The 72,089-nt window shown below is 34.9% G+C and overlaps 2 protein-coding genes and 1 long non-coding RNA gene across 3 annotated transcripts; all 3 read left to right on the top strand.

Annotated features, from left to right (window-relative positions):
• Positions 1–54,157: 54,157 nt before the first annotated feature.
• On the top strand, positions 54,158–55,290 carry LOC131616478 (uncharacterized). The gene is made up of 3 exons (XR_009288104.1): positions 54,158–54,522; positions 54,607–54,705; positions 55,185–55,290. It is a non-coding gene; the product is annotated as an uncharacterized LOC131616478 (long non-coding RNA).
• A 3,842-nt stretch (positions 55,291–59,132) lies between these two features.
• LOC131653511 (uncharacterized) lies at positions 59,133–61,981 on the top strand. Its single transcript, XM_058923674.1, has 2 exons — positions 59,133–61,102; positions 61,189–61,981. The coding sequence occupies exons 1-2, from the start codon at positions 59,133–59,135 to the stop codon at positions 61,979–61,981; spliced, it is 2,763 nt and encodes a 920-aa protein (XP_058779657.1).
• Positions 61,982–62,177: 196 nt separating this feature from the next.
• Positions 62,178–66,064, top strand: LOC131653503 (uncharacterized). The gene is made up of 10 exons (XM_058923667.1): positions 62,178–62,394; positions 62,513–62,665; positions 62,757–62,927; positions 63,011–63,412; positions 63,510–63,757; positions 63,845–64,048; positions 64,154–64,246; positions 64,418–64,513; positions 64,615–64,995; positions 65,744–66,064. Exons 1-10 carry the CDS (start codon positions 62,178–62,180, stop codon positions 66,062–66,064), a joined length of 2,286 nt encoding a protein of 761 aa, XP_058779650.1.
• Positions 66,065–72,089: the final 6,025 nt, after the last annotated feature.

Raw genomic sequence — 72,089 nt, 5'->3', positions numbered from 1 at the left:
ATGCTTTATTCTGAACACTAAAGATCATCTTGGTAAGTTTGATTCCAAAGCACAAAAATGTTTCCTTCTTGGATATTCTGAACGCTCAAAAGGCTACAGAGTATACAATACTGAAACATTGGTTGTGGAAGAATCAATCAATATCAGGTTTGATGATAAGCTTGGTTCTGAAAAACCAAAGCAGTTTGATAATTTTGCAGATTGTGATATTGATATATCAGAAGTTGTTGAGCCAAGAAGCAACGTATCAGAAGCAGAGCTTCTCAGAAGCAAAGAATCTGAAGATCAAGTATCAGATTCTCTGGAGAATCTAAGCATTTCTGAAGAACCATCTGTCAGAAGATCATCCAGACTCATCTCTGGTCATTCAGAAGATGTCATTCTTGGAAAGAAGGATGATCCAATCAGAACAAGAGCATTCCTTAAGAACAATGCAGACTGTCAATTAGGTCTTGTATCCTTGATCGAGCCAACTTCTGTTGATCATGCTCTAGAAGATCCAGACTGGATAATTGCTATGCAAGAAGAACTGAATCAGTTTACAAGGAATGATGTTTGGGATCTTGTTCCTAGACCAGATGGATTCAATATAATCGGTACAAAATGGGTCTTCAGAAACAAGCTCAGTGAGAAAGGTGAAGTGGTAAGGAACAAAGCCAGACTGGTGGCTCAGGGTTATAGTCAGCAAGAAGGGATTGACTATACAGAAACCTTTGCACCAGTGGCCAGGTTAGAATCTATTCGTCTATTAATTTCATTTGCCACTCAACATAACATCACTCTCTATCAGATGGATGTTAAGAGTGCCTTCTTAAATGGTTATATAGATGAAGAAGTTTATGTCCATCAACCTCCTGGTTTTGAAGACTCTATGTCTCCTAATCATGTTTTTAAACTAAAGAAATCGTTGTATGGATTGAAACAAGCTCCCAGAGCTTGGTATGAACGCTTAAGTTCTTTCCTTCTGGATAATGGTTTCACTAGAGGAAAAGTGGACACTACTCTCTTTTGTAAAACCTTTAAAAGGGATATTTTAATTTGTCAAATATATGTAGATGATATTATTTTTGGAACATCTAATGCTACACTTGGAAAGGAGTTTGCTGAGTCTATGCAGGCTGAGTTTGAAATGAGCATGATGGGAGAACTCAAGTATTTCCTTGGAATACAAATAAATCAAACATCAGAAGGAACGTATGTTCACCAAACCAAGTATGTGAAGGAACTTCTGAAGAAGTTTAATCTTCTAGACTGCAAAGAAGCCAAAACTCCTATGCATCCAACATGCATCCTAGGTAAGGATGAGGTAAGTAAGAAGGTAGATCAGAAGTTATACAGAGGTATGATTGGATCTCTTCTATATTTGACTGCTTCTAGACCTGACATTCTGTTCAGTGTTTGTTTGTGTGCTAGATTCCAATCAAATCCTAGAGAATCTCATTTACCTGCTGTTAAGAGAATTCTAAGGTATCTGAAAGGTACTACTAATGTTGGCTTAGTTTACAGAAAATCTAAAGAATACAACTTAGTAGGATTCTGCGATGCTGACTATGCTGGAGACAGAATTGAAAGAAAGAGTACTTCAGGAAGTTGCCAATTTCTTGGAAGTCATTTGATCTCCTGGTATAGCAAGAAGCAAGCAACTATTGCTCTATCAACAACAGAAGCAGAATATGTCGCTGCTGCTGGTTGCAGTACACAGATGCTCTGGATGAAGAGTCAGTTAGAAGATTATCAGATATATGAGAGTAACATTCCTATATTCTGTGATAATACTTCTGCTATATGTTTATCTAAGAATCCTATTCTTCATTCAAAGGCTAAACATATTGAGATTAAACATCATTTCATAAGGGACTATGTTCAGAAGGGTGTTATATCTTTAAACTTTGTGGATACAGACCATCAATGGGCTGATATCTTTACAAAACCCCTGCCTGAAGATAGGTTTAAGTTCATTCTGAAGAACATCAGTATGGATTTATGCCCAGAATGAGAAGATGAGAAGTTCTTACGTATGAGTATCTTCTGAAATGAATGTGGATTTTTTTTATCAGAAGTTCTGATTGAAATCTTTTAGAAATTATGATTCGGTTATTACTAACGTTTCAGTGTCTAAGATGATTCAGAACCTCTTTTAAAGCAAAACAGCTGTAACGTTTTATCTCGGGATGGTAAACCTGTCGTTACTGTTCATGGATAAGCGCGCGTGCAGTTGAAGGGACGCCGACCATAGGTAACTGTGCTAGTCACCTCATTTGTCTTTATTATCTCTCCTCATGTCACGTAACATTAAATGCTATCCATCATTTGTTTCATTTTATTTTCTTTTAAATACTCTTCAAACGCTTCTCCTTCCCTCTTATATTTTCTCTATTACACTCTGTCTTTGTTTTCTTCCTCATCTTTTTACCTTCAAGATTCAACTTCCTCTTCATCTAACCTTTCCTCTCCCTCAACCCATTCCAAAGAAATCTCTTCATCTTCACCTGCTGAGAATGTTGTTTCTGATAGAGATTGTGGAAGATCTGCATCAGAATCAAGTCTCCCTGACCCCTCGCCTGGAAGCCCAAGAAGCAGTAAATTATGACAGGGTTCAAGACATGCTGGCGCAGATTTTGTCTTAGCTAGGGTCTTAGTCTTTGGTCTTAGTAGTTTTCTTTCCTTGTTGCATCTGCTTGTTAAACATCTTCTTTTGTAATATCTTTTGATTATCAATGAAAAGTTTCTTTGTTTTTCCATTCCAGTGATTCTTATTTGTCGTTTTATTCATCTGAATCTTTTGAAACATTCTTTTTGATGTTATGACAAAAAGGGGGAGAAGATAAATGATAAATGATTTGATAAATCTATCAGTTGCTGGGTAAAGCTCCCACACATTTACTAACAAGAACTGCAAGTTCTATATGGTTTAAGTGTTTTGCAGGTATAAAGAAGTGAAGAGAATCTTCAAAGCAAACACAAGAAGCAAAACCATAAGAAGTGTTATTCTGTAAAAAGAATAAGCTCATGGAAATTGAAGCAAGCTGAGTGCTGTCAAGCTTCAGAAATCAGAAGCAAGAAAGAAGAATGAATCAGAAGCACTGATAATAGTTTTTGTCTATTTGCTCTGACAAAATTCTATTTGCTCTGATAACATTATTTTAGCCTATATGGCTCTGATACATATCATGTGTTCTAATATACATTTTATGTTCTGACTCGTTCATGCTGACTTTTGTCGTTTAGTTTTTGTTCTGTAACATTTCAGGATGTAGAGATGCTCTGATGATGCTCTGGTACATTCAACAATGTTCTGATACAAATCTAGCATGAAGTGATGTTGGTAGAAATTCAAAGCTCTGAAGCTATCCGAGGGAAGCAGAAATCAGAAGCTGTGAATGTTCTGAAGATCAAAGAAATTCAAGTTCTGAAGCTGTCCTAAATGGAAGCAGAAATCAGAAGCTGTGAATGTTCTGAAGATCAAAGAAATTCAAGTTCTGAAGCTGTCCTAGATGGAAGCAGGAATCAGAAGCTGTGAGTGTTCTAGGGATCTAAAGAAATTCTAGTTCTGAAGCTGTCCAATGGAAGCAGAAGTCAGAAGCTACGAATTCTCTGAAGACAGAAGCTTATGTGATCGTCTCTACCGAAATAATCAGGGAAGTCTTTTATTAAAGTTCTTCGAGTATTTATTTCAGGGGGAGATTATTTATCTCAGGGGGAGATTGTTAATCTCAGGGGGAGACATATTCATATGCTTATGCTATAGCTGTGTAATTTGTCTTTTGCCGTCTGCTCTTTCTGATCGCAAATTCATATCATTTATATATGTTTTTGTCATCATCAAAAAGGGGGAGATTGTTAGAACAAGATTTGTTCTGATCAATTATCTGAGTTTTGATGATAACAATAATATGAATTTTGCTTAAGATAATATGGTACTCTAATCCAATGCAATTTCCTTTTCAGGAAATATATAAAGAGTATGCATAATTCAGCGCTCAGAAGCTTTGTCTCAAAGGGTTCAGCATGCAACATCAGAACATGGTCTGGCAAGACATCAGAAGATGGTCGAAGCAGAATCAGAACATGGGTCTATGGAAGCATCAGAAGAACATGAGATCAGAAGCACTGAAGTTCTGATGGTATCACGCACAGAAGCACTTCAAGGTCAGAAGATCAGAAGATGCTTTACACCAAGCTGTTTGACTCTGATGATATTACAAACATCAGATCAGAAGGAAGTACAAGTGGCAAGCTACGCTGACTGACAAAAGGAACGTTAAAAGCTATTATAGGCAACGTCAGTAGACACAGCGTGAACAAGGCTCGAGGTAGTTGACAAAAGCGTATAACATTAAATGCGATGCTGTACGGAACACGCAAAGCATTAAATGCACTCAACGGTCATCTTCTCCAACGCCTATAAATATGAAGTTCTGATGAGAAGCAAGGTTAACGATTCTGAACAAAACAACTCATATTAACTTGCTGAAACTCTGTTCTACTCAAAGCTCAGAATCTTCATCTTCATCAAAGCTCACTACATTGCTGTTGTAATATATTAGTGAGATTAAGCTTAAACGTTAAGAGAAATATCACAGTTTGTGATTATAGCTTTTAAGAAGCAATTGTAATACTCTTAGAATTGATTACATTAAGTTGTAAGGAACTAGAGTGATCGTGTGGATCAGAATACTCTAGGAAGTCTTAGAGGTTATCTAAGCAGGTTGTAACTAGAGTGATCGTGTGGATCAGAATACTCTAGAAAGTCTTAGAGGGTATCTAAGCAGTTGTTCCTGGAGTGATCAGTGTGTGATCAGAAGACTCTGGAAGACTTAGTTGCTGACTAAGTGGAGAACCATTGTAATCCGTGCGATTAGTGGATTAAATCCTCAGTTGAGGTAAATCATCTCTGCGGGGGTGGACTGGAGTAGTTTAGTTAACAACGAACCAGGATAAAAATAACTGTGCAATTTATTTTTATCTGTCAAGTTTTTAAAGCTACACTTATTCAAACCCCCCCTTTCTAAGTGTTTTTCTATCCTTCACAAGTGTCCTTCCCAAGGGTATTTCTACGGATAAGGAAATTTCAGCAACGAGTTCTACCAAGTGACTCAGAATTGTCGACCCTCCTAAAGCACCCTCGAACATGATACATACATACCATGCAATGATACTTTGAGAAAGAGCCTATCTGAGCTGTAGTATCGGGTAGCGACTATGCTCTCAACATACATCAAGAGTAGTCCCCCCACTACGTTCCTAAAAGCCAGGATAGGTTAAAGGTAACTAACGGTCCTTGAGCTCCGACTCACCCACAGGTATCCACACGAACCTCCCTCATACAAGAGAAGCATGTAAACACCCATAGAGGCCTAACTCAAGCGTGAACTCTCATATTGACCAATCCCAAGCATACACAAGGGAGGTCGCCATGACTATGCCACTTCCTATCTTAGATGTACTTGAATCCGGGAATAGGATTCGTCCTTCAGTTAATTCCCAAAACGCCCCTGAAAAATAAAACAAACAAAGCAAACAATAGAAAACATTTAAAATGAATCCTAAACTTTTAAGGTAACCCCTCTTTTATCGAAAATCCCCAGCAGAGTCGCCAGTTCTGTAATACGGTGAACTGACTTTTTATTAATCGAAATGTCGCGGTTAAGCAAGAGTCGCCACCGACTTTTATTTTATCCAAACAAATTCAGAAAGGCAAAAAGAAACAGAAAAAAACCTTTTAAAGAAAATCTGAGTTCGGGGGGTAATTTATGCAAAGGGAAGGTGTAAGACACCCTTTGCATCCATGGTTTTCCATGGGCTCTTAATTGCTTTGCTTGCTCGTTTGTTTTTAGAAAAAGGTAGATGAAAGAAAAAAGTGGACTTTAGCTCGTAAATGAGCGTAGCCAGTTTTCGAGGAATTGTGAGAAAGAATATTAAAGATGAGCATTGCAAGGCAATTAGGGGCAATTACCTTAAACTCAGATGATAGGTCTCTTTTTAGCCTTTCAGAATGAAAGGGTCTATCCTTGCCATAAGAGGGCAGGAAGCCTTTCGTTTGGAGGTTGAAGGGTCGTCGAAGCATCCTTTGCCATGAGACTGTCCCATGCCATAAAAGGGCAGGTAATCTAAGGCAAGGATCAGAATAAGCCATTTTTCGTTAGGCAACCAGAAGATACCTCAGCCTTTTTCCGTAGGCAACTTCCGAGGGTCGAGGTCATTTGTGTATCGAAGGCAGCATCATTTAGGGTCGTGACCTTTTTATCGAGGCAACATGGCTGAGGTATCCTCGTATTCGAGGGACTTGGCTTATTCTGCAAAAAACACAAGGCAACAGGCAACAAGGCAACAGGCAACAAGGCAACAGAGAGGTTACCCAAAAGCGTGCGTGTGTGTACCAATCACGTGATTATATTCAGAAGATTATCTTATAATTAATTATCTACATTGATTTAAGGCTTGCACTCCCTAAGATTACTAACCACACAATAATATAACAATAATAATGGGGAAGGGAAATTGTAACCAGCGGAGGAGAGGGGAATTGAAACCAGCGGGATATAATTAAAAAATTAAAACAGAAAATATTAGAGTTAGGGTTTAGGGTTACCAATACGCGTAGCTTTGGCATTCGATAAACCCTGAAAATTGGAAAAGAAAGAATAAACAGAGGGGTGAGTGCATTATCAGTTCGGAGGCAAACGTCACTAACCCTAAAAATATAAGGATAAAGAATTTAAAAATAATTAAACAAAGTAAATAGACACTTAGCTTCGAATTTGATCTGATATGGTTGGCGGGACGCCTCGGGGTTAACCCTGAAAAAGGCAAAGGCAGAAGAATGAAGGCAAGACAAACCCTAAAATCAAAAGGAAACAAAATAGACTCTAAAGATAAGGTACTTAGCTCTGGGTTTTTTGAATCAGGCGCGTATTCGGAGTGAACCATGTCGATAACCCTGAAAAGGCAAGGCACAAAAGGAAAAAAAAAAATTTCAGTGTATTATCAATCCTGGTTAATAATAAATCGATTTAATTAATTATTGGTCTTGCGACCTAATTAATTAAATCGAGGCGAAAAAATTAAATCGAGAGTAAACATATTTTTAGGAGTTTTTGGAATTAAAATAGCATTTGATATGATTTTTAAAGATTAAATAATTAAATATCTAAATTAAAATAAATAGGCAATATAATTAAATAAATGTAATATAATTTAAAAAAAGAGTATATAATTATAAAAATAAATAACGTATAATAAGTAAATTATTATCACATAAAAATAAAAAAGAAAAAGTTTTTTAGAACAAAATAAAAAAAATAAATAGTTATTTGTTATTAAGAGAAAGAGTATTTGGAATAATTTATACATATAAATATAAATATTAAAATAAAAGGCTGTGTAATTAAAATTAAAAAAAAATTCTGGAAAACTTAACTTTTGATCTGGTGCGGGAGCGCGCAGAGGTGTATGATGCGCCTTCAGGCCTGGCAGCGTTGGATGAGAGAGTCTGGAGATCTGACGGTCGGATCAGTGAAGGCGTACCGCGCGTGTACGGGCTGAGAAGCATCGGATCCGTTTGTTTGAAAACACATCAGCGCGCGCTGGAAGACCAATGAAACGACGCCAGCTCATCGTCTTCTCCACACAACTTCTGCAGCATGTCTTTTATAGCGCTCTTTTCATGAGAGCTGTAAAAAGCCTTCTCCTTTTACACCTGCGAAACTATAGAACGCACAAAACGCAACAAAAATTTGTCGCAACCATACAAATACGATCGTCCAGACACAACGAACCTCATAGCACCCACGATCGGTCCTGATTTTGCTTAGAACAAAAACCCCTAAATTAAAGTTCTAAACCCTAACATGGCAACACGCATATAACAGCATCATAACATCCAAAAATTTCCAGAATTAATCAACACAATATGAGAAACACAAATATGCAATTGGATTCGAGAATGAATGTATGAATTTGCAGAATCGAAGCAATTTAAGGATTGGTTAAAAGTGACTTACAGTGAGTGATTCGTGTGGTTTTGTGACTTGGAAACGATTGAGAATCGTTCAGTGATGTTCAGAGAGTAAATTAGGATCAGTTGAAAGCCTTCAATCTCCTTGGAACCAAGAATTGAAGTTTGAGTTTTCTTTGAGTTTTCTTGACTCGGGTAGTACTCTCTTTGGCTGCAGATTTCGTGTCCTTTGCATCTGGCTTTGTTGTGTATATATATGTGAATGTTTTAGGTCAACAAAATTGTAGAAAATCTCATTGAATCTTGATTTGCCATGTTTGGAAAATTTGATTGAAAATTATGTTATGAAACCTTCTAAAATTGACCAATATTGACTCAATCTTTTTTATATTCTTTATGCACGAAATTTGATTTATTTTGGAGAATATTTGCTTGAATCTTTGGCTCATAATTGAAGAAACAAATCATATATTTTATTTTTAATATTTTCATGATTAAATTATAGTTTTTAATAAATAAAAACCATAAATATCAATAAAAATAATAAAAATATAAGAATATATATTTTGGGGCGTGCATGGGCCTAAGATGAAGTTTAGATAAAGAAAACATAGGCCCATTTGGAAATGTTTGGAATTTTAGGCTTTTTCCTCTTTGTACCCATCTGAAAAATAAGTGAACTTGTATACCACGCCATTTCTCCATATCTCAATATTTTTTCAAGCTTGTAGACTTTTTGGAAACCTTAAAGAGTCTTCTAGCCAGTGTCTTTGGTCTCATATCAAAATTATTCTCCATTTTCATTTTATGTCCTTTTGAAAAAAATGTATTTTTGTTGACTTTTGAAAAGGACCTATAATGTATGAAGCCATATCTCTTAAACCATTGACCTATGAGCTCTGATTCTTGGACCATTGGATAGAGGCATGAATTCCCTTCAAAATAAGCTTTAGTGGGAATTTTTCTGATGAAGTATGAATATTTGGTGAATTTTCAAAGTTTGATTGACTTTTTCAGCTCATGCCCAAAATAGTAACTTTTGACTTTTGACTCTTCTGATGTTTCCTTGCATCATTATGATCAACCCTTGATCAAATAATGATTTTAGGGTTAAGAGGATGTTGCTGACCAAATATCTTGAATTTTGACTGTGTACTGACTTGAAATGACTATTTTGCCCTTGAGAGTCGATTGTTGCCCTAATCAAGATTTGAGGGACTCAACTTTCTCTGATTGGCTTGGGACTTTACATGGAGATTCTTTGGGATGTTTGTGACCCTATGGAACCATCTTGAGCCATTGATTCAGTGATTTTTCTTTGAAAGAACCAAACCCTAGTTCAGAACTTTATATAGGAGAATTTGTATAGGAGCTTCGCATATGGATTTGAAACTTGAATAGGAGAAATAGTGTGGGCAAATTTTGGGGTATGACATTGTCGCAGAGTAAGGATCCAGATACTTTCAGAATGCCTTGAGGAAGCTTTTGCAATCTTTACAACCTCTTGCAAGTCACGAAATCTCCAAATCCGAGTTCAAGTTTTTGGTGAATTTTTGAGTTCTTGAATGTGTGCCTCTGATCCGAATTTCCAACCCCTAATGCATTGGCTTGTGTTGTATATTTAAAGGGGACAAATTTAGGTTAACAAAATAGTCCACAACCCTTTTGACTCCAATCTTGCAACTTTGAGAAATTTTCATTTAAAAGTTGAATGGGATCTTTCTATATTTGTCCAATTTTGTATCAATCTTTTTTCAATCAATGTACCACGAAATTACATTGCCAATTTGCCATAAATGTGATTGGAATTGGCCAATATAAATCCTTTAATGTAATATTTGATTTTTCCTTCAATTATATCACCTTAGATCATTTTTAAATGAAATAAAAATTGTATAAAATCAAATAAAAAGCTAAAATTCGTGGCACATGGTTTGGATAACATAAGTAACTTATGGACCAAGATTAAGTCATGAAAAGTTAGGCCCACTTGCAAAAAATTCCAATTTGAACCTCTTTTGTTTCACATTTTGCCTCCAAAATCGCCAAACTTTGACAATGCATATCTCCCTCAATTTTTAAGCTATGAAGGAGTTCTAGGACTTTTTGGAAACCTCAAGTGGTCCTCTATAAGCCAATTTGGAACATATTTTTCATTTTGGGATTTTATCTTGATGATATGCCCTTTGACAAAAAACTGTCTTTCGTTGACTTTTGAAAAGGACCTATAATTTTTTGTACCATATCTCCCAAATGAAGCATTTCTAGCCTTGGCTTGTGAGAGACAAAGTTGTAGAGAATCCAATTTCCTTCCAGATAGGCTTTAAGTGAGGAATTTCTGATGTTCCATGTGAAAGTTATGGCCAGTCAAAGTTGAGTTGACTTTCTCCTAAAGAAACCCTAATTTGAACCTTTTGCATTTGTTCATTTCTGAGTTTCTATTGATGAATCATGATCAACCTTTGATCAAATGATGGATATGTTCTCCCATACTTGATGTTGACCAAAAGTCAGGAGCTTTGACTGAACTTTGACCATGGTTGACTTTTAGGTCAAACCAGTTGACTGTGGATCATCTGAGCTAGTGAATGAGTAATCTTTGGGATTGGGCCTTGACTTTTGACATAGAGGTATCTTGGATCATAATGGGCCATGGAGAACTTCATTAGAGACCTTGTTTTGCTAATTCCCTCAGGAGAGTACCAAACCCTAGCTTTAGGAGACTCTTGCTCAAGAGAATGACTTGATGAATCTCTTGAGCTTGTGACTGAAATATGGGAGGCAAATTTTGGGGTATGACAACCTCCTAAACACATCTTCGAAGCATCACAATAAACCACAAAAGATTCTTCCGGATTAGGCAATATGAAAATCGGTGCCGACCTCAAATCAATCTTGCTAAACACACGAGCACCGACGAATTGATCCATCAAGTCATCAATTCTTGGAAGTGGATACTTGTTCTTGATCGTCACCTTATTCAACTGAAGATAATCAATTTAAAGTCTCATACTTCCATCTTTCTTCTTGACCAACAACATCGGAGCTCCCCACGGCGACACATTAGGTCTCACAAACTTCTTCCTAAGCAACTCTTCCAACTGCTTCTTCAATTCAGATAACTCAGATGCAGACATCCTGTACGGTGCCATAGACACGGGACTAGTACCAGGTACAAGATCAATAGAAAATTCAACTTCTCTATCAGGCGGCACATCCGAAATTTCATCAGGGAAAACTTCAGGAAATTCACACACCACATTCAACTCTTCTATTATTGCTTGATTCTCAACGGACATTGAGGCAACCAAAGCAAACACTTGAACATTTTCTTTCATCAACATACGCATCTGCCTAGCTGATAGCAATTCAACACCTTCCTCTTCAGGAGAAGAAAACTCCACCGACTTATCACAGCAATTAATGTGAACATGGTTATACTCTAACCAGATCATCCCTAAAATCACGTCCAAACCTCTCAATGGCAAGCAAACAAAATCAACAAGAAAGTCTCTGTCGAAAATCAACATGGGACACTTTAAACACACAAGAGAAGTAGTTACCAATCCCTTAGCCGGGGGATTGACAACCATCTCTCCGTTCATAGCAGATAACATGAGGCCCAATCTCTCAACACAATCAGCAGATATAAAGCAATGGGTAGCACCGATATCAATAATAGTAATCAAAGGAATGCTATTAATGAAACAAGTACCTCTGATGAGTAAATCCTCACTAGTGGTCTGAGTTTCCGACAGGGCGAACACCCTTCCACTAGCTTGCTCCTTCTTGGGCTTCTGAAACTTGCTTCCAATATGTCCTTCTTCACAACAGTTGAAACAAGTCATCTGTTTATGCTTGCATGCAGATGCCATATGTCCAGCCTCACCACAACGGAAACACCTCGTGGCACCAGCAGTACACACATCACTCTTATGGCCAGCTTTGCCACACTTGAAGAACACAATACCAGCAGGAACATCTTCCCCACTATTTCTCTTGCCATCAGTAACTTTCTGCTTACCCTTTTCACTAGAAGCTTCATAAGGCTTACCACGACCTTGTTGACTCTTGCCCCGCTTCTCATTAATAACACGATAATGAGCATTGTTGTCCTCCTCATAAATCTGACAACTATCAACCAAATCAGGAAAGATACGAATCTTTTGGTAACTAACCGCCTTCTTGATTTTCGGACGCAATCCATTCTCAAACTTGATGCACTTGGAAAACTCACCATTTGCCCCATCATAGTGTTAGTAAAACTTAGCCAACTCACCAAACTTAGCAGCATACTCCACTACAGACTTGTTCTCTTGTTTCAGATCAAGGAATTCAATCTCCTTCTTGCCATGGACATCCTCAAGAAATTACTTCCTTAAGAACTCCATGTGGAACACAATCCAAGTGATCTCCTCACCACTAGCCTCCAACCTCCTACGAGTCTCTAGCCACCAGTCATCATCCTTGACTGCTAGCATATGAGTCCCATACTGAACCTTCTGATCTGGATTGCAATTCATCACACGGAAGATTCTTTCAATCTCCTTTAGCCATGTCAATGCACCATCAGGATCATGAGTTCCCTTGAAAACATGAGGATTCTCTCTTTGGAAGGTAGCCAAATTGCGAGAAGCAGCATTCTCACCAACATTCGGCTGATGCTCGAAAGCTTGGGCCATCGCCTCCAAGGCAGCAGCAATCGCAGCATCATTCCTTCCAGCCATCTCAACTCTTGACTACAACACAAAAACAATCAGCACAAAACAATAATACAAGATTATTAGCTCACACAACGACACGACACTTGGTCAGACAGACCGACCTGCTCTGATACCACTATTGTAACATCCAAAATCTATCCCGAATTTATACAGAAAAATTAGAGTGCAAAACATCGAAATAAGCAACCAATTTGAGGCATCAGATATTCAACTTAAACAAGTCACAAATCATGCTCATAAAACATGGATACATAACACGTATAATGGAGGGATCATACATCATTAAACTTTCAAACCAAATGGTTCATATTATCGCAGCGGAAATCAATTAACAACTTAATCCAAATCATAATATCTTTGCCAACATGGCATCAATATCCAACACGTCTCAACATAAAGAAAACGAAAACAAAATCCAACATGGCATTATCCATAAGAAATGATGTTTCAACATCATCTATGACATCAATTTCTTTTGGTGAGTCATCAACCACCACATTTATGAACTCCATCATCACCTTAGTTCTTGTGTTGAATACTCTATATGCTCTACTGTTGGTAGAGTATCCCAAAAGTATTCCCTCATCACTTTTAGGGTCCATTTTCCTCCTCCGCTCATGATCATCCAGAATGTAGCATTTACTTTCAAAAATATAGAAATATTTCAAAGTTGGCTTCTTTCCTTTCCACAATTCATAGAGAGTAACTGAATTTTCAGATCTGATAGTCACTTTGTTATGGATATAACATGCAGTGTTCATGACTTCGGCCCAAAAATAACATGGAAGTTTCTTAGCATGAAGCATGACCCTTGCACATTCTTAAATAGTCCTATTTTTGCGTTCCACCACTCCATTTTATTGAGGAGTGATATGTGATGAGAACTCATGACTAATCCCTTCAGAAGAGCAGAATTCTACAAACTTGTTGTTCTCAAATTCCTTACCATGGTCACTTCTAATTCTAACAACATTACACCCTTTCTTTCTTTGGACCCTTTGACACAGTTCTTTGAAGACTTCAAACACATCATATTTTTCTCTGATAAAGGTCACCCAGGTGAATTGTAACACCCCAAATCTACCCCGAATTTATACAGGAAAATCAGAGTGCAAAACATCGAAATAAGCAACCAATTTGAGGCGTCACACATTTAACTTAAACAAATCACAAATCATGCTCATTAAACATGGATACATAACACGTATAATGGAGGGATCATACATCATTAAACTTTCAAACTAAATGGTTCATATTATCGCAGTAGAAATCAATTAACAACTTAATCCAAATCATAATATCTTTGCCAACATGGCATCAATATCCAACACGTCTCAACATAAAGAAAACGAAAACAAAATCCAACAAGGTATCACGACATAAACAAAGCAAATAAACGTTCCCCCCGAGTGTCACATATCAGAGCATAGACACATCGACTCGAGCTAACGGGTAAACGGCTACTCCACGTCATTACCTACACGTTACCAATAAAGGATAACATTCAAACAGAAGGGGTGAGATATCATTCATTATAAAGAAACGTATGATAATATTCAAAGCATGTAAAGATCATACATTGGTCACCACTTTTCATCACAACACTCAATACAACAAATACATCACATAATCAACTTATGAAGCAGCAACCATGTCAACAATCGACCATGATAATATATGCAATTCACAAGTAAGGTTCCAACACATCACGACAAAGAATCCATCATCTAGTCATCACATCACAACGAACATAATCAAATAAAACTCAATGCAATTCACATGTGACTCGACTTATGCGAATGCATGTGGTACTATTTGGAGTAAAACTCCCACGTCTCAAGATTTGCCATTGGGCACACGTCACTAGTTACCATTAAGGCCACGTCTCTTTTGCCATTAAGGCCACGTCTCTTTTATGCAATATATGTGACTCGATGAATGCAACATCCATATAAACACAACAATATAGTCCCAATTCTCAGTAACAAGAGGTGGTCAAGACAATGAAGTCAACGATCTAATCTTAATACTTCGGCAATAGAGCCAACAATTCACTTCGACTTTCATATTATCAAAAGACCGGTGGCATCTCTAAGCCCACCTCCGACAACATCCTGTCAATCCAACTAATGACATCTTTAAGCCCATTCAAAACATCAATAGCACTATTCGGCGCACCAGCAAGTGCATACTTTTAGGGTATTTTAGTGTTCAATCCTCTTCCACCTTCAGATTCTGAATGGCGAGCACGCCAACCTACATCTTCAGGTTTAAGAAGATTGAACAGGGGCAGCTGTCATACCCCAAAATTTGCCCACCATTTTTTTCAGAATATCTTGGCCCAAGCAATCTCCTCAGACATCTATGAATTGGGCGTGCTCACACTTCTCCTAAGCAATAGGTCCTCAACTAGGGTTTGGCCTCTCCTCAAAGAAATGAGATTTCTGAAACCTCAAGTGAACTTCATGGTTTCTTATATGTTTCAAGGAATCCCCATATCAATTTCCAAGCTTTGATTCACAAGATTTGCTTAATCAAATTGCTCATAAAGTCAACAGTCGACTATGCTAGGTCAAAAGTCAACTATGGTCAAAGTACAATCAAAACTCCTGATTTTTGGTCAACATCAACATTTTGAAGTCACATTCATCATTTGATCAAGGGTTGATCACGATCCATCAAGGAAAGCTCAGAAACCAACAAAGTCCAACTTACTAAATTAGGGTTTTACGGAGAAAAGTCAACTGAACCTTGACTGATCATATCTCCCACATGGTTCATCAGAAATTTCCCAACTGAAGCTTATTCTCAAGTAAATTCAATTCTCTACAACTTTTATGTTTGGCCCAAGGTCAAGAAATGCTTCAGCATAAGAGATATGAGCCAAAACATTACAGGTCCTTCTAGAAGCTCACAAAAAGCAGTTTTTTGTCAGGAGCCACATCTTCAAGATAAAATCCTCAAATGCAAAAAAGGTCCCAAAGTGGCTTGTAGAGGATGTTAGAACAAGATTTGTTCTGATCAATATTCTTAGTTTTGATGATAACAAGGATATGAATTTTGTGTGAGATAATGTGGTACTCTAATACATTGCAATTTCCCTTTCAGGAAATATATAAAGAGTATGCACAAATCAGCGCTCAGAAGCTTTGTCTCAGAAGGTTCAGCATGCAACATCAGAACATGGTCTGGCAAGACATCAGAAGATGGTCAAGGCAGAATCAGAACATGGGTCTATGGAAGCATCAGAAGAACTTGAGATCAGAAGCAGAAGCACTGAAGCTCTCATGGTATCACGCTCAGAAGCACTTCAAGGTCAGAAGACAAGAAGATGCTATGCACCAAGCTGTTTGACTCTGATGATATTCAAACGTTTTATTCACAAACATCAGATCAGAAGAAAGTACAGGTGGCAGGCTACGCTGACTGACAAAAGGAACGTTGGAAGCTATTAAAGGCAACGTCAGTAGACACAGCGTGAACAAGGCTCGAGGTAGTTGACAAAAGCGTGAAACATTAAATGCAATGCTGTACGGAACACGCAAAGCATTAAATGCTCCCAACGGTCATCTTCTCAAGTGCCTATAAATATGAAGTTCTGATGAGAAGCAAGGTTGACGATTTTGCAAACATTTTAAACTTGCTGAAATGCTGCTCAAACTAAAAGCTCAGAAACTTCATCTTCATCAAAGCTCACTACATTGCTGTTGTAATATATTAGTGAGATTAAGCTTAAACGTTAAGAGAAATATCACTGTTGTGATTATAGCTTTTTAGAAGCATTTGTAATACTCTTAGAATTGATTACATTAATTTGTAAGTAACTAGAGTGATCAAGTGTTGATCAGGATACTCTAGGAAGTCTTAGCTTGTGTCTAAGCAGTTGTAATTAGAGTGATCACGTGGTGGTCAGGATACTCTAAGAAAGTCTTAGCTTGTGTCTAAGCATTTGTTCCTAGAGTGATCAGGTTGTGATCAGGATACTCTAGAAGACTTAGTCGTGGGCTAAGTGGAAAACCATTGTAATCTGTTGCGATTAGTGGATTAAATCCTCAGGTGAGGTAAATCACTCCGTGGGGGTGGACTGAAGTAGTTTAGTTAACAACGAACCAGGATAAAGATAACTGTGCAAATTGTTTTTATCTTTTAAGTTTTTAAGACTACACTTATTCAAACCCCCCCTTTCTAAGTGTTTTTCTATCCTTCAATTGGCATCAGAGCGCCGGTTCTAAGGTGCAAGCACTTAACCGTGTGTAGAAAAGATTCAGGAAGAGAAAAACGCTTAAGTAAAAGATGGCTGGTGAATCTCAATCAAATCCAACTGCATCTACATCTGGCTCTGCTGAGCAATACAATGGTAACAATGGTTATACTAGACCACCAATATTCGATGGTGAAAACTTTGAATATTGGAAAGATAAACTGGAAAGTTACTTTCTTGGTCTGGATGCTGATCTATGGGATCTTCTGCTGGATGGTTACAAACATCCTGTTAAAGCTACTGGTGTAAGGCTCACGAGAAGCGAAATGACTGATGATCAAAAGAAAGATTTCAAGAATCATCATAAATGTAGGACTGTTTTGCTGAATGCTATCTCTCATGCTGAGTATGAGAAGATATCTAACAGGGAAACTGCCCATGATATATATGAGTCATTGAAAATGACCCATGAGGGAAATGCTCAAGTCAAGGAGACTAAAGCTCTTGCTCTAATCCAGAAATATGAAGCCTTCAAGATGGAGGACGATGAAGACATTGAGAAGATGTTTTCAAGATTTCAAACTCTGACTGCTGGATTAAGAGTTCTGGACAAAGGCTACACCAAGGCTGATCATGTAAAGAAGATCATCAGAAGCTTACCCAGAAGATGGGGCCCAATGGTGACTGCATTCAAGATTGCAAAGAATCTGAATGAAGTTTCTTTGGAAGAGCTTATCAGTGCCTTGAGAAGCCATGAAATAGAGCTGGACGCAAACGAGCCTCAGAAGAAAGGTAAGTCTATTGCATTAAAATCTAATGTTAAAAAATGCACTAACGCTTTTCAGGCTAGAGAAGAAGATCCTGAAGAATCAGAATCTGAAGAAGAAGATGAACTGTCCATGATCTCCAGAAGGGTAAACCAACTCTGGAAGAGCAAGCAAAGGAAGTTCAGAGGCTTCAGAAGTTGAAAGAGATTTGAACGTGGAGAATCTTCTGGTGACAGAAGATCTGACAAGAAGAAGGCTGTCTGCTATGAGTGCAATGAGCCTGGACATTACAAGAACGAGTGTCCAAAACTTCAGAAGGAGAATCCCAAAAAGAAGTTTCATAAGAAGAAAGGTCTTATGGCAACATGGGATGATTCTGAATCAGAATCAGACTCTGAAGGAGAGCAGGCCAACTTTGCGCTGATGGCTACAGAAGATGATGGATCAGAATCTACATCAGAATCAGATTCTGAAGAGGTATTTTCTGAACTATCTAGAGAAGAGTTAGTTTCCAGTCTAACAGAACTTCTTGAATTAAAAGCTTATCTTAGTATCAAATACAAAAAGCTGAAAAAGCAATTTGAATTTGAAACTAAGAAACTTGAGTTGGAAAATTCTGAATTAAAAGAAAAAGTTTTAAAATTATCCAATAATGTTGGATCTCCTTCTGATTCAGAAAAATCTACTCCCAGTCTGAACCATATTCTGAAAGAATATGATTTAAGTTTCAGGAAGTTCTTATCTAGAAGTATTGGCAGAAGTCAGCTAGCTTCTATGATATATGCTGTGTCTGGAAACAAAAGAGTTGGCATTGGTTTTGAGGGTGAAACCCCATACAAACTTGAACCTGTGGATGATATGAAAATCACATACAAACCATTGTATGATCAGTTCAAGTATGGCCACTCACATGATATTAGGCACACATCACATGCACAAAGCTTCCACATAACACACACCAAGAAGCATGTGACACAACCTAAGAAATATCATGGAACTCAGAATAAGAATTATCATGCTGTTCCTCCTGTTAAATATTTTGCTAAACCCAAGTTCAATCAGAACTTGAGGAGAACTAACAAGAAAGGACCTAAGAAATTGTGGGTACCTAAGGAGAAGATAATTTCTGTTGCAGATATCCTTGGCAGCAAAGAGGACAAAAAGCAAAATGTCATGGTACCTGGACTCTGGGTGCTCGCGACACATGACGGGAAGAAGGTCTACATTCCAAGACCTGGTGCTTAAACCAGGTGGAGAAGTCAAGTTTGGAGGAGATCAGAAGGGCAAAATCATTGGCTCTGGAACCATTAGTCTTGGTAACTCTCCTTCCATAACTAATGTACTTCTTGTTGAAGGATTAATGCATAACTTATTGTCCATAAGTCAATTAAGTGACAATAGTTATGATATAATCTTCAATCAAAAGTCTTGCAAGGCTGTAAGTCAGAAGGATGGCTCAATCCTATTTACAGGCAAGAGGAAGAACAACATTTATAAGATTGATCTTTCTGATCTTGAGAAGCAGAAGGTGACTTGTCTTATGTCTGTTTCTGAGGAGCAATGGGTCTGGCACAGAAGATTAGGTCATGCTAGTTTGAGAAAGATTTCTCAGATTAACAAACTAAATCTGGTCAGAGGACTCCCAAATCTGAAATTCAAATCAGATGCTCTTTGTGAAGCATGTCAGAAGGGCAAGTTCTCCAGACCTGCATTCAAGTCTAAGAATGTTGTTTCTACCTCAAGGCCATTAGAACTCTTGCACATTGATCTGTTTGGCCCAGTCAAAACAGCATCTGTCAGAGGGAAGAAATATGGATTAGTCATCGTAGATGATTATAGCCGCTGGACATGGGTAAAGTTCTTGAAACACAAGGATGAGTCTCATTCAGTGTTCTTTGAATTCTGCACTCAGATCCAAGCTGAGAAAGAGTGTAAAATCCTAAAGGTTAGAAGTGATCATGATGGTGAATTTGAGAACAAACTCTTTGAGGAGTTCTTCAAAGAAAATGGTATTGCCCAAGATTTCTCTTGCCCTAGAACTCCACAGCAAAATGGAGTTGTAGAGCGAAAGAATAGGACTCTACAAGAAATGGCCAGAACCATGATCACTGAAACCAATATGGCTAAGCATTTCTGGGCAGAAGCAATAAACACTGCGTGTTATATTCAGAATAGAATCTCTATAAGACCTATTCTAAATAAGACTCCTTATGAATTGTGGAAGAACAGAAAGCCCAACATTTCATATTTCCATCCTTTTGGATGTGTATGTTTTATTCTGAATACTAAAGATCATCTTGGTAAGTTTGATTCTAAAGCACAAAAGTGTTTCCTTCTTGGATATTCTGAACGCTCTAAAGGCTACAGTGTATACAATACTGAAACATTGATTGTAGAAGAATCAATCAATATCAGGTTTGATGATAAGCTTGGTCTTGAAAAACCAAAGCAGTTTAAGAATTTTGCAGATTTTGATATTGATATATCAGAAGCAGTAGAACCAAGAAGCAATGCTGCAGAAGCTGGCAGTCTCAGAAGCAATGGATCAGAAGATCAAGTTGCTGCATCTTTAGAGAATCTCAGGATTTCTGAAGAGCCAACAATCAGAAGATCACCTAGACTTGCTTCAGCTCATTCAGAAGATGTGATCCTTGGGAAGAAAGATGATCCCATCAGAACAAAGGCATTCCTTAAGAACAATGCAGAATGTCAATTAGGTCTTGTTTCTTTGATCGAGCCAACTTCTGTTGATCAAGCTCTAGAAGATCCAGACTGGATAATTGCCATGCAAGAAGAACTCAATCAGTTTACAAGGAATGATGTATGGGACTTGGTTCCTAGACCAAAAGGATTTAACATCATCGGCACTAAGTGGGTGTTCAGAAACAAGCTAAGCGAGAAGGGAGAAGTGGTAAGAAACAAAGCCAGACTGGTTGCTCAAGGTTATAGTCAGCAAGAAGGGATTGACTACACAGAAACCTTTGCACCAGTGGCCAGGTTAGAATCTATTCGTCTATTAATTTCTTTTGCCACTCAACATAACATCACTCTTTATCAGATGGATGTCAAGAGTGCCTTCTTAAATGGTTATATAGATGAAGAAGTTTATGTCCATCAACCTCCTGATTTTGAAGACTCCATGTCTCCAAATCATGTTTTTAAATTAAAGAAATCATTATACGGATTGAAACAAGCTCCTAGAGCTTGGTATGAACGTTTGAGTTCTTTCCTTCTGGAAAATGGTTTCACTAGAGGAAAAGTGGACACTACTCTCTTTTGTAAAACATTTAAAAAGGATATTTTAATTTGTCAAATATATGTTGATGATATTATCTTTGGAACATCTAATGCTACACTTGGAAAGGAGTTTGCTGAGTCTATGCAGGCTGAATTTGAAATGAGCATGATGGGAGAACTCAAGTATTTCCTTGGGATTCAAATCAACCAAACTTCTGATGGAACCTATGTTCATCAAACGAAGTATGTGAAAGAACTGCTGAAGAAGTTTAATCTTTCTGAAAGCAAAGAAGCCAAAACTCCTATGCATCCAACATGTGTCCTAGGTAAGGATGAGGTAAGTAAGAAGGTAGATCAGAAGTTGTACAGAGGTATGATTGGATCTCTTCTATACCTAACTGCTTCTAGACCTGACATTCTCTTTAGTGTTTGTTTGTGTGCTAGATTCCAATCAGATCCGAGAGAATCTCATTTAACTACGGTTAAGAGAATTCTGAGGTATCTGAAAGGTACTACTAATGTTGGTTTAGTTTACAGAAGATCCAAAGAATACAACTTAGTAGGATTCTGTGATGCTGACTATGCTGGAGATAGAATTGAAAGGAAAAGTACTTCTGGAAGTTGTCAATTTCTTGGAAGTCATCTGATCTCATGGTACAGCAAGAAGCAAGCTACAATTGCCCTCTCAACAACAGAAGTAGAATGTGTTGCTGCTGCTGGTTGTAGCACACAAATGCTCTGGATGAGAAGTCAGCTAGAAGATTATCAGATATATGAGAGTAACATTCCTATTTTCTGTGATAATACTTCTGCTATATGTTTATCTAAGAATCTTATCTTACATTCAAAAGCTAAACATATTGAGATTAAACATCATTTCATAAGGGACTATGTTCAGAAGGGTGTTATATCTTTAAACTTTGTGGATACAGACCATCAATGGGCTGATATCTTTACAAAACCCCTTGCTGAAGATAGGTTTAAGTTCATTCTGAAGAATATCAGTATGGATTTATGCCCAGAATGAGAAGATGAGAAGATCTTATGTATGAGTATCTTCTGAAATGAGAGTGGATTAATCTTTTATGAGAAGTTCTGTTTGTAATCAATTAGAAGTAGTGATTCAGTTATTACTAACGTTTCATTGTCTAAGTTGATTCAGAATCTCTTTAAAAGTAAAACAGCTATAACTGGCTATCCAGATGGTAAACACGTGTTCACTATTTCTGGACAAACGTGCGTGCAGTTGAGGGGACGCCTACTTAGGTAACTGTGCTAATCACTTCTTTTGTCATTATTATCTCTCCTCACGTCAAATAACATTAAATGCCATTCATTATTTCTTTTATTATCCTTTTTCGTTTTTTCATACCCGTCAAACGTTTCCCTTCCCTAGAACGTTTCCTTCCCCATATTCTCTCTATTTATTTCTCCATTTCCTTGCATTCTTCAATCAATCTTTGCGCTCTCTCTCTCCTTCTCTCACTTTTCTATGAATATTTGTTTGCATAAACCTTAGTTCATTCATCTTCAACCTAGCATTCATCATGAATCCGCCTTCAATTTTCTCTCAAGAGGTTTCTCTACTGAAAACTTGCTTCAGTCTTTCATCTGTAATGGAAGTTTTGTGCAAATCTCATGTGGACGCTGATGATTTGGGTGCTTATGGTTTCAACCAAGATGCAAAGGCGAAGGCTCAAGGGTGGTTGTTCTATATGAATAGAACGGTTGGAAGGGTTGTCTGGTTCCAGGTTGAGAAACAAATCTCGGGGATCACTGACATTGATTTCAAGGCGGATCTCTCAGGATTTCAAGAAGTCTCAAGTCAGATCTCTTCTGTGATGCTGTTATCAACATTTATCCAAAGGAAGAAGACTTTCTTGAGATATTGGATGATGTTAAGGATCATGTTCTTAACTTCTATGTTAAGGGAAAGCCCCGTTTGAGACATTAGCTCTCTTCCTGTGAACTGTCTCTCACTTCCTCCTTGAATTCCTGCATCTCTCCTACAGTGGAGGTTCTAGTCTGGACAGGCATGCAGAGTTTCAAGCTTTCATGGCTGAACAAACTGAGAAGACCGCAGGGATTCATGATATGTTAGCTAAGATTGTCTAAGCTAGGGTTGTAGTCCTTAAGTCTTTGTAGTTTTCCTTCTTTGTTGCATCTGTTTTCTGCATACACCTTTTGTAATTCTGTTTGTTTAATCAATGAAAAGTTTATTTCTGTTTCTTTCCTTTGTCGTTTTCTACATCTGAATCTTTTATATTCTTTTTGATGTTATGAAAAAAAGGGGGAGAAAATATATGATAAATGATCTGATTAAATATTATCAGTTACTGGGTAAAAAGGCCCTACATTACTAACAGAACTTGCAAAGTTCTATGTTTTTAAGTTGTGCTGTTGCAGGAATTGAAGATTCTCTTTTAAAGAGCAACATAAGAAGCAACAAGATGAATTAAGCTCTTGGATTCTTGAAGCAAGCTGAGTGCTATGAAGCTTCAGAATCAGAAGCAAGAAGCAAGAATGTTCAGATATTCTGATAATAGAATATGATCTGATTCTGAATGTCTATTCGTTCTGATACATTCTATATGGCTTATATGGCTATGATACATATTATGTGTTCTGTAACATATTTTATGTTCTGATTCATTCATGCTGACTTTTGTCGTTTAGTTTTGTTCTGTAACATTTCAGGATGTAGAGATGCTCTGATGATGCTCTGGTACATTCAACAATGTTCTGATACAATCTAGCATGAAGTGATGTAAGAAGAAATTCAAGCTCTGAAGCTGTCCAAATGGAAGCAGAAATCAGAAGCTGTGGATGTTCTGAAGATCCAAAGAAATTCAAGTTCTGAAGCTGTCCGATGGAAGCAGAAGTCAGAAGCTGTGAATGTTCTGAAGATCAAAGAAATTCAAGTTCTGAAGCTGTCCTATGGAAGCAAGAATCAGAAGCTGTGAATGTTCTGAAGATCAAAGAAATTCAAAATTCTGAAGCTGTCCTATGGAAGCAGAAATCAGAAGTCATGAATGTTCTGATGATCAAGCACTGTGAACGTCTCTACCGAAATAATCAGGGAAGTCTTTTATTATTAAAATTCTTCTAGTATTAATTTTAGGGGGAGATTATTCATCTCAGGGGGAGATTGTTAATCTCAGGGGGAGACATATTCACATGCTTATGCTATAGCTGTGTAATTTGTCTTTAGCCGTCTGCTCTTTCTGATCGCAAATTCATATCATTTATATATGTTTTTGTCATCATCAAAAAGGGGGAGATTGTTAAAACAAGATTTGTTCTGATCAATATTCTTAGTTTTGATGATAACAAGGATATGAATTTTGTGTGAGATAATGTGGTACTCTAATACATTGCAATTTCCCTTTTAGGAAATATATAAAGAGTATGCACAAATCAGCGCTCAGAAGCTTTGTCTCAGAAGGTTCAGCATGCAACATCAGAACATGGTCTGGCAAGACATCAGAAGATGGTCAAGGCAGAATCAGAACGTGGGTCTATGGAAGCATCAGAAGAACTTGAGATCAGAAGCAGAAGCACTGAAGCTCTCATGGTATCACGCTCAGAAGCACTTCAAGGTCAGAAGACAAGAAGATGCTATGCACCAAGCTGTTTGACTCTGATGATATTCAAACGTTTTATTCACAAACATCAGATCAGAAGAAAGTACAGGTGGCAGGCTACGCTGACTGACAAAAGGAACGTTGGAAGCTATTAAAGGCAACGTCAGTAGACACAGCATGAACAAGGCTCGAGGTAGTTGACAAAAGCGTGAAACATTAAATGCAATGCTGTACGGAACACGCAAAGCATTAAATGCTCCCAACGGTCATCTTCTCAAGTGCCTATAAATATGAAGTTCTGATGAGAAGCAAGGTTGACGATTTTGCAAACATTTTAAACTTGCTGAAACGCTGCTCAAACTAAAAGCTCAGAAACTTCATCTTCATCAAAGCTCACTACATTGCTGTTGTAATATATTAGTGAGATTAAGCTTAAACATTAAGAGAAATATCACTGTTGTGATTATAGCTTTTCAGAAGCATTTGTAATACTCTTAGAATTGATTACATTAATTTGTAAGTAACTAGAGTGATCAAGTGTTGATCAGGATACTCTAGGAAGTCTTAGCTTGTGTCTAAGCAGTTGTAATTAGAGTGATCACGTGGTGGTCAGGATACTCTAAGAAAGTCTTAGCTTGTGTCTAAGCATTTGTTCCTAGAGTGATCAGGTTGTGATCAGGATACTCTAGAAGACTTAGTCGTGGGCTAAGTGGAAAACCATTGTAATCTGTTGCGATTAGTGGATTAAATCCTCAGGTGAGGTAAATCACTCCGTGGGGGTGGACTGGAGTAGTTTAGTTAACAACGAACCAGGATAAAGATAACTGTGCAAATTGTTTTTATCTTTTAAGTTTTTAAGACTACACTTATTCAAACCCCCCCTTTCTAAGTGTTTTTCTATCCTTCAATTGGCATCAGAGCGCCGGTTCTAAGGTGCAAGCACTTAACCGTGTGTAGAAAAGATTCAGGAAGAGAAAAACGCTTAAGTAAAAGATGGCTGGTGAATCTCAATCAAATCCAACTGCATCTACATCTGGCTCTGCTGAGCAATACAATGGTAACAATGGTTATACTAGACCACCAATATTCGATGGTGAAAACTTTGAATATTGGAAAGATAAACTGGAAAGTTACTTTCTTGGTCTGGATGCTGATCTATGGGATCTTCTGCTGGATGGTTACAAACATCCTGTTAAAGCTACTGGTGTAAGGCTCACGAGAAGCGAAATGACTGATGATCAAAAGAAAGATTTCAAGAATCATCATAAATGTAGGACTGTTTTGCTGAATGCTATCTCTCATGCTGAGTATGAGAAGATATCTAACAGGGAAACTGCCCATGATATATATGAGTCATTGAAAATGACCCATGAGGGAAATGCTCAAGTCAAGGAGACTAAAGCTCTTGCTCTAATCCAGAAATATGAAGCCTTCAAGATGGAGGACGATGAAGACATTGAGAAGATGTTTTCAAGATTTCAAACTCTGACTGCTGGATTAAGAGTTCTGGACAAAGGCTACACCAAGGCTGATCATGTAAAGAAGATCATCAGAAGCTTACCCAGAAGATGGGGCCCAATGGTGACTGCATTCAAGATTGCAAAGAATCTGAATGAAGTTTCTTTGGAAGAGCTTATCAGTGCCTTGAGAAGCCATGAAATAGAGCTGGACGCAAACGAGCCTCAGAAGAAAGGTAAGTCTATTGCATTAAAATCTAATGTTAAAAAATGCACTAACGCTTTTCAGGCTAGAGAAGAAGATCCTGAAGAATCAGAATCTGAAGAAGAAGATGAACTGTCCATGATCTCCAGAAGGGTAAACCAACTCTGGAAGAGCAAGCAAAGGAAGTTCAGAGGCTTCAGAAGTTCAAAGAGATTTGAACGTGGAGAATCTTCTGGTGACAGAAGATCTGACAAGAAGAAGGCTGTCTGCTATGAGTGCAATGAGCCTGGACATTACAAGAACGAGTGTCCAAAACTTCAGAAGGAGAATCCCAAAAAGAAGTTTCATAAGAAGAAAGGTCTTATGGCAACATGGGATGATTCTGAATCAGAATCAGACTCTGAAGGAGAGCAGGCCAACTTCGCGCTGATGGCTACAGAAGATGATGGATCAGAATCTACATCAGAATCAGATTCTGAAGAGGTATTTTCTGAACTATCTAGAGAAGAGTTAGTTTCCAGTCTAACAGAACTTCTTGAATTAAAAGCTCATCTTAGTATCAAATACAAAAAGCTGAAAAAGCAATTTGAATTTGAAACTAAGAAGCTTGAGTTGGAAAATTCTGAATTAAAAGAAAAAGTTTTAAAATTATCCAATAATGTTGGATCTCCTTCTGATTCAGAAAAATCTACTCCCAGTCTGAACCATATTCTGAAAGAATATGATTTAAGTTTCAGGAAGTTCTTATCTAGAAGTATTGGCAGAAGTCAGCTAGCTTCTGTGTCTGGAAACAAAAGAGTTGGCATTGGTTTTGAGGGTGAAACCCCATACAAACTTGAACCTGTGGATGATATGAAAATCACATACAAGCCATTGTATGATCAATTCAAGTATGGCCACTCACATGATATTAGGCACACATCACATGCACAAAGCTTCCACATAACACACACCAAGAAGCATGTGACACAACCTAAGAAATATCATGGAACTCAGAATAAGAATTATCATGCTGTTCCTCCTGTTAAATATTTTGCTAAACCCAAGTTCAATCAGAACTTGAGGAGAACTAACAAGAAAGGACCTAAGAAATTGTGGGTACCTAAGGAGAAGATAATTTCTGTTGCAGATATCCTTGGCAGCAAAGAGGACAAAAAGCAAAATGTCATGGTACCTGGACTCTGGGTGCTCGCGACACATGACGGGAAGAAGGTCTACATTCCAAGACCTGGTGCTTAAACCAGGTGGAGAAGTCAAGTTTGGAGGAGATCAGAAGGGCAAAATCATTGGCTCTGGAACCATTAGTCTTGGTAACTCTCCTTCCATAACTAATGTACTTCTTGTTGAAGGATTAATGCATAACTTATTGTCCATAAGTCAATTAAGTGACAATGGTTATGATATAATCTTCAATCAAAAGTCTTGCGAGGCTGTAAGTCAGAAGGATGGCTCAATCCTATTTACAGGCAAGAGGAAGAACAACATTTATAAGATTGATCTTTCTGATCTTGAGAAGCAGAAGGTGACTTGTCTTATGTCTGTTTCTGAGGAGCAATGGGTCTGGCACAGAAGATTAGGTCATGCTAGTTTGAGAAAGATTTCTCAGATTAACAAACTAAATCTGGTCAGAGGACTCCCAAATCTGAAATTCAAATCAGATGCTCTTTGTGAAGCATGTCAGAAGGGCAAGTTCTCCAGACCTGCATTCAAGTCTAAGAATGTTGTTTCTACCTCAAGGCTATTAGAACTCTTGCACATTGATCTGTTTGGCCCAGTCAAAACAGCATCTGTCAGAGGGAAGAAATATGGATTAGTCATCGTAGATGATTATAGCCGCTGGACATGGGTAAAGTTCTTGAAACACAAGGATGAGTCTCATTCAGTGTTCTTTGAATTCTGCACTCAGATCCAAGCTGAGAAAGAGTGTAAAATCCTAAAGGTTAGAAGTGATCATGATGGTGAATTTGAGAACAAATTCTTTGAGGAGTTCTTCAAAGAAAATGGTATTGCCCAAGATTTCTCTTGCCCTAGAACTCCACAGCAAAATGGAGTTGTAGAGCGAAAGAATAGGACTCTACAAGAAATGGCCAGAACCATGATCACTGAAACCAATATGGCTAAGCATTTCTGGGCCGAAGCAATAAACACTGCGTGTTATATTCAGAATAGAATCTCTATAAGACCTATTCTAAATAAGACTCCTTATGAATTGTGGAAGAACAGAAAGCCCAACATTTCATATTTCCATCCTTTTGGATGTGTATGTTTTATTCTGAATACTAAAGATCATCTTGGTAAGTTTGATTCTAAAGCACAAAAGTGTTTCCTTCTTGGATATTCTGAACGCTCTAAAGGCTACAGTGTATACAATACTGAAACATTGATTGTAGAAGAATCAATCAATATCAGGTTTGATGATAAGCTTGGTCTTGAAAAACCAAAGCAGTTTGAGAATTTTGCAGATTTTGATATTGATATATCAGAAGCAGTAGAACCAAGAAGCAATGCTGCAGAAGCTGGCAGTCTCAGAAGCAATGGATCAGAAGATCAAGTTGCTGCATCTTTAGAGAATCTCAGGATTTCTGAAGAGCCAACAATCAGAAGATCACCTAGACTTGCTTCAGCTCATTCAGAAGATGTGATCCTTGGGAAGAAAGATGATCCCATCAGAACAAAGGCATTCCTTAAGAACAATGCAGAATGTCAATTAGGTCTTGTTTCTTTGATCGAGCCAACTTCTATTGATCAAGCTCTAGAAGATCCAGACTGGATAATTGCCATGCAAGAAGAACTCAATCAGTTTACAAGGAATGATGTATGGGACTTGGTTCCTAGACCAAAAAGATTTAACATCATCGGCACTAAGTGGGTGTTCAGAAACAAGCTAAGCGAGAAGGGAGAAGTGGTAAGAAACAAAGCCAGACTGGTTGCTCAAGGTTATAGTCAGCAAGAAGGGATTGACTACACAGAAACCTTTGCACCAGTGGCCAGGTTAGAATCTATTCGTCTATTAATTTCTTTTGCCACTCAACATAACATCACTCTTTATCAGATGGATGTCAAGAGTGCCTTCTTAAATGGTTATATAGATGAAGAAGTTTATGTCCATCAACCTCCTGGTTTTGAAGACTCCATGTCTCCAAATCATGTTTTTAAATTAAAGAAATCATTATACGGATTGAAACAAGCTCCTAGAGCTTGGTATGAACGTTTGAGTTCTTTCCTTCTGGAAAATGGTTTCACTAGAGGAAAAGTGGACACTACTCTCTTTTGTAAAACATTTAAAAAGGATATTTTAATTTGTCAAATATATGTTGATGATATTATCTTTGGAACATCTAATGCTACACTTGGAAAGGAGTTTGCTGAGTCTATGCAGGCTGAATTTGAAATGAGCATGATGGGAGAACTCAAGTATTTCCTTGGGATTCAAATCAACCAAACTTCTGATGGAACCTATGTTCATCAAACGAAGTATGTGAAAGAACTGCTGAAGAAGTTTAATCTTTCTGAAAGCAAAGAAGCCAAAACTCCTATGCATCCAACATGTGTCCTAGGTAAGGATGAGGTAAGTAAGAAGGTAGATCAGAAGTTGTACAGAGGTATGATTGGATCTCTTCTATACCTAACTGCTTCTAGACCTGACATTCTCTTTAGTGTTTGTTTGTGTGCTAGATTCCAATCAGATCCGAGAGAATCTCATTTAACTACGGTTAAGAGAATTCTGAGGTATCTGAAAGGTACTACTAATGTTGGTTTAGTTTACAGAAGATCCAAAGAATACAACTTAGTAGGATTCTGTGATGCTGACTATGCTGGAGATAGAATTGAAAGGAAAAGTACTTCTGGAAGTTGTCAATTTCTTGGAAGTCATCTGATCTCATGGTACAGCAAGAAGCAAGCTACAATTGCCCTCTCAACAACAGAAGTAGAATGTGTTGCTGCTGCTGGTTGTAGCACACAAATGCTCTGGATGAGAAGTCAGCTAGAAGATTATCAGATATATGAGAGTAACATTCCTATTTTCTGTGATAATACTTCTGCTATATGTTTATCTAAGAATCTTATCTTACATTCAAAAGCTAAACATATTGAGATTAAACATCATTTCATAAGGGACTATGTTCAGAAGGGTGTTATATCTTTAAACTTTGTGGATACAGACCATCAATGGGCTGATATCTTTACAAAACCCCTTGCTGAAGATAGGTTTAAGTTCATTCTGAAGAATATCAGTATGGATTTATGCCCAGAATGAGAAGATGAGAAGATCTTATGTATGAGTATCTTCTGAAATGAGAGTGGATTAATCTTTTATGAGAAGTTCTGTTTGTAATCAATTAGAAGTAGTGATTCAGTTATTACTAACGTTTCATTGTCTAAGTTGATTCAGAATCTCTTTAAAAGTAAAACAGCTGTAACTGGCTATCCAGATGGTAAACACGTGTTCACTATTTCTGGACAAACGTGCGTGCAGTTGAGGGGACGCCTACTTAGGTAACTGTGCTAATCACTTCTTTTGTCATTATTATCTCTCCTCACGTCAAATAACATTAAATGCCATTCATTATTTCTTTTATTGTCCTTTTTCGTTTTTTCATACCCGTCAAACGTTTCCCTTCCCTAGAACGTTTCCTTCCCCATATTCTCTCTATTTATTTCTCCATTTCCTTGCATTCTTCAATCAATCTTTGCGCTCTCTCTCTCCTTCTCTCACTTTTCTATGAATATTTGTTTGCATAAACCTTAGTTCATTCATCTTTAACCTAGCATTCATCATGAATCCGCCTTCAATTTTCTCTCAAGAGGTTTCTCTACTGAAAACTTGCTTCAGTCTTTCATCTGTAATGGAAGTTTTGTGCAAATCTCATGTGGACGCTGATGATTTGGGTGCTTATGGTTTCAACCAAGATGCAAAGGCGAAGGCTCAAGGGTGGTTGTTCTATATGAATAGAACGGTTGGAAGGGTTGTCTGGTTCCAGGTTGAGAAACAAATCTCGGGGATCACTGACATTGATTTCAAGGCGGATCTCTCAGGATTTCAAGAAGTCTCAAGTCAGATCTCTTCTGTGATGCTGTTATCAACATTTATCCAAAGGAAGAAGACTTTCTTGAGATATTGGATGATGTTAAGGATCATGTTCTTAACTTCTATGTTAAGGGAAAGCCCCGTTTGAGACATTAGCTCTCTTCCTGTGAACTGTCTCTCACTTCCTCCTTGAATTCCTGCATCTCTCCTACAGTGGAGGTTCTAGTCTGGACAGGCATGCAGAGTTTCAAGCTTTCAGGGCTGAACAAACTGAGAAGACCGCAGGGATTCATGATATGTTAGCTAAGATTGTCTAAGCTAGGGTTGTAGTCCTTAAGTCTTTGTAGTTTTCCTTCTTTGTTGCATCTGTTTTCTGCATACACCTTTTGTAATTCTGTTTGTTTAATTAATGAAAAGTTTATTTCTGTTTCTTTCCTTTGTCGTTTTCTACATCTGAATCTTTTATATTCTTTTTGATGTTATGAAAAAAAGGGGGAGAAAATATATGATAAATGATCTGATTAAATATTATCAGTTACTGGGTAAAAAGGCCCTACATTACTAACAGAACTTGCAAAGTTCTATGTTTTTAAGTTGTGCTGTTGCAGGAATTGAAGATTCTCTTTTAAAGAGCAACATAAGAAGCAACAAGATGAATTAAGCTCTTGGATTCTTGAAGCAAGCTGAGTGCTATGAAGCTTCAGAATCAGAAGCAAGAAGCAAGAATGTTCAGATATTCTGATAATAGAATATGATCTGATTCTGAATGTCTATTCGTTCTGATACATTCTATATGGCTTATATGGCTATGATACATATTATGTGTTCTGTAACATATTTTATGTTCTGATTCATTCATGCTGACTTTTGTCGTTTAGTTTTGTTCTGTAACATTTCAGGATGTAGAGATGCTCTGATATTGCTCTGGTACATTCAACAATGTTCTGATACAATCTAGCATGAAGTGATGTAAGAAGAAATTCAAGCTCTGAAGCTGTCCAAATGGAAGCAGAAATCAGAAGCTGTGGATGTTCTGAAGATCCAAAGAAATTCAAGTTCTGAAGCTGTCCGATGGAAGCAGAAGTCAGAAGCTGTGAATGTTCTGAAGATCAAAGAAATTCAAGTTCTGAAGCTGTCCTATGGAAGCAAGAATCAGAAGCTGTGAATGTTCTGAAGATCAAAGAAATTCAAAATTCTGAAGCTGTCCTATGGAAGCAGAAATCAGAAGTCATGAATGTTCTGATGATCAAGCACTGTGAACGTCTCTACCGAAATAATCAGGGAAGTCTTTTATTATTAAAATTCTTCTAGTATTAATTTTAGGGGGAGATTATTCATCTCAGGGGGAGATTGTTAATCTCAGGGGGAGACATATTCACATGCTTATGCTATAGCTGTGTAATTTGTCTTTAGCCGTCTGCTCTTTCTGATCGCAAATTCATATCATTTATATATGTTTTTGTCATCATCAAAAAGGGGGAGATTGTTAGAACAAGATTTGTTCTGATCAATATTCTTAGTTTTGATGATAACAAGGATATGAATTTTGTGTGAGATAATGTGGTACTCTAATACATTGCAATTTCCCTTTCAGGAAATATATAAAGAGTATGCACAAATCAGCGCTCAGAAGCTTTGTCTCAGAAGGTTCAGCATGCAACATCAGAACATGGTCTGGCAAGACATCAGAAGATGGTCAAGGCAGAATCAGAACGTGGGTCTATGGAAGCATCAGAAGAACTTGAGATCAGAAGCAGAAGCACTGAAGCTCTCATGGTATCACGCTCAGAAGCACTTCAAGGTCAGAAGACAAGAAGATGCTATGCACCAAGCTGTTTGACTCTGATGATATTCAAACGTTTTATTCACAAACATCAGATCAGAAGAAAGTACAGGTGGCAGGCTACGCTGACTGACAAAAGGAACATTGGAAGCTATTAAAGGCAACGTCAGTAGACACAGCATGAACAAGGCTCGAGGTAGTTGACAAAAGCGTGAAACATTAAATGCAATGCTGTACGGAACACGCAAAGCATTAAATGCTCCCAACGGTCATCTTCTCAAGTGCCTATAAATATGAAGTTCTGATGAGAAGCAAGGTTGACGATTTTGCAAACATTTTAAACTTGCTGAAACGCTGCTCAAACTAAAAGCTCAGAAACTTCATCTTCATCAAAGCTCACTACATTGCTGTTGTAATATATTAGTGAGATTAAGCTTAAACGTTAAGAGAAATATCACTGTTGTGATTATAGCTTTTCAGAAGCATTTGTAATACTCTTAGAATTGATTACATTAATTTGTAAGTAACTAGAGTGATCAAGTGTTGATCAGGATACTCTAGGAAATCTTAGCTTGTGTCTAAGCAGTTGTAATTAGAGTGATCACGTGGTGGTCAGGATACTCTAAGAAAGTCTTAGCTTGTGTCTAAGCATTTGTTCCTAGAGTGATCAGGTTGTGATCAGGATACTCTAGAAGACTTAGTCGTGGGCTAAGTGGAAAACCATTGTAATCTGTTGCGATTAGTGGATTAAATCCTCAGGTGAGGTAAATCACTCCGTGGGGGTGGACTGGAGTAGTTTAGTTAACAACGAACCAGGATAAAGATAACTGTGCAAATTGTTTTTATCTTTTAAGTTTTTAAGACTACACTTATTCAAACCCCCCCTTTCTAAGTGTTTTTCTATCCTTCAGAGGACATCTTGAGCTTTCCATAAAGTTCTAGAACACCTTCATAGGACGAATTTTGAGCGATTTATGATTGTCAGAAGTTGAGGAAATTTGAGAAGACGCAAGAAAACCTAGGTGGCAAAAACCAAACTTTTGAGTAATGGGCCTATAAACTTGGACTCCTCACGTGAACATAAGCTTATTAAAGGCCCAAAAACTATTTGATACTTATTTTATGATTTTATTATATTTATTTTTGGATTTATTTACTTAAATTCAATATAAATCAAATTAAATCAAAAAATAAATCAAATCAAATCACACAAAAACTTTCCATTCATGTAAACATGTCAAGGTTCATCCCAATATCCCATTACACGTGAAAGAAAAAGGGTGGAAAATAGATGGAAGTTCAAAAAAAGAAAGATTTGATTCAAAAAACAAATCAAATTTTCTTCGATCAAAACAATTGATTCTTTCCAATTTTTTTAACCCTAATATGTTCTACTATATATTCATAACGTTGCAGCCTCACAAAGACACGAAACCCTAGCCCTTGAAGCCTCCTCCAAATTCCAAAAAATCACATAAAAGAGCAAATTTTTGTTTTGAGATTGGCAGCCAATATCAACTCAAACTAACCACTCCATTCACGTCCAAAGAGGTAAAAGGTTAAGTTTGAATCATAATTGAAGCTCCAGAACGCATATAGTGATTGTACCACGTTCATGTTTACTCATGCATATTTTAATTTTGTTCATCGTGATTTAACGTATTTAAATGGTATCTAATTTCATATTTGATTTTCTTGTGTGTTTTAAAGAAGATCTGGACCGGTAAAACGAAGCCATGGTGCGTAAAAAGAGAAACACCATGGTTAGGGCAAGAAGCTCTATTGGTTCGGTTTGCATGATACAGCCCCTTCCAGACCAAAATGATGGTTCCATTTAATTCCTATCTTGTTAATTAGTAGATCTGGGTCGCTATATGTGTTTGTTTGAATCGTATTTGCAGGTTTTAAGAATTTCCAGAAATCATTACGAAATTCGCAAGTAATTCCATGAGTAGTTCCGCAGCGAGATCCGCATGTATCATGGAAGAAGAAGATGAATAGTGATGCAGAAGGATTGACTTGCACGCATGGCGTTGTTGCATGATCTCATTCGCCAGTCAACGAAATTGTTTTCTCTTCCTTCGTCTGATTCGTCCGTTCCACCACGCTGGGACCCACTCGTGACTATGTTTGATTTCCATATTTAGCCCACGTTTTTATACTTAATGATCATTAATAAATATATTATCGACTAACAATTGTAGCTTGTTTGGTAATGGATTGTATGCCTTAGGATTGTATGATGATATACGATAATGCAATTAATTTCTAGCTCACCATAACTCAAGATAATTAGATACCTGAAATTAACACACTCGTCTCACACACTCATCCTTAGGGTACGCCTCTCTTGGTTGCCTTCGAATATAAGGTCGTGTCCCTCGAAATGTAGAGGTACCCATTAGCAAAGGTCCCTCAATATAAAATCGTCACTAAGTCCCTCGATGACCCTCGATTGTTGCCTACGAAAAAGTGGCGATCGTCCCTTCGAACTTGCTAAAGGTACCTCTACTTGTTGACTTCAACGACCATCCGATGACCCTTCAATTGTCCCAAACACGTCCAATCAATAGGAATACCTACCCTAAATGGTAAGGATAGCCCTATCCCTTTCTTAGAAAAATAAAAAGCATAGAAAAAGACCAATTTAGGGTAGTGTTCTTAATATGCTTAGCTCGATAAAAAAATCTTTTCAAAACTCTTTTAAAGACTAAGGCTACGCATTTACACTAAAGTCCTTATGTCCCTTTTCAACTCAAATCAAACAAAACAAACATGAGCTAAGTAAATTAAGAGCCCGTAGAAAACTACGGATGAAAAGGGTGCTTACACCTTCCCTTTTCATAATCTACCCCCGAGCCTGTTTCTTTTAAAAAAGGTCTTTTTCTGTTCTTTTTGCCCTTCCGAGTTACTGGATAAATTAAAAGTCGGTGGCGACTCATGCTTACCGCAACATTTCTTGCTTAAAAATAAAAGTCAGTTCACCGAGTTACAGAATTGGCAACTCTGCTGGGGAGTCCTTAAAGAGGGGTTTACCTTAGGGCTTAGATCACTAATGTTTGTTTTGTTTGATTTACTTTTCAAGGTTGCTTGGGTTTTTAATGGAAGATGAATCCTATACCCGGATTCGAGTACACCTTAAGATAGGAGTGGCATAGTCATGGCGACCTCCCTTGTGCATGCTTGGGATGAGTCAATATGAAGTTCACGCTTAAGTTAAGCCTCCATGGTTGTTTGCACTCTTCTCTTGCATGAGGGAGGTTTGTGTAGATACCTTTGGGTGAGTCGGAGCTTAAGGACCTTTAGTCACCTTTAACCCATCTTAACTTTTAGGAAAGTAGTGGGGGGACTACCCTTGATGAATATTGAGGGACATATTCGCTACCCGATGCTACAGCTCATATAGTTTCTTTCTTAAAGTATCATTGCATGGTATGAATATATCATGTTTGAAGGTGCTTTAGAAGGACTAACCATTCTGAGTAACTTTTAGAACCTGTTACTAAAATCACTCTTACCTTTAGAAGTACCTTGGGGAAGGGTAATCACCTGGTCATACTCCATGCAAGCCGTAACCCTAAGGAAAATTGTGTGAATTGTGTGACTTTGCATATGATTATTCTGTGATGCATCATGCATACATGCATTTATACATATCATGACTAACCTATTTCAAAGAGCTAAGGGATTTTTAACCATGTGCTGTTTTGTAGGCCATCCAAATATGGAAATCGAGGTCCGAAAACCATTCTTCCTGAGTTTCAAGAAGGTGCCTACATCTCTGAAGATTTTCTGCGACAACGTTTCTGGTTCTCTCGTCTTTTCTGAATCTCTCAAAAAAATGATAAGTTTAGTGCAGACCAAGGTGGATGAAACACTCCTCAACACCATGATCCAATTCTATGATCCTTTCCTCCACTGCTTCACTTATAGAGATTTTCAGCTTTCACACCTCTGAGACATAATTCCCTATATGTCGTGGAAATCTCTTCAAAAGTGAGCTCTTCACAATATGATTCTTCATCATAAATTCCAAACAGGGGAGTAACATGTTTGGCAGTTTAAGTGTCATTATCAGACTCGTCTTTTGACATTGACACAACTAAACCTTTATTCTTCCTCTTGAGATAAGTAGGACACTCAGCCTTTATGTGTCCATACCTTTCACATGCATGACACTAGACACCTTTTCCTTGGTAGGATTGTTCTTCAGTCTTGGATTTTCTCCCAGCATCATGATTGTTGTTGATGTCGAGAGACTTGTTATTGACATTTGGTCTTGACTTCCAGTGTATCTTTTTAAACACCTTGTTAAATTGTCTACCAAGTAGCACAAGGTCTTCAGATAGTTCTCCACCTCTATCTTCTGAACTTTCAGCATTGGACACAAATGCTACACTTTTCTTCTTTTCAGGTTTTTCACCAAACCCTAGTTCAAAGGTCTGAAGAGATCCCATAAGTTCATCAACCTTCACGTTGTTTATATCTTGGGTTTCTTCGATAGAAGTGATCTTCATGTCAAACCTCTTGGGTAGAGATGTGAGAATTTTTCTAACCAGCTTGGCATCTGATTCCTTCTCTCCAAGTGCACAAGAGGCATTGGAAATTTCAATAATATTCATGTGAAAGTAATGAATACTCTCATTTTCATTCTTAAGTTTTCAAACTTAGTGGTAAGAAATTGAAGTCTTGACATGTTTACCTTGGAGGTTCCTTCTTGAGCAGTCTTCAAAATTTCACAAGCATCTTTGGCAACAGTACAACCACTTATCAGTCTGAAGATGTTCTTGTCCACTCCATTGAATAGGGCATTCAATGCTTTGGAATTTCCTTGAGCATCTTTATCATCTTCTTCATCCCAGTCTTCCTCTCCCTTTGGTAGGTCAGTAAACTTACCATCTTTTCCTTTAGCTAATGAGGACTCCACCCTTTAACCAATATTCTTCATACCTTGCCATCCATGGACTTGATAAAAGCCACCATACGAGTTTTCCAATAGTCATAGTTTGTTCCATAGAGAATAGGTGGTCTATTAACGAATTCTCCTCTTTCCTCGTCCATTGTACCAGAAAGTAACTTTCCTGAATCTCACCCAGAGTCAGAGCAGGATGCCTGCTCTGATACCAAATGGAATTCTAGTGTTTAAATCTCAGATGTCCTAAGAGATATCGAGATAATAATCTCTAAACAACACACAATGGCAAGGTAATAAACAGTGCATAAACTTAAAAGAACACAAGTAGTTGTTCACCCAGTTCGAGATAGAACAATACCTACTCTGGGGGCTACCAAGTCAGGGATAAGTCCAATATGATAGTATCAGTTTGAAGTACTATACAAACAACCTTCAGTTCACACATAAACAACCTGCAGTTTAATACCTTCTCGCCTAATCACTACTCGTGCTATACTTCTACCTAAGACTCACCTAGGTATGAGACCCTTCTCAATCCCCCTCAATCATACCTATGATAATCAATTACAAAAACTTAGAAGACACACTTCAAAGACACAGTCACTCAATGCTTAAAAGCTTATAAATGACCGCAGAACTTACAACTCAATGAAAATGTCCAACTCTTCTATCGAGAATGATATTAGAGTAGCTCACAATACACAAGATTGCATAAACCCTAACAAAAACTACAATGTAGGTTCCACAAAACAATTAGGTTTGTTGCTTGCTATTTAAAACAATCTTCTGGACTAGATTGAACTTTCAAATCGCAGAAGGGCACTTCAGAACATACTCCAAAATCTTGTCCATGAAGATAGGGCTCCAATCATTAATTTCCTAAATATTCCCCATATTTAGAAACTAATCATATATCTTGAAACAGAGACAATCTTATTTCCCTAAATCAAACGCCACATGGAATTGCACAATATTCCAAAATATTATCCATCTGTAACTAAACAGACTTCAACAGATCCAGTTGTACATATCAATCACGATGTCAGATGATTCTGCATAAGACATCTTACTCGACATGTCTCTTCAGTTGAAGTGAATAGAACATCTTACTCAACATGTTCCCATAAGTTAGTTTTACCAAACTTAATGCCAACCATAAAATAGTGAATTAACACATACTTTAGATGTGAGTCAGTCTAAAGAAGTCTAGTATACTGAGATCTTGTCTCATTGACGATAATCAGCGTCCCAATTATCATGTTTCTCAATACCTTTTGGATTTATAATATGCTATAAATCCCGCTCACCTGTTACATAATTGTTATATATATATATATATATATATATATATATATATATATATATATATATATATATATATATATATATATATATATATATATATATATATATATATATATATATATATATATAGTAAAATCACCATAATCTAAGAAATATAGTATGGAATTACAAATCTTTCAAATAACAAAGTACTATAAGTTAACTTCCATACATTTTTGGTTTCTTTTAAAACCAAAACCTAAGAAGGTTTTCAAACATAGCAAAATTTTACTTAAAATTGCCGGACACATTTCTCCTCCATTTCTTAATGAAAATTAGTAAAATAAATATTTATCATATAGGAAATCAAGTCTAGTTTCTGAACATGTAATTTTCTTTTTAGTTTAAGTTATCCACTAACACATTTTTTCGAAATTACTCGAGGAACTCCAAAAACGGGACAAAATTTTGGTTAACGTTGCAACTCACATATCTCCATCATTTCCTAATAAAATTCAAAAAAATAAAAGCCTATTATATAGGAAATAATGTACAGTTTATGAATATATAATTTTATTTTCAGATTAAGTTACATGCTAACACAGTTTTTCAAATTACCAGAGGGACTCCAAAAACGGGATCGAATTTTGGGGAAACATCAAATTTACTTGAATTTATGCCCAATTTCTTCATGAATGGTAAATTTTAACCTAACATAGCTCATGATTAGATCATAATACTTCATAAAACTAAAACCTGCAAGGGTTGGATAAAGGAACTCACCACTTTGGAGGATTCAATGAAACAAAGTGAAGCTCTCGGACTTAAGAATCTTGTTCTTTCCTAACTCTTGCCCTATACTCAAACTTTTCTTAATTTTTGACAATAATGAGTAGATGAGATGAATTAGAATCAGAATTTAGGGGAGAAAAGAGTTTGATTATTCTCTTTTCTCTTTGGTTTAGAGAAATTTTAGTTATGGATGATGAGATGTGGTTGCATGCAAGTTAGGGTTTTTGAGATTCAAAGGGAAGAAAGTCTCATTCCTCTCTATTTCATCGTGAAAGGGGAGTATGTGATAAAATGTTCTATTATTTTTCCAGATTTGGTTGTTATGTGCAAAGGGTGAATGGGTAAAAGAACAAATGTTGCCCTGACTCACCCACCTAATTATCAAGTCTAACTCTAACCTTTTTATTACAAATAGTTAAAATAAAATAATAATCCATTTACATTAATTCTATTAGCTCCAAAAACTATGGGATTGTTACACGATGAATAATAGGAAATTGTGTGTATTTCTTACATGAGAATGAGCAATCTATTTATACATATATTTCTTACATTTCATTTTTCTTATCTTACAAAGATTACATGTTAACACATTAGTAATAGAGAAGCTTTTTAGTAACCCTTTGCTAAATTCTAAGAATAGTGGTTATTTTTATATTATATATTTTTCTACAATTATAATGTCTTACTGAAAATCCCGTTTTACAAAAAAAAAAAAAACATTTTTTTTCGCCTTCTCTTTTTATATTTTCTTTTTTGTTTGTTCATTATTTTGTTGTATGTTATTCTTATCTAACAATAATTTTAAATCAGTTTGTCAATATTATAAATATATAAAAAGAAAATAAAAAGTATACTAACCATTATTTCTTTCTAAAAACAATGACATTCATGTTAAAAAAACATATTAACTAATTTTTTTGTCTAATTTTCTATTTTCAACATTTTTGCTACTTTCTATTTGTATACTTTTTTTTAATTGTTCATTTTTATTCTATACAATTTTTCTATTGAAATAAGGCTAAAGAATGATAAAGTAGAAAAATCCATATAATCGAATATTGCTACTCAGCATATAACTAACATGATTAAAAATGTATTCTTCAAAATTATCTTTATAAAAAAGGATGATATGAATAATGTCAACATCAACAATATAATATTTATAGGTCTAGTAATTTATAGAGTAAAGAACTTTTGAAAATTAAGAAAAAAAAATCATTATACTTAAAAAAATTGTTAAATGATATCTTTCACAAAGAAATTAAGTTAGAGTTTTCATAGAAATCTTTTTAAATATTTGTGTTTTTTGAACAACAAATGAACTAAGAAATGCAAAATTAAAGGTGCCAATAAACATCAAATATTTAAATAGCTCTTGTACTCTTACTAAATTGTAATCAATAAGTTGTTGTGACTTGTTTTTATTATTTCACTCATGGTGAAATAAATTTTTTTTATCGAGAGAGATCAATAATATGAAGTTGTGTGTATTTCTTCTTATATGGGAGGAAGCTATCTATTTATACAAATATTTCTTTCATTTTATTTTTTTCATCTTACAAAGAATGCAAGCTAATACGTTAGTAATATACAAGATTTTTAATTAGAAAATTTCTTTAGCCACCTCCCTATGGGGTCACCCCCAGCGAAAATCCCAAAATACCTCTGCTTCGGAAATGAACTTCCGAAGCGCTTTTTTTTTAAAAAAAATTTCCACAATTCGGAAGTGCATCTCCGAAAACACCTCATGGGGGGTGTCTTCGGAGATGAACTTCCGAAAACACCTCATGGGGGTGAATTCGGAAATGAACTTCCGAATTATGCAGAAACTGTGTTTTTTTTTAATGTTTTTTCTTAAACTGTCTCGCATTTTAATTAAACGCAAACGCCAAATAAAAATAAGCAACAGATAAGCTGAAAATACTAAGATGATAAATCCAATCCAAAAACACTGTGCGAAAGATACTATCCGAAATCAAAACAAAACAAAACACGTCAAACAAAACAAAAACACGTTATTCTGCCCGACGAGCGTTACAAAATACACATCAAACAAAACAAAAACACGTTATTCTGCCCGACGAGCGAACTCCTCCGAATGAAGATAATTATACCAATCCTCATCCCACTCAGTCTCAGAACCATCAGCGTTGATCATGACTCTCACGCCTGAAGACTGAGCCTGCACGTCCGAGCCATGGACCCCCAGGGGACGAGAAGCAGAACCAGTCAAAACCTTCTTCTTCTCCTTCACCTCCTTCACTCCGCGAGAGCACGAGGTTGAAGAACCCTTTCTTCCCTTAGCGCCACCCATTCCTGCGTAAAAATGAAGAAAGAAAGGTCCATGAGACCTCCTTTTATAAAAGAAGAAAGGGGACAAAAACGCTTGGGAAACAGACAAGTCATTAAAGAACAAAGACGTTGGAAACCAGCGACACGCCGTCAAAGAAGTCAGAACGCATGCACACAAACTTCAAAGAAACAGACACAATAAACAAAGGCGTTAAAAATAAAGTACTTGCAAATTAAAACGGACACTCCCTACCCTCTATAGCCGACGTAGTCTGGATCTCCCTACCCTGTCTGATGCGTGCTGGTTGGTTGTCTGACATGTTCCTGTAAACAATTGAAATCGATTGATATGCGAGACAAAATAAAAAACTAAAAAATTTGAACTTCTGATACAATTCGGAAGTTCATTTCCGAAAATTGGGATGGAGGTGTTTTCAGAAATGAACTTCCGAAACATCCCTGCGATGGAGTTTTCTGCAACTTCCATGGCAGACCCCAAAATCAAACATAAAACCAATTCAAAAAGCTTCTAAACAACCTAAATACTACTAACAACCAGTCCATATATCATTTATGCAATTGAAACCCTAAATAACATGCATTTGAATAATGAATCTAACAAATTTAAAACTTACAAATTGAGTGATTTGTGGGCTTTTGAATGTTGTATAGCAATGTGATTGGAGCCTTGATGCAGCCTTGGAAGTGTGTTTGCACAAATTTTCGCCTTTGCTTGTTTTTGATTTGAGTTAGGGTAAATGAATGGGGGAGGGGGAGTGTTTTGATAAATCTGCATAACGCGCAGCATTTCGGAAATGAACTTCCGAAATACTGTTTTCGGAAATGAACTTCCGAAATAAGACAATTTTTTCAAGAAAAAATGCGTTTTCGGAGATGCATCTCCGAAAACACCTTTTTCTTGCATTTTCGAAAATGCATTTCCGAAGTCAGGGGTAGTATGGGGTTTTCACCAGAGGTGGACTAGAAGGTAGGGAGGTTGGCAAAGAAATTTTCTTTAATTATCATTCGCTAAATTACTAAAATAGTGTTTTTTTAATTATATATTTTTCTATAATTATAAAGTCTTACTACAACCCTGAACCCCCACCTAATAACAAATTCAGCCATATTTTTCTATTTTCAACATCTTTTCAACCTTTTCTTTTTATATTTTCTTTTTTGTTTGTTCATTATTTTGCTATACTTTTTTATTCCTACCTGACAACAATATTAAATCAGTTTATGAGTATTATGAATATATGAAAAGAAAATAAAAAGTAAACAAATCATTCTTTCTTTATTTTGTTGAAACATCAACATTCATGCTAAAAACAAAAATCGTATTAACCCACTTATTAGTCCAATTTCCTATTTTCAATATTTTTCCAACTTCCTATTTGTATATTTGCTTCTTTTTTTGGTTCATTTTTATGCTATACTATTTTTTTTATTGAAATAAGGGTGAAAATGGTAAAATTCATTCAATAAAATATAGCTACTCACCATATAATCAATAAAATTAAAAATGTATCCGTCGAGATAATCTTTATAAAAAAAAAAGAATGATATAAATAATTTCAACATCAACAATATAACAATTTTATGTCTAGTTTTATAGAGTAAATAACTTTGGAAAATGTTGAAAAAAATCACGATACTTCAAAAAAAAGTTATGATATCATCCGCCAAAATATTTAGTCCGAGTTTTGAATTGTTCTTATTGAGTTGTTGTGACTGATTTTGCTTACTTGAACTCCTAGTGAAATAGAGAAAAAATAAAAATAAAAAGAGGTTGATAATAGAAAGTTGTGTGTTTCTTACATGAGAGTGAGCTATCTAATTATACATATGTTTCTTAAATTTCATTTTTCTTATCTTACAAAGATTACATTTTAACATGTTAGTAATAGACAAGCTTTCCAATTATCCTTTGATAAATTCCAAAATTAGTGTATATTTTTTTATTGGGAAATGCTAACCAGTGCCCTCAGGCCAATGGTTAAAGACTTTAAAATAGTAAATTTATCTCAGTAATCTACGTATTTAATGCTTTGAAAATTGAAAATATTAAATTTTTTATAAAATATTTTCTTTTTTTAGAATGCTTAACCATTGCTTTGAGGGCACTGGTTAGCAAGACCTTTTTTTTATTATGTATTTTTCTACGATTATATTGTCCTACTACAACCCCACGTTAAGAAACTCCGTAATATTTTCTATTTTCAACACTTTAAAAAAAAAATCTATTTTCAACATCTTTTTAATTTATTCTTTTTATATTTGCTTTTATGTTTGTTCATTTTGTTAGTATACATTTTTTCTTATTCTTATTTGACAATAATATTTAATCAATTTGTAAGTATTATAAATATAAAAAAAAGAAAATAAAAAATACACAAATCATTCTTTCTTTCTTTTCTTGAAACATCAATATTCGTGAAAAAAACCGTATTAATTCATTTATTAGTCTAATTTTCTATTTTCAATATTTTTTCAACTTCTATTTGTATTTTTACTTTTTTTTTTGGGTTCATTTTTATGCTATACAGTTTTTATATTGAAAAAAATATGAAGAATGGTATAATAGTAAAATTTATTAAATAGAATATAGCTACTCATCATATAATCAGTACAATTAAAAATGTACACGTCGAGATTATTTTTATAAAAAAAATAATATAAATAATATCAACATCAACAATATAACAATTTTAGGTCTAGTTTTATATGGTAAATAAATTTGGAAAATGTAAAAAAAATCATGATATTTTAAAAAATTATGATATCCTCCGCCAAGAAATTAAGTCTGAGTTTTCATAAAATCTTTTAAATTTTTTTTTTATGTATTTGGAACATCTAATCAAGAAATGAAAAATTTAAACGGTGGCAATATGCATCAAGTATTTAAATAGCTCTCATACTCTTACTGAGTTGTGCTTAATGAGCTGTTGTGACTTGTTTTTGTCACTTGGACTCATAGTGAAATTGAGACAAAAATATATAAAGAGAGATTAATAATTGGAAGTTATGTGTTTCTTCTTATCTGAGAGAGCCCTATCAAATTAATTATACATATGTTTCTTACATTTCATATTTTTATCTTACAAAGGATCCTTATTTTTATGGTGTGGTGCACTATTAGCTCGTTATGGTGATATTGCTACAAAGAGCTTTTGTGGAGGTATGTTCCCTAGTAATTCTATATCCTCTTCATCTATTTCTTCTTCTTCTTTTCGGTGGAAGGATCTTTTGTCGGTTGAGAAGAATGTCAATACCGACCCTTTGGTTTCTCATTGTCAGTTTAAGGTTGGTAGTGGTTATACGACTCCGTTTTGGGAGGCGAGATGGTGTGATGAGGTTTCTTTGAAAGATAAATATCCGAAGTTATTTTTTATTTCTTGTTTGAAAAAGGTGTCGGTGGCGGGTATGGGTGGATGGGAGAATGGTATTTGGAAGTAGGGAAATTGTGGTATTAATTCTCTTCTTATAACCGACCCTTTCCTTAGATCGGCTTTTGTTTCTTTTCGTAATTTCATTGATGGGTGCGGGATGGTTTTAGAGATGAAGGATGACATTTTTTGGGATCTAACGACGGATGGATCTTTTTCGGTTGCTTCTTATTATAACAATTATGCGAGTAGAAATATTCCGTATGGTCCGCCAAATAAAAATGATACCGCTTTAGCCTTAATTTGGAAGATGGATGTCCCTTTCAAAATTAAAGCTTTTGGTTGGAGACTTTTTGTGAATAGGCTTCCAACGAAGGATTTATTGGTAAATAGGAAAATTGCTTTGTCTTTGGAAAATACTAAATGTGTTTTTTGCGGTATTAACCCGGAAAGTAGAGAACATTCTTTCTTCGGGTGTAACTCGGTGGTGTTGGTATGGAGGGAGGTGGCGGTTTGGATAGGGAAGGAGGATGGTGAGTTGGAAAAAGAATGTTTATCAAGTTTCATGGTTTGGTCCCATTTTTGTAAAAAAAGAAGGTGAAAGGAGGAAAAATAGGAGTGGTTTGGTTAGCTACTATTTGGTTCCTTTGGTTAACTAGGAATGATATATGCTTTAGAGATGAAGGTTGGAATGTGAATAATACGGTATGGGGTATAAAATTTTTGGTTTGGAAATGGAGTTTTATAGGAGAGATTACTCATTCCATTTGTAGTTTTTACGAATTTAATAAAGATCCTTTTTTATACCTTTCGTAATTCTAATTGATTTGTAATTTCTCTTTTGGCGGGGTTTTCCCGTTCTTATGTAAACAGGTTTTGAGAACCCTTAGTTCTCTACATTAATATATCCTTGCTTAAAAAAAAAACACATTAGTAATAGACCAGCTTTCTAATTATCCTTTGCTAAATTTTAAAAATAGTATATATTTTTATATTATGTAGTTTTCTATAATTGTATTGTCATACAACCCCACCTAACAAGAACTCCGTAATATTTTCTATATTCAACCTCTTTTCAACTTTCTCTTTTTATATTTGCTTTTAGAGGAGGGTTATATTGACTCCAAGAGTAAGTTATAATAACTTACTCCACATCTTGACCATTAATTCTTTTCAATCTAATGGTTAAAAATAATAAGTCATTAAATGTGGAAAGAGAAAACTATTCCTTATTAATTTTAACCATCAGATGGAAAAGAATTAATGGTCAAGATGTGGAGTAAGTTATTATAACTTACTCTTGGAGTAAATATAACCCTCCTCTTGCTGAGGAGGGTTATATTGACTCCAAGAGTAAGTTATAATAACTTACTCCACATCTTGACCATTAATTCTTTTCAATCTAATGGTTAAAAATAATAAGTCATTAAATGTGGAAAGAGAAAACTATTCCTTATTAATTTTTAACCATTAGATTGAAAAGAATTAATGGTCAAGATGTGGAGTAAGTTATTATAACTTACTCTTGGAGTCAATATAACCCTCCTTAGAGGAGGGTTATATTGACTCCAAGAGTAAGTTATAATAACTTACTCCACATCTTGACCATTAATTCTTTTCAATCTAATGGTTAAAAATAATAAGTCATTAAATGTGGAAAGAGAAAACTATTCCTTATTAATTTTAACCATCAGATTGAAAAGAATTAATGGTCAAGATGTGGAGTAAGTTATTATAACTTACTCTTGGAGTAAATATAACCCTCCTCTTGCTTGAGGAGAGTTATATTTACTCCAAGAGTAAGTTTTAATAACTTACTCCACATCTTGACCATTAATTCTTTTCAATCTAATGGTTAAAAATAATAAGTCGTTAAATGTGGAAAGAGAAAACTATTCCTTATTAATTTTAACCATCAGATTGAAAAGAATTAATGGTCAAGATGTGGAGTAAGTTATTATAACTTACTCTTGGAGTAAATATAACCCTCCTCTTGCTTGAGGAGGGTTATATTGACTCCAAGAGTAAGTTATAATAACTTACTCCACATCTTGACCATTAATTTTTTTCAATCTAATGGTTAAAAATAATAAGTCATTAAATGTGGAAAGAGAAAACTATTTCTTATTAATTTTAACCATCAGATTGAAAAGAATTAATGGTCAAGATGTGGAGTAAGTTATTATAACTTACTCTTGGAGTAAATATAACCCTCCTCTTGCTTGAGGAGGGTTATATTGACTCCAAGAGTAAGTTATAATAACTTACTCCACATCTTGACCATTAATTCTTTTCAATCTAATGGTTAAAAATAATAAAATATATATATATATATATATTAAAAATGTGATTATACCTAACCTTTACATATATTTTATCAGTTTGTGAGCATTATAAATATAAAAAAATAAAATAAAAACAATTCTTTTTTTCTTTATGGAAAAAACAACCTTCATACCAAAAACAAATAATGTTAACAAATATCTTAGTCAAATTTTCTATTTTAAATATTTTTCAACTTGTCTCTTTGTATATTTGTATTTTGTTTGTTCATTTTTATGGTATCATTTTTTTCTTCTTATTTAACAACAATGTTAAATAAGTTTGAAAGTATTGTAAATATATGAAGAAAAAAACAAAAAGTTAAGAAACCTTTCTTTCTATCTTGAAACATCAACCTTCAAGTTAAAACAAAAATCATATTAACAAATATTTTAGTTCAATTTTTTATTTTCAACACCTTTTCAACTTTCTCTTTTTATATCTTTTGTTTTTTTGTCTGTTTATATACACACATTTTTTTCTTATTCTTATTTAACAACAATATTAAATAAATTTGTGAGGATAATAAATATATAAATAAACTAAACTTATTTTTTTTATAAAAACAAAAAGTACGAAGGAATGACTAAGGTTTTCCAACTAGGTTTGCGCATCCTAAAGAGATCATCTAAGAAGCACTCTAATAAAAAATATTAATAATATAAAATATAAAAAAAAAAAACCTTTGGGGGACTAGACTAAAATCTAAGATATGAAAATCTTTTGCATCATTAAAAACCTTACAAAGGAATACTCAATGGAATAAAATCTTGATAAAAGGAAAAATAGTGCAGAGACAAAACAGAAAATAAACTAAACATAACTTGACAAATACAACAAAATTAAATTGAAAGTCTAGTACTTCTAGGATATTAATGTAGTAGTACAATAAAACATAAAAAGCTATGTAACACCCCAACATAATACATGTTTAAAATTGTATTAATCGAAACATTAGTTTGGTACTGGGTGCATACAAAAGTGTCCACGTGGCATCTCGAAATATATACGATACTAAATACAAAAGTGTCTATTTGTACATATGTTTCTTACATTTCATTTTTTATCTTACAAAGATTACATGTTAACACGTTAGTAATAGAGAAGATTTTTAATTTCCCTTTGATAAATTCTAAAACCAGTGTTTATGTAACACCCCGTACATATAAGTCTAGAATAATATGTAGTGATGCTAATAAAATGGTACAAGAAACATGCATAAGCAGAAAATGACAAGAATTAAAATTATATTCAAATCAACTCTTCACATAAAATATATACAATTAGCTTATCTATAATAATACACAGCGGAAAGATGAGACTTGATGAGGTCATCTTGCCATCTGCTTGTGCACAGTCTTCAATGCAAACCCTCTAGCTATTCTTCTACTTCTAACTTGTTCCTGAAAAATATTAAGATGATTGGGGTGAGATTACTAAATCTCAGTGAGTTCCCTATCTTATGGGTTCATTCGGTTCTACAAGGTGCATGCAATCAATATGAATCCTCCGTGGACCCAGGGTTTTCCTCAAGGTCGGGTACAAATACACAACAAGGGAAAATACCACCATTAGAAGTCCCATAACTAACCAATGAGATAATAACAAGCACACAACAAAGACAAACAAGTATGCAAACTCGTACCCGTGTAAGAGGAATCCAGAAGCACGTTAATGCCCTTACCTAGGCCACACAACCACACCCTCGGTGAGTTACCCCTACACATCACGTCAAGAGACTCACACAAGACCACCGCACAATGAATCAAATGAATACCATGTGAATAACGCCTATTTGGCTACACAGCCTCATCCGTGACGAGTTACCATAATGCCTTCCTATGTGGTATCACTACCCCGTCAGTCATATATACGCAGGTGATTAACCAAATGTAAAAATTTCTACATGACAACACAAGCCCACCGGGAAAAAGCCTAGTGGCATTGGCTACGTGGCACAACTATAGGTGAGTTAATCCGAAGCGATATTGCCTACATGGCATCGCAACCTCACCATACCAAGCACGTCGATGCTTCAGAAAAGTTAAGCCAGCTAGAAACGACCTTTCGGACCCTCACCAAGACATCACAATGGTAGCTCAGGTGTGTAAAATATACGAAGAACGCCGATGCTTCAGATATATCATGCCAGCGAGAAATGCCCATTTGGATTCTCACCAGGACATTGCAACGATATAGACCCATTAATCACATAGCTTGGGTCATACGTGATTTACCACTTAGTAGTTAGGCCTGCTTTAATTCAAGCATACAATGAGTAGCATACAGGATTGGCCTAAACTGCATGTCATATCCAGGTTTTCCCTGTCAGTGCTCCTCATAAGTACAGATGATTTGCCTAAACTAGATGTCATACCAGGTTTGCCCTGTCAGTACTTCTCAACATAGCACAACCAAAAAATAAGGAAAATAAACATATCATATCATATTATCAAGCCACACAGGCAAACAACCTTCGATTGTTCAACCGGAACAACGGAAAAATATAATATGTTCATAACATGGCATATCAACATAATGCATCCATCAATCACTTATATACATGAGATTAACATGTTCATAATCATATAGAACAAAGCGTGTTTCACAATACAGCTTTAAGAAGTCACAAAAAGACTAAAGAAGCGTTCGGTTCCCACTACAGAACTAAACTGCTCACGAGGAATAAACGCACAAAAATTCCATTTACAATGATTCTCTAAACGGGGTTTAAACGTGTCGAATAACAAAGCGTTGGTATCGAAGGTAATTTTCCTAGATAGTGCATCTTACTAGGTTTCCAACAATACAGACTACGCGTCAATCAGGCATTTGATGCAAAAGTTACGAAGTTTTAGAAAATTCAGCTCAACACGCAGGGTAACCGGTTACTTCAATCAAGTAACCTGTTACTTCAGTTCATAAATAATTTTTTTTTACTTTTTTCTCCCAGGTAACCGGCTACTTCATTCAAGTAACCAGTTACTTCACTTACAATCCCAAATTTTTTGCATTTTTATGCTTCTAACTCCATACCTTTCTCAATCCAAACACTTCTAACATTGCACATCATTCTAAAGCATGCATATTCAGTTCATATTAGAAAATAATCTACACATACACATTCTAACAACATGCAACAACAAAGCATCAGTCTAAGTCCAAACACTGACACATTGCAGGTAATTTTCTCACTACCCATTCAACATACAAATTAACTTCCATTCTTACCCAAGTTCTAACTATGAAACTCACCTTGCATCAATGGAGGTTAGGATGATAGCTAAGCTGCAATTGGACTCCCACCTTGGTCAAAACATCACCTCTAACGCCATCAAACCCGTAATCCCATCTTACTCATTTCCAGCAAGAATTGCTCAACTTGAAACACGTTTTTCTCCTTCAATACAAACATGCAAGATACGAAATTTATATGCAAATTGAAGGGGATTTCATAAGCTTTCCGAAAAGATCAGAATCACTTTAATTGAAGTTACGGGTAAAAAGTTATCACCTGATTAATAGAGGTTGCAACAAAGTTGCGAAAATGGGAATGTGAATATGATGACCTTGAATTCTTTTTCTCTCGCTCTACTCAAATTCTGATTTTGAAATGAATAATACTAAGTCATTCTACCAGACAACTTCTTAATATACTTATTCAAGTGGAAATGACCATCTTACCCTTTAACTATGTGTAAACTACAAGTTTTCCATTTGGTCAAATTCTAACTAACCTTCTCTTTTTAATTACTCATTGCTAAATTCCAAAAATAATGTACATTTATTATGTATTTTTCTACAATTATATTATCCTACTACAACCCCCACCTAACAAGAAACTCCGTAATATTTTCTATATTTAACCTCTTTTTAACATTCTCTTTTTATATATATTTGCCTTTATGTTTGCTCATTTACACTACAACATTTGTTGTCTCTAGCAACACTTTTTTATGCAACATCTAAAAATTGTTGCCAAAAAAGTATTTCTGGCAACGTTTTAGGCCTGATGCCAACAAAGCTTTTACAACAATTTAAAAGTGTTCCCTAAACACTTTATGGGGACGTTTTCTAACTGTTATGTGTTATTGTTTTTGCAATATTTGATAATTGTCCCCTTAGAGAGTACTGGGGACATTTTTTAATTGTTACTATATTTTAAACAAATTACTACATTTGTTGAATGCTGCATAAAAACTTAACATATAAAAATGTAGGCGGCAATCTTTCCTCCAAACATTTATCTTTGAAAAATGACTGTGGTATGTTAAGATCCAATGGGACTGTGGTTATGTAAAAAAATGACTAATAGACTTTAATCCTACTACAGGGATATGGCAAAAATCTTGGTTGATGCATGGTCTGTTAAGATCCAATGGGGTTGTGGTTATGTAAAAAAATTAAATTTTCTTATGAATGTAGATTCAAATAATGGGGTAGTCAATCCTAAAGGTAAGTTGCAAGTAAAGAAGACTCTTAAGGTGAGGATTTTTTTCATAGTGAAGCAGTTAGCAAAATGTACATTTTAAATTTAATCTTACATGATATATAAAAATATATAGGAGATGGATGGGGTATATCTCCACCACATTTTTATGCCAGGGTGGGAATATTTTATTTTATTAGAATTATCCTCAATTCTTCATATAACTTCTTAATTCCTTATACACCAACACCATTTCTCCTTTGCTACTTTAAGACAATAGTGATTGTTTTTGTCTTAACTTGTGTAGTATTTAATCTTTTACTACTTAGAAGACTTGACAATTTTGATAGGTATAGTCCAAATCTAATCCATAAAATAGGTATCAAATTTAGAAATCCAAATCTATATACACTAGTACCAAAATCTCTAAATTTAAAATAATATCATGACAACTTTACTATTTTTCGTAGAATAAGGAAATTAATATTGGAAGTGAAGCTAGTCGTTGCTTTGGATTGGATGGCTTGGTTGTTGGGTTTTATTTTGCTCTCTTGTTTGTTTAGCCTAGTGCTTTTTCCTTCTTGTATCAATTTGATGCACTCTTTGTTTATTATCGTGTTAATAATATATTTGTAGTTTAAAAAAAGGCGGTGACTAATTTTGTTTATCTTGGATTTTATTAAGAATTGTCTTGACTGATTTTCTTTACTTGTATTTTGTTTTCAATTTCTTATGTGGCAAGGTTTCAAGATGATGATAAACTTCAAGAGGACAACATATGTCATGAAGAGAATGATGGTGATGACGATGAGTTCGACAAACTTAAATGAGTTAGATGATGTTGTTTTAGGCTTGTACTTAAGCATTAAATTAAAGAAACTATGTATTTTGTCATGTTGCTAGTGTTATACATATTAGTACTTTAGTTATAGTATTAAGTAATGTCCGATATTGTGTCTATTATGTATTTTTGAGAATGCACTACAACATTTGTGGTTTCTGGCAACACTTTTTTAGGTAACATGTAAAAATTGTTGCCTCAAATTCATATAGGGAACAATTTATGGTTGTTGCCAAAAAAATATTTACAACCCTTGATAATTGTTGCCTAAATTACTTTTGGGGACATTTTTGGAACGTAACTCTATTATTTTTTTGGCAACAACTATTAATTGTACCCTTAATTATCTTTGGGGATGATTTTTTATCGTCATTATAGTATTTATTTAGCAATGTTTGATAATTGTCCCCTTAAATATTTTTGGGGACAATTTTCGATTGTTATATTCGTTCTAATAAAAGGCTACATTTCTTCAATTAGCATAAAATTTTAGCAACCTCAAATTTTTTGTGGCAATCTTCCCCCCCAAATTTATACATTAAAAAACAAATATTTCCCTCCAAAAAATCATAAGAAAAAATTTAAAAATAAAAATATCTAACACATAATATAATAATATACTACTCTATATATATATATATATATATATATATATATATATATATATATATATATATATATATATATTCAATCATATATTAAAATAATATAAATTTTGTAAAAAATAGTTATAATAATATAATTATAAGTGACATACATGAATTGATTTATGAGAATGGAGATTACAACTAAAAATATAATATATTAGTAGTTAATAGTTCTTAATCATGTGAGAGCAATGTAGTTTATTAATATCATATTTTTCTCCTCTGCTGCAATTATTAAATTGAATAAGGAAAATGAAAAAGAGATACTAATAAAAAATATTATACGTACAAAAATTTCTTTTGGAAAAATCAAGTAAGAATGTCTTTTGGTGTTCCCAGGTTTACGATGAAGGTTTCCAACCCTAGTAAGCAAATACCTCTGCCTCTCTAGCGACCGCTTTCTTCTCCGCCGAACGTCTCCTTCAATAGTTCCGCAATTCTAGCTTCGAAATCACTCGTCATATCTAAATCTTCCCATAATTCTTAAAATCAGAATCGAACCAAAATTCCAAATCAAACCAAAATCCCAATTATTCCGTAATTTTTCAAATCGCTCATAAAATCAATCCCAAATCGAACCAGAATCCCAATCTTTCCTCAAACCCCAAATAGCCACCGTAAACCCCAATCTCACTGACTGCTCAAACCCTATAAGAGCTTCTTGGTACCCATCTTCCTCAATCCCAATCTCATTCTGTAATTCTTCTTCTCTTTTTTTTAAGTGTTTGTTAACCCTTTTATGGATTAGGTTTTGGCTCAACCGTTTTTGCTGTATGATGAGTAGAAGCAGACCGTGATGCCCCACTCACAACTGTGAAATTCAAAGAAAAACTAATCGATTCGAAAGGTTATATTTTTTATCATATTCTGAATGTTTCTTATATTCTGGTTAATTTATGTGTTTGGGTTCCTGTTTGTCTGGTTAATTTCACTTATGAGGTACCAAGTTAAGTAGAATCCCCATATAATATGTTTATTGAAATTAATCATGGGATTATATATACTTCAAACTTTGATTGTCTCAAACAAATGTTCTATCAACTATAAAATAGACATATAAGTGTATATATGATTGGTGAAAAGTCTATTCCTTACCTTTTTAGCACAGTCATCTATATTATGCATATATATGATCATACCGAATGAATAACTTTACATCCTAAATTGTTATCTCTCATGGCATCACCCTTTTGCTTCTATTCTAAATAGTTAATATAGTTTATTTGTCTATTAATTTTTTTGAGCAAAATACTATCGACTAGCAGCACCGTTTTTCACAAGTCACATAGCTTAAGTTTATTAACTTCTTTGAACAAATGGTTGCAGCCTCGTTTTCGATAGTATTCGGCGTTGCTGCGTTCTTACTTCTTTGGTGTGTTTAGGTAAGTTTTTAAACTTCTTTGCTTATATGTTTCATACATGCTTAAGATATTATATTTTAATTTAGCTTCCTTAAAAAATTAAAATGGTTGCTTCTGTTTTGATTTTGTTTCAGCTTGTACTTTAGTTAATAATTTAAAGGATACCCTGATATACATTATTAGTTTTATCTTAGATATATTATTTTATAATTTTTTTGATAAAACAATAATACTAATTTATTTTAAACTAAGAAAACTTCTGTTTCTAGGAAAGGCTAGAAAGAGTATTTACTGTGGAGAGTTTCCATGAACTTTATAAACAGAGGAGATAATTGAACACCACCATATTCTCATGTAAACATTTATACCACCATGGTCTCTTATAAACATTTATACTCATAGGTTGTTAACATTTTCCTTTCCTGCAATAATAGAAGAGTTTTTTTATAAAAAAATATTAAAGAGTTTTCTTTCTATTTCACCTTAACTAAATAATGATAAGTGTTTTAGGATAAACAGTTAGAATTGTTAACAAAAGAGAGATGATTAATCTCACTAATTTTAAACAAAATTAAGAGCACATGGCTATGTGATAGAAAAATTATGACAACCTATATCTATATTTTCTCTTTCTTTTTTTCTTTAAAATGTGTTTTTTTTTTCTCATTCCTATATACAAGCAACATTTGAAGCATAAGAAAAAATAATGCAAGATCTTTCCAAGGAATGCATGTGTATTGACTGCATGAGAAATTAACAATGTAGGTGTATTAGAAAATGCATGAATATTATGTTTTCTATTTTTAAAAAATGTGCATAGCTTTTCAAGGAATAAAGGAATGGTAGACAAATATAATACTAGAATGTGTTTGAATATTCCTTTCTATATGTAGAAACATAAACAACAAATGCTTGGCTTTTTCTTCCCGCCAGTTTTTCTAGTTCAATAATATGCAGTGGATATATGAAAAAGCTTCCTGTCAGTTTTTCTAGTTCAATAATATGCAGTGCATATATGAAAAAGTTATAGGATTCATATCACTTAAACCACTTTTTCTTTTAAATTAGAATAAAAAATCTATCACCATGGCAGACTTGGATTTTTGGTATTTTGGATTTCAGTTAATAATTGAAAGGGTACCCTACTATTTTATCTTCTAATTGTCAATTTAAAAATGTCTAAAATGTATATAATGTTATATTTAGTTAAATATTTTTACAATTCATTTTCTAGGTTTATATTTTCTTGAAGTATCTTAATAGGCTTATAGTAATATATAAATTATTTCATTTTAGTAAATCAAACATGATAAAGAAGGATTGGGTGGAATTGCCTCCACATAGTCAAGGTTACAAGGATGGTGTCAATTACTTTTTGGATATTGCATTCACCAAAGGAATGGTTGAAGAAGAAGCGATTTTGTGTCCTTGTGCTGTGTGTTGCAATGATAGTTGGGAAATAAGAGATGTAGTGTATGACCATTTATGTAGCAAAGGATTTGTAAAGGGATACACTGAATGGATTTATCATGGTGAAGATGAAATCCTTATGGATCTTGATTGTGATAGTGATGATGGAACATCATCTCATGATGATATTGATGGATTGCTATTTGAGACATTTAAAGATGTGGCGGAAGGAGGTGGATTACATGAAGGGCTAAATGAAGATGCAAAGAAATTTTATAAACTAGTTGATGATGCAAATCAAGAGTTGTATCACTACGCCAAATTTAATCTTTAACAGCACCCCTACTAAAGCGCTTCTAGTAAAAAGCGCTCTTATAGGTTGCACTAAAAACAAAATAAAAAAACACGCTAAAAAAGCGCTCTTAAAGGGGGGGGGGTATGAGAGCGCTTCTGAAAAGCGCTGTGGTAGGGGGGGTGTATGAGAGCGCTTTTGAAAAGCGCTTTGGTAAGGGGGGGGTATGAGAGCGCTTTTGAAAAGCGCTTTGGTAAGGGGGGGGTATGAGAGCGCTTTTCAAAGTGCTGCTATAGGGGGGTTTAATGAGAGCGCTTTTTGCTAAAAAGCGCTGGTATAGACCAGGCTATGAGAGCGCTTTTCAGAAGCGCTTTAGTAGCCTTTATTAGTAAAAGTTAAAAACAAAAACACGCTTTCACTTTCTCACTTTCTCTCTTTCGTTTTCTTTTTATTTACTGTTTCTCACTTTCTCTGCAACCGAAAAACCCTCCGTCGTCGCCAGCCACAGCCACCATCGTTCGTCCCTCCGTCGCCAGCCACCACCGTTCGTCCCTCCGTCGCCAGCCACCACGAGCAACCTCCGCCGTTCTTCTTCCTTTCAGATCCAAAACACACGAGTTTATGGTGAGTTGAGGTTCGTGTTGTTGCTGAGTTCGGTTTCGATTCTGAATCTACAAACCAAAACCGGGTGAGACCTTTCTGAGTTTATTTCTTATTCTCTCTTCCTCTCTCAAATTTCTGAAGGGTTTGTTTGATTAGGAAAGTGATGAACAAATGTTTGGGTTTGATGAATGTTTGTCTGGTTATGTTTGATGATGATTTGTGAATGGTTTTGTTTCTGATGAATGGTTTGCGTGTATGAGAAAGATGAACAATTAGGGTTTTGGTTAGTGTTTGCGGCTGTGTATTGTGATTGTTGTTGGATGAATATGAACAATGTATTTACAGTTTCTGGAGAGGTTTTTCGAAGATGATGAACAGAATTTTTTTTAGGGTTTTTGGTTGTTGGCTCTACGGCTCTACGGCTGATTTTTTTTAGGGTTTCTGGTTGTTGGCTCTACGGCTCTACGGCTGATTTTTTTTAGGGTTTTTGGTTGTTGGCTCAATTGACTTGTTCTTTTATCAAAAACTATTTTTATGTGCATGTGGTTGTTAATTGATTTCTTATAAATTGGTTTCTGTTCTGGTATAGCACTATTTTTATTAACTATTTTGTCTTTTGTTCGGAGATGAGGAAATTTTTGAGAATGTGAATGTTGTGTAAATAATCACGTTTTTCTATTGTAGGTTGAGCTTCAAACAGTGGATGGACTGGTAAAGGATAGAACACAATGTGCCCCTGCCGATTATATTCCACAGAATAAGAATCAAGTAATGTACCCCGAAGCTAAGTCTTCTGTGGCAGGATCGTTCGGGGTACAGTTATTTGATTCATATTCTGTGACACAATACAACATAGCTCAGGTGACTACTGGTTCTCCACTAAAGCATCAATACAACATAGCTCCAGATAATACAGGAAGCGTACATTGGCTGCATAAGAACTCGGAAGTTGTTTCCCATTTAGTTGTTTTGGTTTAGAAATATGTGAATTGGTTTAGTTGTTTTGGTTTATAAATATGTATATATGTATTTTGATTTACATTAATGGTATATAATATAATACTTTTTTGTATATAATCGATATCGATTATAATGGTATATATCGATTTGAAATGATAAATTATAGGTTCATGAAAAAATACTGCCAAAAAATAGTAAATTACAGGTTCTAAAATATTGCTGCCAAAAGTGCAGGTTTAGAAATAATAAAAAGCATAAAAAAAAAAAAAAAAAAAACGCAACATACGAAGGCGCTTTTGAAAAAAGCGCTCTTATAGGGGTGCCTACCAGAGCGCTTTTTCTTGAAAAGCGCTCTTAAAGGGGGGCCTACAAGAGCGCTTTTTCCAGAAAAGCGCTCTTATAGGGGGGGTCTACGAGAGCGCTTTCAGAAGCGCTTTTGTTACCTACGCCAGCGCTGGCTTTCACAGCGCTTTTAAGCGCTTTTAAAGCCCAAAAAAAGCGCTTTTAAAGCCCCAGCGTGTTGTAGTGTATCCTGGTTGCGAAAAGTTTTCCTCGTTATCATTCACCATTCGAATTTACTTGTTGAAGTGTCTCCATGGATGGAGCAATGCATCGTTCACTGCTCTCTTAGAGTTGTTGAAAGAGGCTATGCCAGATTTGAACATCCCCGTGTCTTTCAATAAAACAAAATCTATGATAAAAGATTTGGGCTTAGACTATAAAAAGATTGATGCATGTCCCAACAATTGCATGTTATTTTGGAAAGATCATGGGAAAGATGATTCATGTCATATTTGTGGAGCATCAAGGTGGATTGAATATCCTGAAGTTGCTAATGATCTTGAAGAATCTATAAAAGCTCACAAGGTTCCAGCCAAAGTTCTAAGACATTTTCCTTTGATTCCGAGATTGAAAAGACTTTTTATGTGTTCAAAGACAGCCGACACATTGAGATGGCATGCAGACCATCGTTCAAGGGATGGGAAGCTAAGGCATCCAGCCGATGCTCAAGCATGGAAAGACTTTGATGCCAAACATTCTGATTTTGCTCGTGAAACTCGTAACATCAGACTAGGGTTAGCAAGTGATGGGTTTAATCCATTTAGGACTATGAGTCTTTCACATAGCACGTGGCCTGTTGTATTAACAATATATAATTATCCGCCAAATTTGTGCATGAAGGCTGAAAATTGTTTGATGTCGTTACTTATTCCTGGACCAAAGTCACCCGGGAATGAAATTGATGTGTATTTGCAGCCACTTATTGAGGAGCTTAAGATATTGTGGGATGTCGGTGTAGAAACGTATGATATTTCAAAAAATCAATCATTTCAAATGCGTGCATCTCTTATGTGGACGGTGAATGACTTCCCTGCATATGCTATGTTATCCGGTTGGAGTACTAAAGGGAAGTTTGCTTGCCCTGCTTGTAATCATAATACTTCTTCAAGATACTTAAAACATAGTCGAAAGATGTGTTATATGGGCCATCGAGTCTTTTTGGATTCAAATCATAGTTGGAGATCAAATTCAAGTTCTTTTGATGGAAAGCCAGAATATAGGTCTGCACCCTCCTTATTAGATTCAAAAAAGATTTTAAAAGAGTTAGAAAAGATCCCTGACGTAGTGGGGCATAAATATAAAAAAAAAAGGGCTGGTCCATGGAAGAAAAAGTCTATCTTTTGGCAATTACCATATTGGAAGGATAATTCTTTGCGCCATAATGTAGATGTTATGCATACAGAAAAGAACATTTGTGATAATATAATAGGGACTCTCTTAGAGATTGAAGGTAAGAAAAAGGATCATGCAAAAGCTCGTTTGGATCTACAACACATGGGGATTAGAAAAAAACTCCATTTGAAGGCAACGAGTGATGGTAAGAAAACTCAGATCCCTAAGGCATGTTTCTCCCTAACAAAGCAAGAGAAATCTATTTTTTGTAATGTTTTAAAGACAGTAAAACTTCCTGATGGCCTTGCGTCTAATATTTCTCGATGTGTTCAAGTTAATGAAGGAAAAGTTTCCGGATACAAGAGTCATGACGCTCATATTATGTTGCATTACTTGTTACAAGTAGCAATAAGAGGGATTTCCCCTAATCAAGTTATTATTCCTTTGCTCCGGCTTTGTTCATTTTTTCGGTGTTTATGTCAGAAGGTTATAGATGTGAAAACTTTGGATTACTTGGAAGTAGAAATCGCTGAAACACTTTGCCAATTGGAGCGTATCTTCCCTCCTAGTTTCTTTGACATAATGGTTCACTTACCAATTCACCTTGCAAATGAAGTCCGATTGGGCGGACCGGTTCAATTTCGATGGATGTATTATATGGAAAGATATTTGGGTGATCTAAAATCTTTTGTTCGTAACAGAAGTCGTCCAGAGGGTTCTATCGCTGAAGCTTACTTGGTTAAAGAATCTCTAACATTTTGTTCAAGATATTTGTCTAATGCTGTAGACACAAGGATGAATAGAATGACTCGAAATAACGATGATACTCCAAGCATAGGTCATCCAATTGGGGGAAAGAAACTAATTTCCCTTGACCATAAGTCTCTAAACCAAGCTCACGGCTACATTTTATTCAATTGTGATGAAGTGCAAGAATACATTAGGTACAACCATTTATTTGATACAACATTTCATTCTCACAATAAGTTTTTTTTCTTTTGTATTAAAAAATTAGTTATTTATTTTGTAGAGAGCATGAGGTTAATGTTCATAATCCCAAAAATAAAAGGAAGTCCAGAAAAGCTAACAATCAAAGAGAAGATTTTATTCAATGGTTTGAAACACGTGTCATGGATGAGGAAGTTACTGAATGGTTGAAGGTGTTGTCTAGGGGACCAAATGATGTTATTAGAAGGTATTCTGGTTATGTTATTAATGGATACAGATTTCATACAACAAACCGTGAAGCAAGGCTTAAGACACAAAATAATGGTGTGACATTAGAAGCGGTGACTCAAATTCTTAGAAAGGTGAAGGATGAAAATCCCAAAAAGATTCGTGTGACTTACTATGGGGCAATAAAAGATATTATAGAGTTAGATTATTATGGTTATGAAAAATATGTACTATTCAAATGTGATTGGTTTGTGGATGAAAAGGATAAATATGGATTGCCGTTTGTTTACTTTAACAAAAAATGCTACAAAAATGATCCATTTGTGTTGGCATCTCAAGTTCAACAATGTTTCTTTATTGAAGATCCTTTAAACAAGAACAAACACTATGTTCTGAATGCACTTCCAAGGGAATCATTTGACATGGGAGAATGTTTGAGTTCAGATGCCCAAGAATATGATATTTCAACAAACATTGATACATTAAGGGATGATTGTGAAGTAGATTTGGTTAGGAAAGATGTGCCGGATGATATATTTGAAATGCCTTTGTCAGAACTTCACAACCAAAAAGCAATAGAGAGTGATCATAGTGACACAAGTTACGAAAGTGACAATGAAACCGATTATGATTCTAGTACTGATTAGGTAGTGTTTACAATGTGTTTTACCAATTTGTTAACGAATATTGTTTATTGTGTCTTTCAATGGTCTTAGTTTATATTATAGTTTACAAATATTTGTGCCAAGTTCTTCCCTTTTGTTAATAGATTGTGTTTGAACATTAATTGTGTTGTATAATTATGTAATTTTTCCCGTTTGTAGTTTATAGTTGTTCGCCATAATGGACAATGTAAGAAGTGTAAAAGATGGTGGATCTCATAGAAAGAGTGGTCGAAGTCCTACTAAAAGATTTGATTTTTCTCTTCAAGCAAGATCAAGTGCAGAATTGACAAAGAAAGTACTACAACAAGTTAAGAAGGAAAAAATTGACAAGTTGCATGAGATGCTGCAGGGAAATAATAAGGAAAGGGTTCAGGAAATTGTTGAAGTTATGGACGGTAAATCATTTTCTTGTTTCATATGATTTTATAAAATTGCGTATGTAGAATTATGTTTTGGATTTCCTTTAGATATATTATTCATAATATTTTTTTAATGAATTTTAACAAAAATTAGAAACACCAAAAAAAGGAACTCAACAAGAAAGAGTTCAAAAGGTTGATCGAAATTTGGACAAAGAGACGGTTACAAAGAAAATGGAGAGAGACAAACTCTCCCTACCAAAAGTAATGAAAGATCATGCACATGGTGACAAAGAAGTTGTACACGGTAAGTAAAGAAATTTTTAAATCTTTTTTATCATTCATATATTACTTTAAATTATTCCTAATATCTTTTTATGAATTTTGACTAAAATTAGAAACACCAAAGAAAATAGCTCATGGGAAAGCTACAATAAATAGAGAAAGAGTTCAAAAGGTTGATGGCAAATTGGACAACCATGTTGCTACGAAGAAAACAGAGAGACCTAAGCTTTTGCAACCACAACCTAAGGAAGTTTTTGCACATGGAAACAAAGAAGTTTTGCAAGGTAATTTATATCTTTGCATATACTTTAAATTTATATATTCTTTTTATGACATTTTTTTGATGAGAAAATTACATTGAAACTAGGAATGCTGAAAAAAAGAACTCATGAGAATCTACTAGAGAACAATAGAGATAAAATTCAGAAGGTGGAAAAAACAGTTCAAAGGAAATTACTTATTCCTTCCAAAAATAAGAAACCAGAAAAATCTAATCTATCTTTGGACACAATGATGTCAAAAACTGAATGCTCTAAAAAGGCAAAGAGGGTGCCAAAATGCCCATCAATGTTGATTGATGATTATGTAGAACTTCACAAGCCAAAGGAAATGGATGCAGCCAAGTCAAACAATAGAGAAAAACCGTGCAGCTACGTTAAGCCGAGCTCTAGTCAAAATCATTCAAAAAAAGGAAGTCAACAAGAAAGCGTTCAAAACCAGGCGGAAGTCAATGAAGAAGAGGCAAACATAAATACAGAAAAAGAAAAAGGTAATTAGTTTCATATTTCATAATAATAATTTCATGTATTATCTAAAAATTGGTAGCAAACATGTGATATCATGTTGTTGTGTTGATTACTTTATAGGAACATCCCAAAGAAAAACTCGTGGGAAAACTTTGTGCAAAAAGATTCATGCAAGAACTTTTGAAGAGCGGGTAGAAGTGACCTTTAATGAGGATGGTCAACCAATTGGTCCTAGTGATAAAGTAGTATCTGACTTGAGCCTCTTCTTGGGAACATTGGCTAGGAACTCAACATTTTGTCCTCTACGTTACACCAATTGGTCAGGAATGCCAGATGATAATAAAGACCGTTTCTGGAGATATACTAATGTATGTGTGTATCTGTGAATTTGAATGTCTAATTATTCAAAAAAATATGTTTTATTTTTTGATCTTATCTTACTTATAATATTTTAGCGGAAGTTTATCTTGCCGGTTGAAGCACGAGATTGGGTTGAGACCACTGTTAGAGATGCATGGAGAAGATATAAGCACACTATTAAGAAGAAACATTTTTTGAAGTATTCCAACATGACTGAGAGACTCAAAAATCGTCCGCCAAAGGTGCCCATAGCTCAATTTAAGAGTCTTTGTGATTATTGGAGTAAGGAAGCTATAAAAGTAAGATTAATAAATTTTTTATGTATGTGTTTGATTTTGCACCTTTCTATGTATGTCATAATCAAGTAAGATTTATTATAATAGTTCCGTAAAATTTAAATGTAGGCAATCAGTGACAATAACACTAGAAATAGAGCTCAACTAAAGTGGATGCATCGAATGGGTCCCAAAAACTTTGCTTTGACTCGTGAAAAAGTGGTAACTTTCTTTCCTTCTTGATAAAGTATTCCTTGTATGAATGGTTCTATGCTCAATTAAAGTGTTCCTTTGATAGATGGTTCTTTGAGCATTTTAATTCATGTCTTATTTCTGTTATAGGAATATTAATTCATAGGTTGTTTTGTTATGGAATTATTTTGATTTGTGCAGCGTGAAAAGGAAAAGAGAGAGCCCACTCAATCAGAAATGTTTGTTGAAACTCGAAAAGGAAATAAAGGAAAGGAACTGGATGTAGAAACTGGAAAAGTAATTGTATGTAACATTATTTATATAATATATTTAGTTAATATAGTTAGATAACATTGTCTATAATATAGTAGTTAATATTTTTTTGCAATTTATGCTAGTCCCAACTTCAAGAAATGGTTGAAAAGGAGAAAAATGACACGAAAGCATTTAAAGCTGTTTTTGGAAAGGAGTGTCCTGGCAGGGTACGCTGTTATGGGAGAAACGTAACTAAAACTTCCTTAAAGCGAAAGGCGGAGATTAATGCTTTGAAACAAGCACACAGTGAAGAGGTCTCTACATTAAGGCACGAGTTTCAAGATCAGATTGATAGATTGCAAAATGCTTTTAAGACCGTAATACAACAATGCAATCCTCAAATTAATATGGAGTCAATCGAAGATTTGTTAGGATTATCTCATGGAGATGCTTACAGTTCCCCAAAGGATATGACACAACAATTGCATTCCTCTACATCAACTCATGCTCCATGTCATGGAAAGGTAACCATACAAACCAATAGTATTGATTTAAAAGTATTCAGAATCTAGTAAATTTTATGATACCACTAGATTCATACTCTGGTTGTATGGGGTGAATATGGGACACGTTGATATGATACCATATTCCGTGATAAGCCCTTAAAATTATAAATATATATACTCTGTTGGAAAACTTCTCTGTCATCTAGATATTGTACACAGGTTATATGGATCTATAAATATGAATTAGATTAATATAGGTTTTATTTATTTAATTTGATATCAACGTGGTCCATATTCCTGTGATTTAGACCATATCAACCATATAAATTTATAGATATTCAGAGTATTACAACAATAGATTATAACCTATAATAGAGTATATATGGGAGTGACCATATTATATTTATTTATTATAATTTGAAGGTGTCAATCTAGCTAGTTGATTATAATAATCACATGTTGCTAATCAACTACATTATAAATATATTCACTTGACAGAGTATTCTATGATATCCTTGGAGCATGATATAATTTTACAAATACGTAGATTGATTTCATGTATAAATTTTGTTTCTTCAATTTGTGTTGTTTGTACAAAGTTGTGTTCTCTGCATTATTAGTTTCTACTTTTGCGTTCCATAATTGGGAAACATAAATTGATAAAGGGTATGATAATGCATAATTGAGTGTCTTACTCGTTTTTTTAGTTTTTATTTGTGCGAGGTATAACTCTTGTTGATGTATTTTGTTTTATTTTCTTATGCAGCAAGGTATCAATGAAGATGTTGAAAATGATGATATCAATGATGAAATTCAAGAAGACGACATAGATAATGAAATTCAAGAGGACGACATAGATGATGGATTTCAAGAGAATGTTGTAGGTGACGAATTTCAAGAGGACGACATAGATCTAGAGGATGAATTTCATGAGGATGACATAGATATAGATGATGAATTTCTAGATGACGATATAGATGGTGAATTTCAAGAGGAAGACGTAGATGAAGAATTTCTGGAAGATGACATGTGTGATGACTTTCAAAAGGACGTGGATGATGAATTCCAAGAAGACAAACTTGAATGAGTTGGATGCTGTTTTTTTTTCTTCTTGTAGTTGAAAGCATTAAACTTGAACTTGTTTTTTGTTGTTTTGTTGAATTATGTTTTTGGTTATTTTGCTAGGTTCATACTTCAAAGTATTAAACTTATTATTATAAGTATTGTTACATTGGGAATTTTATGTATTTGCTACTATCTTGAATTAATGTTTGAATTATATTTTATTATAATTTATCTTTTGTTGATGTATGGTTAAATTTGATCTTGCTTAAGTTATTATCGACATTTTTCGAAGCCAGTCATCATCGATTATATTAATTAGAAAATAATAAAAAAATTGTATATTTTATATGGATAAAAAGAACAGCCTATAAGCTATGGCAACACTTTACAAACGTTCCTCCTTGTCAAAATTTAAGGCAACAATTATTAATTGTAACTGCATCTGGCAACACTTAAAAAGCGTTGCCTAATAGGCCACAAATAATCGTCCCCTATTCTTTTGGTTAAGGCGACGCTATTAAAAAGTGTACCCAAAGAATATGAAAAAGCGTCGACTTAGAGGCCACAAATAACCGTCCCCTATTCCTTTGGTTTAAGCGACGTTTTTAAAAAGCGTGCCCAAAGAACGAGAAAAAACGTCCCCTTAGAGAATAGGCAACGCTCGCACAGGAGACGCCTAGAAAACGTCCCCTATTCTTTTAGGCAACGTTTTTTTAATTTCTGGCAACGTTTTCTAATTGTTGCTAGAGAGCCTAAATGTTTTTTTAATTTCTGGCAACGTTTTCTAACACTACTTTTGTGTTTATTTAATGAAAAAAATCCTCGTGTTTTCACTATTTTACTTCTATGGAATTTGTAATTGTTGAAAGAAATGGCAACACTTGAAAATTGTTGCTATAGAATTTCACTCTACCATTTTAGGGAACGTTTTGTAGTTGTTGCAAGTTATGGTAACACTTAAAAACCGTCGCCTAAGATGCCTCAGAAAAATGTCCCCTTTACCTATATTTTAGGCGACGTTTAAAAGAAGTGTGGCCAAAAAGTGAAATAAACGTTGCCTTAACTAATAGGCAACGCTCGAACAGAGGACGGCTAGAAAGCGTCCCCTATTCTCTTAGGCAACGCTTTTCACATCTGTGGCAACATTTTTCAATTGTTGTCAAAGAGGAAAAATGTTGTAGTGTTTTGTTGTTATACACAGTGGCAGAGCCAGAAATTTTAGGGAGGCTGGGCAAAAATTTTACACATTGTTTCTACTAATTTTACACCCTGTTTTTTCTAATTTTATCCTTGATTTTGTCTAAAAATTTTGTCCTTGATTTTGCCCAAAAATTTCGCACCCTATTTTAACTAATTTTGTCAATAACTTTGTCTAAAAATTATTAATTTTGCCTATAATGTTGTCCAAAAATTGACTATTACGTGGAGAGTATACAACGAAAAGAGGGGTTGAGCCCGAGCGCGTGCCCAGGCTCGCTTGGCTGTAGCTCCGCCTCTGGTTATACATTTTTTCATATTCTTATCTGACAATAATATTTAACCAGTTTGTGAGTATTATAAATTTAAAAAAGAAAATAAAAATCGACATTCATGCTAAAAACAAATAATATTAACAAATAATATTAACAAATTTCTTTTTTGAAAAATCGACATTCATGCTAAAAACAAATAATATTAACAAATTTCTTAATCAAATTATCTAATTTAAATATTTTCAATCTTTCTCTTTTTTATTTGCATTTTGTTTGTTTATTTTTATGCGGGTTAATATTAGCGAGATTCACTTTTAGTCCGTAAAAGATTCTTTTAAAAACCCCTTGTAAATTCCTTAATTTTTTTATTTTTTATATTAAATTTTTTACATTTTCTGACTTGGCAGTCAAGCTTGATTTTTATTTTATTTTTTATTAAACTTTTTTAATGCCACGTTGGAATTCCTTAATTTTTTTAATTTTTTATATTAGTTTTTTTTACTTTTTTTGTATTAATTTATTTTCTATATTTCCTTTAATTTTTTTATTAATATTTTTTAGAAATTATCTTTTTTAATGATCAAAATAATATATTTGGGCCTAAGGTATGAGCAGCCCACTTACTAACATAATATTTCCAATTCATAAGCCCAGTGTTTGACTAATTTATAAACAATATTTATATTTCTATATCAACTGATGTGGGAGTATAAAATGCAATAGTTGTTGCATTTTGGTTATGCGGTTTCCTATATTATATTCTGCAGATGCAACACCGGTTTTCCAATCATTCTGTAGATATCACAAATTCACAATACATTTGAATGCTCTCATGGGCGTGCAAAAATCGTAAGAATCAACCAAGGAAAATCAACTGCATGGTGGAATTAACTACATGACAATACTTCTATAATACTATCATGACAACAATAACTCAGTTTCAATGGAGAGGTTTGCTCCAATGTTGTGCATGTTGCAGTGATGGTCGCCTGAGAAGAGGTTGCAGAAATTTCAACATTCATTTCAGCTCGTTTTGACTTGATGTTTACATGTATTTCTTCAACATTAACCTTGTCATCTTGTCGTGACTCTTCAGCTCGTTTCTACATTCATTTCAACTCGTTTTGGAAAAAATGAGTAAAATAATTACAAAGAGAAGAAGAAAGAATAGAAAGATAAAGATAAACTGATAAAGTGAACATAACAACATGTCAATATATATATATATATATATATATATATATATATATATATATATATATATATATATATATATATCATTGGAATAAATAAAGGTGAATTTTTATTTACCCAATTCAAAAAGTTGGGTAAGGTTACCCTCAGTGGAACAAACAAATGTACTATTTAATAAATAATTAAATATGTAAAAGTTAAATGGTGTTATGTGATTTGCTGAAGGTACACTACCCATCTTTTTGTGATAGGTAGAGAAGTTATCCCCATAAATAAATCAACAAAGGTTAAGGAGGTTCTTTGCAAGCCAACACTTGATTTCTAACGGGTAGGTTTTTAATTTAAGACATAATGATGACCCTATTTACACACAATAATTATTGGTTGCAACACATCATTTATGGCTCAAAATTAATTGAAAATTGAACACAATGAAGAACTTGATTACACCACAAAAAATAAATTACATTTCATTTAACATCGATAAACTCTTGTCATTCGATAGCAAGTAATGTGAGTATGAACACAACCGCATGCGTGGTTAATTCTTTGTCAAATCTATTGAAATCTATCACGGTCACCAAGACTTCCGACTCCCACAAAATGCTATAGAACTTAACACAAATATTTATTTGGTTTATTAATCTCATATTTTTCTAATACTTAATATAATAACTATATTTATAACAGTCATTTAAGTAGTTGCCAACATGACAAAGTATGCATAGTTGATACTTGATATGCATTTTAAGCACAACATCTTTCAATTTTCCAGATCTCATAGTTTTCACGAAATGGGCCAACTTGAAAGGAAACTAAGGCATGATTAAGAATGGCCCATTGTATATAGATTGAGGACCAAAATATTCATGTAGTAGACTGGGCTAGACATTGTTAAAGAACGTTGACTTTGAATATTAATAATAGGGAGCAAGACATAGTCACATACACGTGCAAAGATGTTACTGTTTGTGGACGTTTGCACTGCAGGAAGAAGAAGAAAACAAAAAAGAGCAGTAAGTAGCACATGTGACGTGATGCGTGGCATGGCAGGGCAGGGTGTGAAATGTCTGTTTGTGCAGTAACGTGTGGGGCCTCATTTTAGTCTAAGATATGTTTTCTGCTACGAAATTTTGTAGTAACTATAAAGGACAAAATGGGACCCTCCTCCAAGCAGCTACATTACACCGTATATTATATGCATTCCTGTGTTGTCGTTGTATTCTGGCTGACTACACTAGATTACATTCATGCACACTTAAAATGTTAAATAAGTAATTAAGACATGATTATATTTTAAATATAACAATGAGTGTACTTATCTAAATTTCATATTTTTCTTAAATCAAAGAGTAAAAATTATGAAAAAAACAATATTGATATATTGTTATTTTTTATTTTACGGTAAATAATTGTTCGGTATTAAATTAAGACCCGATCCACATGGTACCAGGCCATCCGATTTTAGGGGATAAAGCAAATTAAAAGATATTAATACTCTAACAGTACACTTGGTTAAGATTGTCAATCGATTACGAACAATCAGATAATGAAATGGTATAATGTTTCTACTTTATCCTAGATACGATGGTGAATTCAAAATGAACTTGATGATGATGATGATGGTGGTGGTGGTGCAAGCACAAAGTGTCATCCTGCCAAGGTGATGTAGTACTTGTTTTAACGGAGTGTGGTAAGAAACAAACCAAAACTATGAGAAAGATTGAGTTTCTTGAACAAACACAAGAAACCCAATTAGGTTTTCACAAAAGAGAGAGAAGAAAGAAGAAGAAGAAGAAGAAGAAGAAGAAGAAGAAGAAGAAGGAAATCAAGATTGGTTATAATTATTTTACTATTCACTTACTCAATAAGGGTTCAAAGATTACAAGTGAATAACAACAACCAAACTTTCTCAACAACTTGGGAGAACTAGTCTATTTATAGATTACTAAGCTAGCTAACTTAAGCTCCAAGCTAACTGATACAATTGAGCTAAACAAACATGCCCAATTCAATATGTTAATAATCCTAACATTTCAACTACAGTATGCAGGACTTCGACATCAGCATGTGAGCAAACTCCATCATCATGCTTAATCTCTGTCGAACCAAGAAGCTATCTCTGTCGAGATATTAGAGTTCGATTCAAAATCTCACAAATATCTATCTTGGAACAAACTCTACAAAGTCAAGGGAACAAACTAGTTTTCTTCATGCAGCATTATCAAATGCATACAGTGGAAAAACTTGCATCTTGGCAACGTCTTTGTGATCATATCAGCAACATTATCTTCAATTGAAATCTTTAGCGCTTGAACTTCTCCACGCTCGATAATTTCTCTGACGAAATGTAGTCTTACATTGATGTGATTGGTTCGTTTATGGTAGGCTAAATTCTTTGACAGATGTATGGCACTTTGACTATCACATTTAACAGTGATAACTCGACATTGAAGTTTCAGCTCCTTAGCAAAACCTTCAAGCCACAATGTTTCTTTCACAACTTCAATGAGGGTAATATATTCTGCTTCAGTGGTTAATATGGCAACAAACTTCTGAAGTGTCGCTTTCCAACTAATGTTGGGTCAAACATAGTGAACACATATCCAAAAATAGATTTTATGGAAACCATACAACCCGCGTAATTAGAGTAGACTTATCCTTTGATTTCTACTTTAATATCATCATCACGGGTTCCACCATAAATCACTACTCTACTCAGAGAGCCATTTATGTACCTTAGAGTCCACTTCAACACTTGTCAGTGTGCCTTTCCAAAATTGGCCATATACCTGCTTGCAAGGCTAACTCCTTATGTCTGGCCTCGTACATACCATATCATACATCAAAGAACATACTATAATAGCATGTGGAATGCTATTCATATAGAATCTTTCAACTTTAGTACTAGGACTTTGAGTCGTACTCAGCTTGAATTGAGTATTTGTCGCTGTTACAATAGGTTTTGAATTCTACATACCAAACTTGTCAAGAATATTTCACAGGTAAGTCTCTTGAGATAAGCATAATCTTGTCTGCTTTCTATCTCTTCGGATTTCAATCCCAAGAATCATGGATGTAGCTCCCAAATCCTTCATGTCAAACTCCTTATTGAGTTTAGTCTTCACCATCATTACATCCTCAACATTGTTGCTTCTACGAGAATATCATCCATATAGAGCAACAAAATAATAAGTGAATTTCCCAGTCGAAATTTGAAATACACACAGTGGTCGAACTGGCTCCTAGTGAAACCTATGTGTCATGAACTTGTTGGATCTCCTATTCCATTGTCAAAGAGACTGTTTTAGTCCATATAAATATCTTTTCAACTTGAATGCATAATCTTCCTTTCCCTTTTCTGTATACCCTTCAGATTGC

This window comes from Vicia villosa, linkage group LG1 (assembly GCF_029867415.1).
Source record: "Vicia villosa cultivar HV-30 ecotype Madison, WI linkage group LG1, Vvil1.0, whole genome shotgun sequence".
In the NCBI taxonomy this organism is placed as follows: Eukaryota; Viridiplantae; Streptophyta; class Magnoliopsida; order Fabales; family Fabaceae; genus Vicia; species Vicia villosa.
The sequence above is the reverse complement of the archived record's forward strand: the minus strand, read 5'-3'. Positions and strand labels throughout refer to the sequence as shown.

What these genes read in the sequence shown, in the direction of transcription:
- LOC131653511 (XM_058923674.1), top strand. Translation starts at nt 59,133, where the DNA reads ATGCCAGATTTGAACATCCCCGTGTCTTTCAATAAAACAAAATCTATG. An exon ending in GAAGTGCAAGAATACATTAG is followed by an intron (nt 61,103 to 61,188) that starts GTACAACCATTT and finishes TTTATTTTGTAG; the next exon opens with AGAGCATGAGGTTAATGTTC.
- LOC131653503 (XM_058923667.1), top strand. Translation starts at nt 62,178, where the DNA reads ATGGACAATGTAAGAAGTGTAAAAGATGGTGGATCTCATAGAAAGAGT. An exon ending in AATTGTTGAAGTTATGGACG is followed by an intron (nt 62,395 to 62,512) that starts GTAAATCATTTT and finishes AACAAAAATTAG; the next exon opens with AAACACCAAAAAAAGGAACT. An exon ending in CTTTGACTCGTGAAAAAGTG is followed by an intron (nt 64,247 to 64,417) that starts GTAACTTTCTTT and finishes TGATTTGTGCAG; the next exon opens with CGTGAAAAGGAAAAGAGAGA.